Below are 72089 nucleotides of genomic sequence, written 5' to 3'. Positions count from 1 at the left end.
TCGCGAAGACGTTCCACTACATCAACCGCGTTTCTTAACGCTTCCCGCTTAGCGATCTACAAGGGTATGTGGATCCGATCTCCCTCTCGTAGATGATCATCATCATGATATGTCTTCGTGTGCATAGGATTTTTTTTTGTTTCCCATGCAACGTTCCCCAACAATGAGTAGTTTGTCACATCTTGCATATAACCTGCTTAAATGTCATATTATTGTTTGTCATTTTTGTGTTGTTTGTTGTGAGCTTGCGAGTTCATTCAAAGTATTCACCTGACGTGTCATGCCAGTTTCAGTAGAAGCCGTACTTGGAGTTTGAGTTGCATCATCGCAGTCTAGGCCGTGTTCCAGCAGTGTCCCTGTGAGATGGAGTTCTGCTACGTCGTCTTTCCGCTGCCAAGTAGTTGTGTCGTGTGCATCGAGGCCCCATGAATGTCTATTAAATCATGTACATATTGTTTAGCCGCACCGAGCGTGCCTGTCACGCCCAAGATGCGACCCTATCCTCAATTTGGCACGAGGGCCTCGTCAGGGATAGAAGCGCATCTCGTCGTGTCGCAAGAATGGATATCGTCACAAGTACATGTACTGAAAAGAAGAGATATATATAGAGTTGGCTTACACTCGCCACAAGCTACATCAGAGTCACATCAGTACATTACGTAATCATCAAGAGTAAGAGCAGGGTCCGACTACGGACGAAAACAAACGAGAAAAATAAGAACGACGTCCATCCTTGCTATCCCAAGCTGCCGGCCTGGAACCCATCCTAGATCGATGATGAAGAAGAAGAAGAAGCAACTCCAAATGTACAATCAACGCGCTCGTGTCAAGTGACCTTTACCTGTACCTGCAACTGGTGTTGTAGTAATCTGTGAGCCACAGGGGACTCAGCAATCTCATTTCCAAAGGTATCAAGACTAGCAAAGCTTAATGGGTGAGGTATGGTTAAGTGGTGAGGTTGCAGCAGCGGCTAAGCATGTATTTGGTGGCTAACTTACGAGTACCAGGAATAAGAGGGGGAAGATCTATGCATAACGGACGTGAACTACTGTTGATCAAATAAATGATCCTGAACACCTACATACGTTAGACATAACCCCACCGTGTCCTCGATCGGAGTAAGAACTCACGAAAGAGACAGTCACGGTTACGCACACAGTTGGCATATTTTAATTAAGTTAACTTAAAGTTATCTAGAACCAGTGTTAAACAAAGTTTCCACGTTGCCACATAACCGCGGGCACAACTTTCCGAAAAGATTTAACCCTGCAGGGGTGCTCCAACTAGTCCATCACAAATTACCACAAGCCGCATAGAAATCCTCAATCACGAAGCTTGCGATCTCGTCGGATTCCCTAGTGGAAAACCTCAACTCTGAGATTACCCAAAGCATCACCGGAATCCCGATTCACAAGATATCTCGTCAAAGGTAAAACTAATCCAGCAAGGCCGCCCGGCGTGTCGACGATCCCGATAGGAGCCGCGTATTCGTTCTCACGACACGACGGATGGAACTAGCTACGGGTGCCAAACCTCGAGTTTCCTCGCGGTGGCCCCGCAGGCAGACCGTTTGGGACCAACACCATCAGCACTGCCCCCCCTGTTTATGTAAAATTACTCCTCGGTTTCATGACGCCCCATGCATTTCAATATTAACAAAATTATTATGTTGGGCAAATGTAGAACCAATGTTGGGCGTTGCCGGACCAGCTTTAATCTAAAACGAATTATCAAGGGGGTCTCCATAACAACCCCGATCGTGTTAGGAGCGCTCGTTTATGGAACATAACACCGGTAGCCGAAACTAAGGGGGCAAAGGTGGAAGAAAACACCAGGCTAGAAAGGCCGAGCCTTCCACCTTTTACCAAGTATATAGGTGCATTAAATTAAATAGCATTTAATATGGTGATATAACAAAGAACCCATGTTTTCACATGGAAGCATCTGCACCTGCAACTAGCAACGCTAACAACAGGGATAATCAAGCGGTAACATAGCCAATCAGTGGTTTGCTAGGTCGTACAGGTTGAAGGTGATCATGGCATTGTTGAGAGGCTGATATTTTACATGTGGTAGGCAACGAGATATAAACGATAGAAGCGATAAAACTAGCATGGCAATGATAGTAATGGTATCTAGGGAAATGATCATCTTGCCTGAGATCCGCTTGGAAGAAGAATGCCTCCGTGAAGCAGACGAACCGACGTAGTCGAACGGGCCCTCACAATCCGACACGTTGCGGAACTCTATCGAGACGAAGCAAACCGGAAACACAAATCAACACACGAAATTCACCACACGATGCACAACACAAATGATGCATGAGCAGCGGAATACATGCAAGTCACGACATGACAAATCACACAATCAATCACTACACATTAAGTGAAGTTCAATATGCAACGGGTTGCATATTGACGAAACTCCACATAGGAATTATTTAGTTCACTCCCGGTTAGGTACACGGCAATATTAAATGTGATTAAACATGGCAAGAGGTGAACCGCAATTAAACTACCTATCTAGGCATTTTAAATGAGGCCGGAAATGTCATATAGCACCTCCGAAACGACCTCACATGTTAATTCACAATTCTGTCCAGATCTGAATTAACACCTTTAATTAGTTGTTAAACAGCAAAACAAATAGGTTCACGTGATTCTACGCGTCATTTCAAGCAATCTAGACATAAAGAACATCTCCAACGGAGCTACGGATCAAAAGATACAAGCACCGCAAGATATGATGGCATGAATGCAATATGTGTGCAACGACGGCTACGAGCACTTCAAAACATACAACCAGCAAGAGAAAATGAAACTACACGAGATTCTAAGCAAGTTTCATGTAGGACACGATCAAATCGGAGCTACGGTTCAAAAACTACGAGCAAAACAAGAACTGACTACAATCTGCCAAAATCAGCCACATAGCATTTACTACGCCCCACAACTACGGCTACACAACTCCGATATGCACAAGCAAGGCATGGCACGGAAAAGGGCAAGAAGCACTACTACGAACAACTAACAACAACTAGCATGGCAGCAAGGAACACTAGGGAAAGAAGTCACAAAATGGCTTCCCACACACTATTTCAGACTTAGTGAAAATTACACCTCATGAAAGTGCAGTTTTCGATCTGAAGCAATATTGACAGCAGCAAAACCTATAGCTACAGGACTCCAAATGGCATGAAAATTTACAGCATGCTAGAGAAACACAAGGGGTACAACTAACTCCATTGGACCAACCTCAAAAGAGCTACAGATCACAAGATGCAAGCAAGACAAGACAGCAACAAAATAATAACAGATTCCAGACTTAGAGATATTTCAGCTCCTCAAAATCAGCACTATTTCTAGCAACTTGAGGGCAATCAAAGCACCCCTAAACACGCATTTCTATTGCAACTAAAAATACCAGGGGCTAGTCTAAACATCTAAGAAGAACTCCCTAGTTGACAACTAATTCAAACGAGGCACGGAATAAATCCTACGAATTAAACAAAAGGGCAACATAGCAAAATATCTCGCGAACTAACTTGCTCTAATGCTAAAACTGATTACACAGAAAAATCCATGGGTTTTTTCTACCCCGGAAACATATAAAATATGTGGGGTTTGCAACACAAAATAATGCCGCACATAAATGCGAAAAAAATACCTATACGCGGGAAAATAAATTACCGGCAAATCCCTACACGTAAAAATACAATTGACCGCTCTAAAATACATGCAAAAATGATTCCTAAAACATGGACATTTACCTAAGGCATACGATCAATTCGAACACGCGCGGAAAATAAACTACGACAATAAACCTATCGAGACAACACGCTACACTAGGTGTTAGGCACGCTAAACGACGTCAAACATTTATGCGAGTTGTAAAAACGTAATCTACGCGAGAAACTACACGTTTTACACATATGGATCACCTCGAACCGACTTACGGTTTACAAACTACGCGCAGTTTAATATCGTCAACTTTTCTGGAATTTAAATAATTCCGAAAATTGGCCTATTTAACTAACGGGCCTACTACGTGGGCGCGGTTTAGCATATCCCGCCTCGGGCAGGGAATAGAAGCAGGGGAAAACTCACCGGGTGGGCTCGGCCCAAGAAGGAGGAGGCGGTGGCAGGCCGAAGGGGAGGGAGGCCGGTCGGGGCCCTGAGGCGGCCTCGCTGGGCCGAGGCGCGGGGAAGGCCTAGGAGGGCGTCACTGGAGTGGCGCTGTTCCTCGTCATTCTCCCGACCCCCAGTCGAGGCGAGGGCAGATCAGCGGCGGCGGGAGCACGGCCGGCGAGGCTTGGGGTTCGGCGGGGAGACCGCAGGGAGATGGATCCGGCGCGGGATCCACCTGATCTGCTCGTCGGCCGACCGCGTCGAGGCCTCCATGGCAGCGGGCGCTGCTCTGGCGTCCCAGGTGAGGCGGTCCTCCAACGAGCTGCAGGGGCGCGGCGGAGGAGCTTCGGCTGCCGGCGAGGTCCGGGGACACGGGGAGGCACGACGTCGACCTGGGCAGGCGGCGAGGAAGCTGGAGGCGCGGGGACACCTGTGCACGTGACGGCAAGCCATGGTGCTCGGCACGAGCTCGAGGGCTCCTCCCCTCGAGCTGCTGGCAGGCGGCGGCTGCGGGGCGATCCGGGCCCGGGCGGGCCGGATCTGGGCCTGGCGGGCCCGCTCGAGGAGAGAGGAGGGAGAGGCTGTCTCAGGTGGCGGCTAGGGTTGCTGGGCACAACAAACGAGGAGAAGAGAGGGGAGTCTCATATATATAGAAAAAGAGGCTAGGTTTAGCGGTTTCGGGCGTTTTCGGACCTTCCGATTGAGATCGGACGCTCCCGAAACGTCCTAGGGTTAGGTGTTTTAGGTTTAGGCCGTGTAGAGGGGTGTTGGCTAAGATGAGAGGGAAATGGGCACCCGGCAACGAATTTTAAATCATCGACAAACGTCCGACGGTAGACCGAATACGGTGCCGCTACGATCGACCGTTCGGGGACCAGACGGTCTCCGATCGCGACGAAATTCGACAGGCGGCCTGGCTATAACTAATTACGACCGCATGCCAAGTTTCACCCCGATCAAAGAAAGTTTTAAACGCACTTTAAAAACACGGTTTCGAACGATGCCACGGGCGCGTGCGTGTGCGGTCGGGCTCAGAACGGACAACGACGGGAACCGACAACTAACGACGGATGCAAGTTTTGAAAACTGGCGGCAACGGAGATGTCGATGCAATGCAGATGATGCGCATGATGCGATGATGATGCGACAAATAAAAATAGACACACGACGAAAACGGAAAAAGAGGGGAATCTTCTGGAACGCCGGCATCGGGCTGTCACAGTGCCGCTGGACCTCGCCCCTTTATGTAATCCTAAACCTATGTACCCGCTAGAGATCACTAAAAACGGTTTTATTCTATACCAAGTTGTTGTGTATTACGAAAAGACATGATTCATGGGTGACAATCTAAGAGGGTGCTTGGATCCAAGAGACTAAAACTAGTCTGATTAAAACTAGTCTCTTTAAGAGGCTAAAGTTCCAAACACCCGTGACTAAAGAGAGGCTAAAACTAGTCTTGCGGCTAAAATCTTTTAGTCACGGTACCCCTACTAAAATGTGCATTAGTCCTCTCTCTCCTCATTTAACTCCTCATGCAAGTTCTGGATTGGAGAGTTTGGAGGATAATAAATGCTCATTAACTTGATTTTAGTCTCTTTAATACTTGGATCCAAGCATAAGTGAGGCTAGCAAGTTTTAGGCCCCTGTTTGGAACCATAATAGATTATGATAATCTGGATTATGAACATAGATTATATAATCTGGTTTATAAAAATAATCCAGGTGGACATGTTTGGAGGTCAGATTATATAAACTGTAAACCAGCTTTTAAATTGTACAATGACATGTTTGCCCTCTGTTTACAAGGAAAAATAGGAAAGTGACGGTGGCACTGCGTAATTCTCTTGAAGTTTACAAGGGTAACACGTCATTTGTAATCCATAATCTCATTTTAGCTGGGGTGGAGCAGTTTATGAGATTATAATAATCTGATCATCTAGTTTATAAAATCTACAATATAAACTGTCCTGTTTGAAAATACAATAGATTACAAAAACTAGATTATATAATCTGGATGGTTCCAAACAGAGCCTTAGTCAGTCATGGGACTAAGACGTATCAAGCACCCTCTAAGGTAAACCAGTCGGTGTGAGCCGGGTGCCACATCAGTGGATTTGTGATACCCTTGGTGACTGTTTGCCTGGTAATTAAAGCACTATAAATATTTTCTCAATAGACTTGGCCAAACTTTATAAAGCTTGATTTTCGGAAAAATTGTACACACTGTACTCCATTGTTCAGCGAATAAAGAAGCCACCACCCATTCACACCCGGAAGAAGCAGCAAACCTGTGAGCACGTGGGCCCCACAGGGTGACGACGTAGTACACCCATTACCAAAATCATCGCCTCCTGTTCGTCGAGTCTCTCCCGAGTCCTGCCCTGCCCGTCTCTTCTCTCCCACCCCGCCCCCACCCCACCCCCCACCCTGTGTGCAAGGAAGGCCCAATATTTGGTACTGCGATTTCCCTTCCGCTTAGCTATTCCGGTCTCGCTGTTCTTCTTTGTGCGTCGTAGAAGGTGCAGATTTCTCCTTGTGCCGCTCGGGGGGCTGAACAGGCCGTCCCCGCCTTCGATTTGCTGTGCGATTTACAGTCTTACAGATAAACTCACTTCTTTCGCCAATGCTGTTCCCAGAGGGTCAAAGATAATCCCCATGGGCCATGGATTTGCCTCCGATCTCTGTTTCTTTTGGTTGGTTATAATTTATAAAGGCGACCCTTTTCCACAGGGTCGAGGGGAGCGTCTGTTCGTGTTTGAGCCTCGCTCTAACTTTGTGAAATTTACCCGCGCAAGTTGTGTTCTTTTTGGAGGTTTGGAAGTAAACTATATTTCCTGAACTTCCTTTTTTTTCCTTGCAAAAAACCCTATTTTTATTTTTTATTTTGGGATGCCTGTCTGAAACAGAAGGTTCAGATCTTGCGACTTTTTTGTTGTTGTTTTCTTCTTGTTTCGAACGTTAAAGAAAATGTTTCTGTTTGGAGGTTTGGGAGAAACATTTCCCCCTAAACTTAATGTTTTTTCCCTGCAAAACCTGAACTTTTGATTTTGGGGATGCTTGTCTGAAAGAACAGGTTTAGATCTTGCGACTCTTTTTGGTTTCTTCTTGTTTCGAAAGTTGGAGAAAATGTTTTATCTTTTATTATGGGTTTCTTCTGGGTGGGCAACTACGTTTTCGGTTTTGTGGAGTGCTAATTGCATAAGTCCCTTCACTCACCTGATTATCGTTTCCCTTTGCAGAGTACATACTCGTTTGAAGGACAGTGGTGCTGGTTCTTGCCATCTCGGTGGTGCTCCATTTGCTAAGGTTAGGTCTTCTCTGCGTGTTCTTGGATCTGGTCAGTGTATCTGCCGCATCACTTGCTGTGGATTTTTTTCTCCGATTCTGGAGCGTCGTGTTAGGTTGTAGCCCAAATAACTAATCCCACCTTGCAATTGTTTTGATCTACAATGTTGATGCCATGCCTACATTTGTGAACACCATATGACATTTACTCCTCTATTAACTAGTACTCCCTCCGTCCGGAATTACTTGTCGCACAAATTGATAAAAATGAATGTATCTAGAGCTGACATACATCTAGATACATCCATTCCTATGACAAGTATTTTCAGACCGAGGGAGTATTTCCACAAGGTGGTAAAACAGAGAAGCACACATCGTAATCAATCCTAGTCTCTTATCAGCAGCATCTGTTTTCTGAATGTTTTTAAGAACATAAAGCATGAGCTAAACACAATAATGAGCATGCAAAGGGAGATAAGTTTATGGACCTTTATGTAACCTTGATGAAATTCAGGAACTGGATACCAAATAAAAAGTGTGTGTCTTATGCTTATTGTCCATCCCATTACTATGTTCGGTAGTGCCAAAACGATCCTTTTTTCTACATAATCACCTGAATTTTAACTCATGGAAGCACCGCTAGGCACAAACTGTCAGATAAAAGCTATAGCTAACCACCACAACAACAATAGTACTAGTAGTATAAATTGTATGATATGGTGTGGAACGGTGCACATGGTGTAAACTGACTATGCTGTGATACTCTGCTGGCTACTGAACCTGCAGACTTTATGGGTGACGGCAGAGCAATGGCCCGCGCTGGATCATTGGTTTCAAAGCTTGAGTCGAAGATATGCTATCACAGGGATGCAACCCTCGAGTACATGGAAACAAAGGCTGTGGTTAATGAAGTTATAGAAGAAAAGGAGAAGCTCCAGCATGATTATTATGGTCTGTAATCTCTTTCACATGGTTCAAGTTCTATTTCTAAATTAGTTTTCTTAGGACCCTGATGACACTCGTGTCCATTGGAATGTGTCACAACACATTTTTGGTAAGCTTCATCATCGGCGTGCATCTATTTCAGTCTTGGACCATTTTAGTGCTAAAATATCAGTTTTGATGTGAAAATGTCATGGTAACTGGGGACATTTTGGCAGCACTGAAAGACAAACTTGAGGAGGCAAACAAAATGATTGTGGAAGTAAACAAGGAGCTTGCAGCAGGAAACGAGGAGACCTCTGCAAATAAAAAAGAGCTGGAGCTTTTAAAGAAGAAGCTTCAAGACTGGGAAGCTAAGAAAAATCAACCTGAGCTATGTGCTTCTGAGCTTGTCCAAGTTAGTCAGGTAATCACACCCCTGAACCTATAGTGCTGACCCTTGCTTGAAAACGAAACACATTAGTTTTGCAGTGTTATCTGTTCATTATGTTTCCTACTTTTGTTATCTGTTCATCGTATTGCCATGCAACTTAACACCTGAGAAGTTATATATCTTTTGTTGTAGTCTATATCCATGCAGAAATGAAAAAACTTCAGTCTATGTAACTTGGTAGTTTCCTTTCTGTTTATTGTTTGTCCTTAGTGGACCATGTCTTGCTTATAGAAGTTTCGGTACGAAGCAGGTGCAGACAAGACCAGTGAGGCAACTGGAAGTGCCATCTGAAGGACCTCCGGGAAATGATGCCGACATGGTGGAAGGGAGTCATGCGCGCATGCTGGTAAACAACCTCATTGTTGGCCAAGCCTCAGTTGTTCCACCAAGCAGAGATGATGTCATGGTGGCCCTGCGTGAACATCTGATCAAGGTTTGCTTACAGTCATGAAATATTTGTACAGATATATGTAGATAGATATTGCACTGTTTATAGACATGGTAGCCGATGTGACATACCAGTCGTTGTCCCAGAAATTCCTTGAAATCGATAAATACGGCGGGCGGATGATCGGGATAAAGGAAATGGGCAAACTGAATGTGAAGGCATTCGAGATTGCTTGCGCTGAGAAGATACGTACCACAAAAGTCGCTGATGCATCAAGTAAGCTATACTCACTGTGGCAGAAGCGGATCACTGACGTGAGCTGGAATCCCTTCAACACGATCACGGTTGAGGGCAATCATCAGGTATGTCAGCTTACAGTTATGGAAAGCTTCTTGGTATCTGACTAGTTGTGGTTGACCAATTATCGACATTAAAAGATCATGTGCTGCTGCATCATCAGGAGGTTCTCAATGTCAATGATGATAAGCTGCAAGAACTGAAGAAGGAATGGGGAGAAGGCCCCCACAAAGCTGTCGTCGATGCGCTGATGGAGATGAAAGAGTACAACTGCCTAGGCGACAGGAGCATCGTCTATGAGCTATGGAACTACAATGAGGGCAGGAAAGCCACCCTAATGGAGTGTACGGAGTACATGGGTGATCGTGTGCAAGAACTCACAGTGGTCAAGCGCAGGAAGACTCGCAGGTACATGTAGCTGCTTCTCTGTAGTAAGTTTTCCATATATATAGGAACATGTCATGATAATTTGTGGGAGTCTGTCAGAAACATTTTTGACTTTAACGACGATAGCATCTGAATGGCAGCTGCATGCATGCGTTACTTTGCTTCTGGTTCAGCCATATTCTTGTGTTTTTGGTCACCTCTTAGGCATTTACTTGATCTTTTTGTTTGTTTTGCGGGAGGGCATTTACTTGATCTTTAATCATCTGAAAGCCTATCATTTTCTCTAGATTCTATTCTTTTGTACCATTTGATTTGTGAATGCTTGCCTCATCAGAACATCAGCCTATGTGGCACATGAGTCTTTGGTACCCACTGTAGAAATCTCAAGGTACATGTTTGTGTGATTCAGGCAGGCAAGAATAAGGCCTGACCATGAAACATCAGATCATTGTTTTTTCTTTTCTTTCCAGTAACAGTTTCCTTTTACAGTAATGAAAGCCTGCTGTGCTTCTAGTTCAACCATACCCATATGCTTGTGTTTAATCACCTGTGAGGCATTTAGTTTAATCATCTGAGAGTCTTTCAGTTTCTCTAGATGCTATTCTTCTGCCTATCATTTGATTTGTGAATGCTCGCTGCATCAGAGCATCAGCCTATACGGCACATGAATCTTTGATACCCACTGTAGGAATCTCAAGGTAAATATTTGTGTGGTGCATCCATGAAACATCAGATCATTGAAACAACGAACAACTCCACACCGAGTTCTTGCATTGCCCTGTCATGGTTTTCTGTTCTTTTTTATTTCCAGAAATAGTTTCCTCTTACAACAATGAAAGCTTGCTTGGTCTAAATAAAAGTTCCCTTATAAACAAGAAAGGAGGATCAAAGTCCTTTGTAAGCAAACTCTGCTACTGAAATCCCCAAAAGCATCTTACTTGTACTGATCGTTGCGCTCCCTTGTGTTATCATGCAGGTAGATTTGATGGCACCTGTAGGATGCACCAGCAAGGAAAGAGGTTGCCATATCCCCTTGGTGGTTAAAGTAGTACTCCGTAGTAAAAACTGTTATGAGCGTGTGCTTTGAATAATTAATTAATCTGACTGTACCAATTAGAGAGGGGGGACGGGGGGACTATGAGAGCAAGCCCTTCTCACGTTGTTGGACCAATTTCGATGTTGTCGGATCAAGCTGTAGCTTATGACTATCTGCAGTTTGTACTGTTCTACCTTGTACTTACTCTATCTACCATCTACTACTAGTAACAAATTAGCTGCTACTCTGATATTTGTCATTCAGGTATGGAAAAGAGAGCAAGTTAAGTGTGCTAGGATGCTTAGGTTATCAACTCAAAAATATTACTCCCTCCGTTCCTAAATATAAGTCTTTCTAAAGGTTTTACTAGTGGACTATATACGGATGTATGTAGACTTATTTAAAAGTGTATATTCATTCATTTTGCTCTGTATGTAGATCCCTAGTGCAATTTCTTAAAAGACTTATATTTAGGAACGGAGGGAGTAGTACTGAATTGCATGCACCAACATGGTTGTCACCATTATGTTTCATTTGAATTGTATGAGGTGTTTGTCTTTGATTGGCATAAGCCCTGTTTGTTTTTACCCTCGCTGCTTGCTTTGGTTGAAGTGCAACTGTATTTTACATAGTACGTATAAGCGTACAAAAGCTGGACAAGACGGACGTATATTTTTACAAAAATCGGCAGGGAAAATCAAGCAATTGTCTGAAAAGGAGGAATGAGAAGAGGTGATGATGCCTGGGATTAATCATCATTGTCATGATTGATTCCCATGGCCAGTGCTTGACGAAGCCACAGGGTCTCTCGATGCCTAGGATCTTGTTTCTGATCGGTCTGATTTGATGTGCTCCCGTTTGCATCAGCGTGAGATTTTTTGCGGTTTAAGACGCCAAACCATGGAGATTAGCGTTTGTTTATCTTCTTCATTCATTCATTCATTCATCACTATGTGGCGGATAGGAACAGGCAAGCCGCGTCCGCGTGGAGCCCAATCCAAATCTGACCGGGCCCGCGCTCACACGCCCAGCCCACCCGGCCCACCAACACGACGAAAAACGACTACCCGCAGCCCACCCGGCCCACCAACACGACGAAAAACGACTACCCCCAGCCCAGCATCAACATCGCCCAGAAACTCAGGTTCAGGGTTTCCTCCTTCCAATTCTTCACGCCATCGCACAGATAAAAATCGTCAATTTCTTCCCTGCCTCCGCCGCCGCCGCCGCCGCCGCCGCCTCCTCCTCCCTTCTTCTCCAGACGAAGCGCCGCGGTGTTGTTGCCGGGCGTGTCCTCGGGGGAACCACGGCCCTGCCTGCGCCGGCGCTCACTCGGACGGCTCCTGCGCCGCGCCTCCGGTGGCCGCTTCTTCCTCGACTCCGGCACAAGGTAAAGCCACTCGGCCCCTCTCCCCTGCTTTCCCTTATTATGCTCCGTGCGCACACGGCCGTTCGAGCCGTGGCGGCGGCTCGGCATGTGCGGCGTTCTGCGACCCTACAGGTTTCGCACCGCACACCAAGCATGCGTATGCACTATTTGTAAGAACACAGAATCCTTGTAGCACTTGCTGGCCATTGGGCCAAATAAATGGTTTGCTGTCGATTAAGTACATGGTTCCCTTTTTGCCAAGTGTTGCGTTTTCCCAGAAACGGTCGCCCGCATACAAATGTTCTCTGTTATGTCATGAATCCAGATGTATGGGTGCTTCATTGGAGCCTACAGCAATGTGAATTCTTGATCTGTGATGCCAACATTTGTGCTCCTCGTTATTCTGTTATGATAATTAGTGTCACTGTTTTGGTAGATTTTGCCCTTAAGTGCTGAAGCCCCAGCGTCTCACGCCATGGCGAAGAAGAGGAAGCGCAGCTCCGATGCTACTGCCCCTGCTGCCATAGAGAAGCCTGATGACTCTGCACCAGAGCGGCCGGAACGCACCCTCTTCGGGTTCAAGGACTCGGCCGCCGAGCCTGCTTCTAAGGACGAAGGGCCGTTCTTCCGGAACAAGGAGAAGGTGCTCATTACGTGCTCCCGCCGCATCATCTACAGGTGAGCGCGCTGCCCTCCCTGCTTGGAGTTCTGTGTTGGTGGTTGTTGGCCCGATGCTTTTGTGGCTGGCGTTAAGTATTCTGCGGATTGAATTGGTGTGTGCATAGGTACCGGCATCTGATGCAGAACGTGGTGTCGCTGCTGCCACATGCCAAGAAGGACAGCAAGGTTGAGTCCAAGCAGAGCAAGGGCAGTGCGCTGAATGAGCTGGTCGAGCTCAGGAGCTGCTCCAGCTGCCTCTTTTTTGAGGTATTACACACGAATACTGTGTCCGCTGCTTGCTTGCTTGATGGTAATAGTTTACCTTTGATTAGCTCAAGGTCGCCTACTTTGATAGGAGAACTACATAATAGGAAGTTAGGAACATTAAAGATTACTAATTCATACTGCATTTAACATGGAATAGGTTGTCCTTTCTGGTGAGACATCAACTTCAAATTTAGCTCTGATCCGTATCATTGTGCTGGTGTAAAATTTACTGAGATTTATAATCCACACTGTCTGTTTCACAATGTTTACGAGCTGTTGACTCCACGTTGTTGTTTTCCTGTCAGTGTGACATCACTCCAAAATTAGACAATTTGAGTATGTACTAGAGTTGCTAATTCTTATATTGAAGAATCTTCTGCATGTATATTTCAGTGCAGAAAACAGAAAGATCTTTACCTTTGGATGGTCAAGTCTCCTGCAGGGCCATCTGTGAAATTTCTAGTCAATGCTGGTATACTCTCGCGCCAATAGTAGTTATCCAGTTGTTTTACTATGCACTGGATTATATAATGCATGCATTTTTATCGTGATAACTCTCATCTACTAAAGCCCAACCATCTTGTAACATTTACGTGCAGTTCACACTATGGAAGAACTGAAGCTCACCGGCAACCATCTGAAAGGGTCCCGTCCTTTGCTAACCTTTTCTTCAAACTTTGACCAGCAGCCTCACTGGAAGCTATTGAAGGAAATGATAACACAAGTACGTGATGGTTTGACTTGTTACATGACTTTGTGCACGTGTTATCAGCATTTTTCAACAAAGCTTACATTGACCTGTATTAATCTTGTCTCCTTTTTGTTTCTGTTTTTGCAATATCAATTTATTCTTATTTACTTGGTGCCAAAAGAGGTTAAACTTGATTTTCAATTCATGTTTATGATCGAACAATATTTGTACGCTGTAGTTATAGACTAGCATGTAGGTATGATGCATCCACTATTGGTCTTTTGTCATGGTTATAATATAAGCCTTTGAAGGAAGGATTCACCTTTAATAACTCAGGTTATATTCTAAGGCCATGTTCAAAGCTAGGTGCTTATAAAAACAAACCATTTTTCCTTAGCCCCCAGTGCTTATTTTGCATAGCAGAGGTGATAATATATTTCGATAGGGTCAAATTAGTAATCCTATGGAGACATGCTCTTCTTTTAATGGAAGAACCTCAGAGCTAACTCATTGCCCATTCTGTACCTGCAGATTTTTGCTACACCAAAAGATCATCGGAAGGCGAAACCTTTTCATGATCATGTGTTTGTCTTCTCCATTGTGGATGACCACATTTGGTTCAGAAATTATCAGGTGATGTATTGGTCTTTTGAATTTTGATTTAGATGAACTCTACCAGGTTATTAGCGCCATTTGAATTTTAATAAATGATATACTTGACAGATATCTGTACCCCACAATGAGATTGACAAAGTTGATAAAGGAGGCCTAGATAAAATGACACTTGTTGAGGTAAAGTAGACTGAGCTTATATCTTGATAATTTGTTATGCCTTGTGGTTCTGGTTACTAATCAGTTTTTTGATTAAATTTCTGTGTGTAGGTTGGCCCCAGGTTCTGTTTGAATCCAATCAAAATATTTGGTGGTAGTTTTGGTGGCCCCACATTGTTTGAGAACCCATTCTATGTGTCTCCCAACCAGGTATTGCTTTCATCAGTTCATGTATAGAAAACATCTTTGTAATGAAAATCTGGGTTCACCTCCCATCATCTAGGAATAGTTATATTATGCATTTCTTTTGTTTCTTTGGTTGAAACAGAAGTTGACTGAGGAAACCAACAAGTTGAATAATCTGTAGTGCCATGATATTTTTTCAGCAGCGCTGAGCTTTATTACGTCATGTTTGCACCAGTGGAATGGAACATTCAATGCATGTCATCCATTCATTATATTTCTTATTACAGATACACTCCTTGTACATTACTGCTCCGTTCTATTCTTGTTTTGTTGTACCTAAGTAACTCATTGCAAACTTAAAATGGATTAGTGCCATGCATAGTCTGGTGTCTTGTTGTGGGTTCTGGTTAAAAATGTTTACTGCTCATGTGTTAACCAGGATTTTGATGATATCCTGTATTTTGTTCAGTTGCAAAAAAATGATTTTTGCAATGTTCATATTTATGCCTTTGCATCTACTGATCCACATCTGTTTTTTTGTTGTTGATTTGGAGCAGATCCGCGCACTAGAGAAGAGGAAGAAGGCAGGCAAGTACGCCAAGAAGGTGAAGGCGAAGGTGAGGAGGAAGATGCACGAGATGGAGAACACCCTGGAGCCTGATGAGTTTGCTGATCTCTGGAAAGGGGAAGACTAGCAAAGCTAGTGCGGGCGCAGCAGTGACTGTACCAATGAATTCGATCGGCGAACTGATGCATGCTGGCCATCGCCAAGCACTGAATTTTGCGTTCTTGTATGACAATCAAAGCATATTTTCACTATGTAAAACAACTGGATTCCGTTCTTGCTCGTATCCATATCGCCTTGCTACTGGCTGTGTGTATCCATATCGTATCCTTGTCTTTTGTTGCAAGCAAATGAGCAAAGCCTCGGTAAAAACTATTGATACGATCTCATGTCATTTTCCCCTTGGATCTGTTGGCAGGAGTAATATATATCCCCCTTAGATGTTTGCTGTGGCATTTTGTTGGAATACTGTGTTTTTCGGATACTCTGGTTTGTAAAATGCTTGTCTAAACATGACCTGAATTCTAAGTCTCCAACAAACAGGATGTGGGGATGATATTCAGAAGAAAAATGAAAGAAAAAGAGAATGCTATTAGGACACCATCCACTACTGTAATTTGAGCTTTGGTTGGCCATGAGCACAACCAACGTGTCAGGCGGGCAAAACGGCCTCGCCGCCCGCGCGCGCCGCGCACACGCAGCATTCTCCTTGTGCCGCGGCGCGCCGGCCGTCGAGGTAGTGCTGGTAGACGTAGGAGAGGAACCCCCAGAAGGCCATGAGCATGGCGACGGCCTTGATCCCGGTCATCCGGTCCCCGAACAGCACCACGGCGAACACCGGCACCAGCGGCAGCGACACGGTGCCCGTCACGTTGGCGAACAGCGACGACACCCTGGTGATGAGCCGCAGCGACGCCACCGACATGGCCTGCCACGATACGGCCGTTCCTGCCAGCGTCGCCACGTACCTCGCCCTCCCGTCCTCGAACGCCGACATCTCCCCCGGGATCGTCTTCCACTCCCCCGACGCCAGCAGCCCGCACACCGCCACCGCCGCCGCCACGAGGTTGGTGCACATCTGCACCCGCAGCACCCACCGGAACGTCCTCCCGCCGACCGCCCTCTCGAAGGTGACCTCGAAGAGCGACAGGATGAGCGCGAACACCGCGGAGGCCGCCAGCGTGAGCACGAAGCCCAGCATGTACTTGCCCCGCGGCAGGTCGGCGGCGGAGGTGCCGTCGGAGGAGGAGCCGACGCCGAGCAGCGCCGCCGCGAAGGTGAGCACGACGACGGAGTTGGCGATCAGCGCCGTGAAGCGCTGCGCGTTGATGAGGCGCGAGGTGACGGAGTTGAAGGCCAGCTGCGTGGCGGCGACGAGCGCGAAGGTGGAGACGGGCAGGTACTGCAGCGCGTACGAGTACATGAGGTTGTCGAAGCCGATGAGGGTGCCGAGCCCGAGGTAGATGGGCACCATCTTGGCCGCCGCCGGCCGCGGCTCGCCGACGGGGTCGGCCGGGGTGAGGAGCAGGAGGACGGCCAGCAGGGGCGAGCCGCCCGACTGCGTGAGCGTCGCCATCCACTTGCTGTTGCCGCCCGAGTTGTAGTAGTAGCGGCCGAGGAGGGTGGCCACGGTCTGCCCGCAGAGCACGACGAGCATGTCCAGCAGCACCATCAGCCACCACCTGACGCCGCGTGCCCCCGGCCGTCGGCGCTCGGCGGCCTTCGGCCCCGCGCCGTTCTCGCCATGGCCGGACTCTTCTTGCTCTGGAATGCTAGCTTTGTGGACAGAAAAGGTAACGTTTCGTAAGTGCATCTGTAAAGCCCAGTTCATTTTTTGTAGAAGAAACTGAAAGTTTGCTTCGCTCTTTTGTTGTACTCAACCAAGCATCATGCATGAGCCATGACTGCACGAGCATGGCCGCGAACGTACTCTACGGGTGCTAGACTACAACTGAATACGTACTGTGTGTAGCCCAGGTCTGCGTGTTTCTACTCTGCTTCAGTTCCAAGTCCCAACTACTGAATTTATGTATTTGTTTGCAAGAAACAACTTGTGAATCCAATCACAGGAAGATAAGATCACTGGTGTGAATGTATTTATATATTTATTTCCACTCTCCAATGATTTGCTTGTCTCCAATCAATTTACTACACATGAATGCTGGACTTCCATGACGACCCTTCTTTCCCTGCCGGTCCATTTTGTTCAGAAAAAACGACCGCCTTTTCAAGATCAGCTGCGAGAACTTGGAACGTGCGCGCAGCCAGGTAACACATCAAGAAAACAGCCATCGGGGCTGATGGAAACCACTGATACACGCATAAAATCACGCCTCAGGAACGCGAGCAGAGAAAGATTACCTCTGATCTGGAGCTGGATTTCTTGAGGACTCGACATGTTGCTCCAAGAGCAGAATGAGATCGATGGTGTCTGTTTCTGCTCGCCCTTTCGTCTCCTGTTGTTCTTCACACCGGCACCTTGCTGAGAACTGCGAGTGCTACGAGCAATGGAAACCCGGCCCTCTTAGCAGCATATATATATATATTGACCAGGCCACCGAATTGTTTCGAATGGTTTGATGCCAGTGAGCGCGCAACATCTATTTTCACCATGATTGGCTACGATGGTGGACCCCACGCCTACAGGATAAACAACTTCTTTGGTCTACATGTGTGGAAGTCATGGCCCCACATCTCACTTAAACCTGTCATGCACCGTACAGATGATGCATATGATTGAGGTGCATTAGTTCCAGACTACACCTAGGCTACACCTTCAAGAAGGAATCATCGCACGTGCGTTGATAATGACGAGTGCTTCTGTTGACATGGGTGTCGATACAAAATCCCACCCTCTTGTCGAAGAGAGGACATCGAGGTCTAATGCAAGTGTCATCGTTCTCACTCCTATGTAAGAGAGCGACTCTGGCTTCACTGCAACCAAACTTCAACGGGTGCCCCTTCCGCAACAACCGCACAAAGCCTGCATGAAACTGTGCCTAACAGTGGACCGTCATCAATAGGATTCAACTTCGACTTTGAAGCCGATCATATGTAAAAGAAATATGCATGGCTTGCATGAAACAATACCTCCTCGAAGACCACCAATCAACTATCAATGTCACCGTCTATGCTCCATCAAGGCAGCTCCGACTCCATGATGACACACTTAGACAAAGAGAAACCTATCAGACACGCGAGACATTGTCGACTACCAAAGTCCTTCCATGACCATAGACAACTCACCATCATTATCGTTGCCAAATCGTACGTCACACCCCATAACGAGAGAAGCTTTCATCGCAAACCATGCGGAGCAAGCCATTGCCGGTGCAGTCATCCGCTCCGGCTCCAAAACGATGCCTTCAAAAAGGAGGCGGCGCACAACACCACCGCCACCAGCTCCATGGGAGCTAGGTTTCTTTGGGACCCAAGGAGAAATAGTTGATAGACCTCCGCCGAGTCCAAAAAGCTCCTCATATAATTTACCGAGGGTCATATATAACTGGTAGGGTGGACATACTAAAGTTCGGCTCCCAATATTTGTTGAAACCTGGTTAGCACAATCCTACCACTAACCCTAGCTAGGCCTATTATTGAAGATTTTTTTAACATGCTTCCTTTTACCCCCTCTTTTTAAGATATAAGGTAAGAAGGTAAAAATCAAATAGACCACTAATTAATAAGTTGAGTGACTCAGATCTATTACGTACTCTTACCTCTCATGTGAGAAGAGGGGTAAGAGGGAGCATATTAAAACTACTCATTATCGGAAGGAGAACAAGGGTTCTAATGTTCCCCTCCTTTGTAACACATTGATATAGTCTCCAATAAGTACGACTACCTTTAAACAATTCTTTTTTATATACTTTCTTCGTTCTTAAATATAAGTTTTTGAAGAGATTCAATTACAGACTACATACGGAGTAAAATGGATCAATCTACACTCTAACATATGTCTATATACATCCGTATGTAGTCTGTAGTGCAATTTCTAAAAAAACATATATCTAAAACAGAGGGAGTATAAGATTAAGTACACATTATAAATGTATGCCCGTTTGAAAATCAAATAATGATACTATCTGGCACGATGATGATGATGATAATGAAAGCTGAAGACTAGTCTGATGTTGCACATCAAAATCATCAAATCGTTGTACTAGCTATAGGAGTAGCAATCAAACATGACTGCAAAGAGGATTTTTTCACTGTTTTGATCCTTAAGGCGTAAGTTCATCAAGTAACGAACTCGTTTCGAAAGTATTTCACGTTTTGACCCTTTTGGAAACGCCACATTCCGTGGCGTTGCAGCCCTGTTATGAAACGCCGGTATACTGGACGTTGCGGGCCTCGTGTGCAATGCCAGTCTACTGGACGTTGCGACCCTTCCCAGAAACGCCAAGGTGGCTGGCGTTGCAGGCCTCATGTGAAACGCCAGGAGCTATGGCGTTTCTTGCCTTTATATTCTGCCACCCCGACCCCCTCGCCCACCAACCACCATTTCTCCTCTCCTCTTGTTCTTGTTAGCCCGAAAAAGCTCTCCCTCCTTCTCACCATCCCCCCTTCGATCTCCCTCCTCCCTCAACCTTTTAGTAGGTTCTTTGGGGCAAATCGAAGAGGCCGGTAAGCTCCTCCAATCCCTCCAATTAGTTTTTGCAATGATTTTGTATTTGTGTAGATTTCTTTTGCACTAGGTGTTCTATTTATGTTGCATTGTATTGGTTGGTTTCTTATTATTGAGTAGATTTAGTGTTAGGTTTTGGTTAGGGTTATGCCTAGTTTGGTTGGACAAGGGTTAGGGTTAGTGTTAGGTTTTGTGTTATGCCTAATTTGGATGGACAAGGTTTAGGGTTAGGGTTTGTGTTAATGCCTAATTTGGATGCAAATGTTTAGTTGTTTTGTTAGTTGTTTTGTTATACTTAGAATTGGTAAGTTTGTCCCCTTTTTTAGATGGACAAGATTGTGAATATTCATTATGTTGACAAAGAAGCATTCATGAATGTTGCTATTGTTGACAAATATGAGGAAGTGTTGACATTTCTTGATAGTCCTACTTATGAAGATGTTGTGGCAGAAACTCGGATAAGATTGAAGTGGGTTGATCCAAGTGACCAAGTAGAATTATTAGGAAGATATGATGTTGGGTCGGCACACAAGTGTCGAATGAAGACAATGCCTATCAAGTCTAATTTGCATTGGGTTGCATACAAGGAGGCTGTTGCATCCTCGATAGACAAGTCACTCGAAGTGTTTGCTAGTACGGTGGTCAATGCTCCTCTTCATGTTGACTTGAACCAACCCATAGTAGATGATTTGAGCCCGTATAATGTTGTGGCACCTATTGTTGAGCATAAAGTAGAAGTGCAAGTGAATGAGTATCCCCAATATGAGTTTGGAGGAAGTGCACCGATCAAAGATGATGGTCATGAGTCCGACGAAGAGTATGAGAGGCAACACAACATTGTTGGTGATGTAGAGGCTCAAGTAAGGCATGATGACATGGATCCTGACATTGTTTATCAGCGTGCTTGTGTGGACGAGTCGGATGATGAAGGCCCGGAGAATGAGGCTCACTGGCGTTGCAGACCATACCAGGAACGCCAGTGAGCCTGGCGTTTCCTTAGTCCAGTACCCCAAAACAGGAGTTTGTCACTGTTTTTATCAACATACATATTTCATAGTTCAACAGCATAACACCATAGTTCAACATAGTTCAACAAACATAGTTTAAGACCATAGTTTAAGACCATAATTCACAGCATAACACCATAGTTCAACATAGTTCAACATAGTTCAACAAACATAGTTCAACAGAAAACATAGTTCAACATAGTTCAACAAACATGGTTCAACAGACATCATATTTCATAGGACAGCATCATAACATAGGTCATAACACTTCACTTCCTCCCTCTCTTCGCAGCCATCTTGCCCTTAGTAACGTAGCCCTCTGGAGTGTTCTGCCAGCCAGGACGTCTGATGTTCCTTGAGCTAGCTCGACGTGTTTCTTCCGTCGGCTGAGTGGGTTGACTTGGCTGAGGAGCATCGTCCATCTGCGAAGCCCCAAACTCAATGAAGTCCGGATCCGCAGCCTCGTTGTCGGACTCATCTTCTTCTTCAATCTCCTCTTCATGTGCTCGGCTAGAAGAAACATGTGCTCGACTCGAAGACGGACGAGCGGAAGAGGCCCGTGGCTGGCTGGCAGACGGACGAGCGGAAGACTGCACATCCATCGTGTACTGCGCACGTGCCCTCACATCGGTGGACGAAACACCGTGGCAAGAAAGTAAAGTCGCTAGTGTGCGGCACCGATTGGCGACCTTCTGCGCAACGAAAAGATAATGACATGTTTATATGCTAACAAAGGTACGACAAAACAAAGGTTAACAAGGAATCCAACCTGCAAAGTAGTTCTAACAAGTCCGTCCGTTTGTGGACATGGGGCACGGGCAAGGACCACGTTACTCTCGTTGATACATCTCCATAGCTCCGTGCCCTGGATAAAACACATGTGACATACCATCCACGAATAAATGAAACTTGTTTATATTTTAAAGGAGGGACGTACCACTCGGGCATGGAGAGGACCATAGTCAAGATGCGCTCCAACTGTCTCCCTAATTGAATTGTTGAATGCAGCATCAGCAGCCTCACTCGGCAGTAAGTCCAAGCAATCGGAACGAGTCCAGGCAGCCTTATGGATAACTCTGTACTCTGTACGCATCCACTCCAAATGCCTTAAGTATGCCGCCTCGTCAGTGTCGGGTGTTTCATCATTTTCAACTCGATGTTGTCTCTGAGCATTCCACATGTCCACCCAAGTAATGTGGTGCTCCCCCCAATTGATTACAGTCTTATTGCTTTGCCGGTTTGTCCTACAAAGCATTAGAATACTACATCAATTACATTTTTTCATGTTAGACATTGATCAACAGGAGAAACACGTGATACAAAAGACTTACTTATGTAGCTTCACACTTGTCTCGACGTAATCCGGCGGGGTGCTTTGTTGTACCCCGAACTGCTTAGAAACACGATGAGGAAGATGCCACTCCACCGCATAAAAGCATATCATCGGGCACCGCACACGCCAAAGATGCTGGTCATGAAGGCACATGTTGCTCAGAGGATACTGCCTAAGTACCATGTACGACCTCCAATTAACCTACATAACAACAAGTCACTCAACCATCCATGAAAAAAAATCAGCAAATTTGATAAAGCATTTACCTGTTCGTAAGTTAGCATGTCAAGCTCGCTTATGTATGCCTTATACCGCCCCATAGCCGCGATACTCGTCCATTGGACATTAGCCCATGTGTGTGCGATAGTGGGGTATCGCTCCTCGTCCCCGTCAAACGGGTACTTCCAGGGTTCTTCCGGAGCAAGGCTGAAGTTCCGGCCAACAGGGATACGCTCCCACATCCAAACCTGTAGGGCCTAGATGAAACCTCCAAGACAGGACGTCGGCTTACTCCTCATGCATGCTCCATCCAACTATAGATTTAATAAAATGAAAATGCATTATATCCCATTGAATAAAATGAAAATGCATGATATTAAGCCATACCTGACGGTACAAGAAGGCTAGTGCCGCCGAACCCCAACTCCACTTCACATCCCAGTCACGAAGCAGATCCAAGAACATCCATGAGGCTGTGTCCCCAGTGCCATCAGGAAACACCACTTGGGTCAAAAGATTCCAGAGATAAGCTCTCGCGAACCTCTCCACAACAAGCGGACTAGCATCCCTTGGGCATCTGTGAAAATGTCTCTGTATCCTAGAAAACAACACACCGGATGGCCTAGGATCCGTCCTAGTTTCATCAGTCCATGGCTCGGGTTCAACACCAACCAATGCTGCAACCCGTTGTCGCCACCCGGCCGCCCTAACCTTCCCTGTAAGAGCCCTGCCCTCGATAGGAAGCCCGGAGATCATAGCAATATCCTCCAAGGTTATGCTCATCTCACCAAGAGGAAGGTGAAAAGAGTGCGTCTCCGGCCTCCATCGATCCGTAAGTGCTGTTAGGGCAGTGGCGTTCAACCATGGCGGTGTGCCTTTAAAGTTGAGCACAAATTGAAAAAGATCCATTCTTCTAAAATATGGCTCGTAACGAGGGTCATATACAAGAGCTTCATTGGGGTTGTGCCCCCTCAAACGAAGTAGTGGAGGAACCTAAACAAAAAAAGGCATAATTTGTTAATTGACTCAACTTGTCAAAATATACAAATCATGGAGTATATAAAAATAATCATCAACAAAATCATAATTACCTCTCCTCTTTCAACTAGCACCGCACGATGCTTCTGCTCATAGTAGTCATCAAGACCCCGATATTGATCGGGCCGAAACATCCTACATAATAAGAAGAAAATTATTACCGGCCTCTTCGAATAATATGAACTAAACCTAGGCATAAACCTAATGCGGATAATATGAGCAAAAGCTAGGTTATACATATAGCCACCAAAAACTACACCTAGACACCTATTAACAATCACAAAACTACACCTATTAACAATCACAAAATAAATTTTACTTCAAAACATACGTACACCTAGTGCAAAAGAAATCTACACAAATACAAAATCATTGCAAAAACTAATTGGAGGGATTGGAGGAGCTTACCGGCCTCTTCGATTTGCCCCCACTAGTGGAAAATGGGGCTTTGGACTGGACCCTTTAGTCCCGGCCTGCCTCTGGGCCGGGATTAAAGGCCCGGCCACGTCGCCCCAATTCCCAATGCCTCCCTCAAGGCTTTAGTCCCGGCCCGTAAGGAGCGTAGTCCCAGTTCGTGTCCCAAACCGGGACTAGAGGGCTACGCGGTGGGCAGCCCGCATGTGCGCCACCTTTAGTCCCGGTTTGTGTCTCAAACCGGGACTAAAGTCCTCTGCCTATATATAGCACAACCCCCCTCTCCCCTCTTCCTTGCATTTTTCTTGGATGGAGGATTGTGGGTGTGTGCTAGCTCTCCACTTTTTTTGATGCACTAGAGGTGTTTGTTGAAATGTGTGTTAGAGCGATCCCGCTTCTGTTCACCGAACACAACTACGATATGAGATGCCCGAGCCTCGCTTAAACCTCTTCCTCTTTATTTCTACTTATTCTAAAAGGTTAGCAACTATATTTCCTCATTTAGACCGTGCGGTACTAATTTTTAGGATCGTGATTGTATTTGATATACTGTCGTATAACACAGATGAGCCATCCATGGATGTACGGTGATCGACGCACAACCGCTTACAGAGAAGGCGTGCATTATTTTTGAGATGCAGCCGATGCGAACAAGCATGGTGGTGGCTATATGTTTTGTCCATGTGTTGAATGTCGGAATGAGAAGGATTACACTTCCTCAAGAGTCATTTAGAGCCACCTGCTTCGGTCCGGTTTTATGTCGGGCTATAATGTTTGGACCAAGCACGGAGAAAGAGGGGTTATGATGGAAGACGACGATGAAGAAGAAGAGAAAGATGATGACAACTACCGATCTATGTTCCCTGAGTATGCTGATACTGCAATGGAAGACAATGAAGAAGAAGATCAGGATGAAGAACGGGAACCAGATGAGCCCGCTGATGATCTTGGCCGGGTCATTTCTGATGCACGCGAGGTTGCGACACAGAAAAGGAGAGGTTGCAGTTCGAGCAGATGTTACAGGACCACAACAAATTGTTGTACCCAACTTGTGAAGATGGCCAGAAGAAGCTGGGTAGCACACTGGAATTGCTGAAGTGGAAGGCAGAGACCGGTGTGACTGACTCGTCATTCGCAAAGTTGCTGGTACTGATGAAGAAGATGCTTCCAAGAAAGAACGAATTGCCCGCCAGCACGTACGAAGCAAAGAAGCTTGTCTGCCCTCTAGGATTAGACGTGCAGAAGATACATGCATGCCCTAATGACTGCATCCTCTACCGCGGTGAGAAGTACGATAATATGGATAAATGCCCGGTATGCACTGCATTGCGGTATAAGATCAGAAAAGATGACCCTGGTGATATTGAGGGCGAGCCACCCAGGAAGAGGGTTCCTGCCAAGGTGATGTGGTATGCTCCTATAATACCACGGTTGAAACGTCTGTTCAGAACTAAAGATCATGCGAAGTTGTTGCGATGGCACATGGAAGATCGTATGAAAGATGATAAGTTGAGGCACACCGCTGATGGTCGGCAGTGGAGAAAAATCGAGAGAGAGTTCCCGAGATTTGCAGCTGGCGCAAGGAACTTATGGTTAGGTCTGAGTACAGATGGCATGAATGCTTTTGGGGAGCAGAGTTGCAGTCGCAGCACCTAGCCCGTTACTCTATGTATCTACAACCTTCCTCCTTGGTTGTGCATGAAGCGGAAGTTCATTATGATGCAAGTGCTTATACAAGGTCCAAAGCAACCCGGCAATGATATTGATGTGTACCTAAGGCCATTAGTTGATGAACTTTTACAGCTGTGGGCCGAACCAGGTGTACGTGTGTGGGACGAGCACAAACAAGAGGAATTTGACCTTCGAGCGTTGCTTTTCGTAACCATCAATGATTGGCCTGCTCTTAGTAACATTTCAGGACAGTCAAACAAGGGATACAATGCATGCACACACTGTTTGGATCAGACAGAAAGTATATATCTGGACAAATGTAGGAAGAATGTGTATCCGTACAATTGTCGTTTTCTTCCGCCCAAGCATCCCTTAAAGAAAAAAGGCAAGCATTTCAATGGCGAGACAGAACCCCGGGGGAAGCGTGTCATCCGTACTGGTGCTGAAGTATTTGATATGGTCAAAGATTTAAAAGTAATCTTTGGAAAGGGTCCTGGCAGCCAACCTGTTCCTAACGGCTCTGATAAGCGCGTACCCATGTGGAAGAAGAAATCTATATTTTCGGAGCTACCCTACTGGGAAGTCCATGAGGTCCGCTCGGCAATCGACGTGATGCACCTGACGAAGAATCTCTGCGTGAATATTCTAGACTTCCTCTGTTGGGGAACGTCGCATGGGAAACAAAAATTTTCCTACGCGCACGAAGACCTATCATGGTGATGTCCATCTACGAGAGGGGATGAGTGATCTACGTACCCTTATAGACCGTACAGCAGAAGCGTTAGTGAACGCGGTTGATGTAGTGGTACGTCCTCACGTCCCTCGATCCGCCCCGCGAACTATCCCGCGATCAGTCCCACGATCTAGCACCGAACGGACGGCACCTCCGCGTTCAGCACACGTACAACTCGACGATGATCTCGGCCTTCTTGATCCAGCAAGAGAGACGGAGAGGTAGAAGAGTTCTCCGGCAGCGTGACGGCGCTCCGGAGGTTGGTGATGACCTTGTCTCAGCAGGGCTCCGCCCGAGCTCCGCAGAAACGCGATCTAGAGGAAAAACCGTGGAGGTATGTGGTCGGGCTGCCGTGGAAAAGTCGTCTCAAATCAGCCCTAAAACCTCCGTATATATAGGTGGGAGGGAGGGCCTTGCCTTGGGGCTCAAGGAGCCCCAAGGGGGTCGGCCGAGCCAAGGGGGGAAGGTCTCCCCCCCCCAAACCGAGTTGGACTTGGTTTGGTGGGTGGGAGTCCTTCCTTCCCTTCCCACCTCCTCCTTTTTTTCTTTCTCTTTGATTTTTCTTCCAATGCGCATAGGGACCTTTTGGGCTGTCCCACAAGCCCACTAAGGGCTGGTGCGCCACCCTCAAGGCCTATGGGCTTCCCCGGGGTGGGTTGCCCCCCCGGTGAACTCCCGGAACCCATTCGTCATTCCCGGTACATTCCCGGTAACTCCGAAAACCTTCCGGTAATCAAATGAGGTCATCCTATATATCAATCTTCGTTTCCGGACCATTCCGGAAACCCTCGTGATGTCCGTGATCTCATCCGGGACTCCGAACAACATTCGGTAACCAACCATATAACTCAAATACGCATAAAACAACGTCGAACCTTAAGTGTGCAGACCCTGCGGGTTTGAGAACTATGTAGACATGACCCGAGAGACTTCTCGGTCAATATCCAATAGCGGGACCTGGATGCCCATATTGGATCCTACATATTCTACGAAGATCTTATCGTTTGAACCTCAGTGTCAAGGATTCATATAATCCCGTATGTCATTCCCTTTGTCCTTCGGTATGTTACTTGCCCGAGATTCGATCGTCAGTATCCGCATACCTATTTCAATCTCGTTTACCGGCAAGTCTCTTTACTCGTTCCGTAATACAAGATCCCGCAACTTACACTAAGTCACATTGCTTGCAAGGCTTGTGTGTGATGTTGTATTACCGAGTGGGCCCCGAGATACCTCTCCGTCACACGAAGTGACAAATCCCAGTCTTGATCCATACTAACTCAACTAACACCTTCGGAGATACCTGTAGAGCATCTTTATAGTCACCCAGTTACGTTGCGAGGTTTGATACACACAAAGTATTCCTCCGGTGTCAGTGAGTTATATGATCTCATGGTCATAGGAACAAATACTTGACACGCAGAAAACAGTAGCAACAAAATGACACGATCAACATGCTACGTCTATTAGTTTGGGTCTAGTCCATCACGTGATTCTCCTAATGACGTGATCGAGTTATTAAGCAACAACACCTTGTTCATAATCAGAAGACACTGACTATCTTTGATCAACTGGCTAGCCAACTAGAGGCTTGCTAGGGACAATGTTTTGTCTATGTATCCACACATGTAAATGAGTCTTCATTCAATACAATTATAGCATGGATAATAAACGACTATCGTGATACAGGAATTATAATAATAACTATATTTATTATTGCTTGTGGGGCATAATTCCAACAGTCTCCCACTTGCACTAGAGTCAATAATCTAGTCCTCACATCATCATGCGAATTACATTGTAATAAATCTAACACCCATACAGTTCTGGTGTTGATCATGCTTAGCCCGTGGAAGAGGTTTAGTCAGCGGGTCTGCTACATTCAGATCCGTGTGCACTTTGCATATATTCACGTCCTCCCCTTCGACGTAGTCGCGGATGAGGTTGAAGCGTCGTTTGATGTGTCTAGACTTCTTGTGAAACCGTGGTTCCTTTGCTAAGGCAATGGCACCCGTGTTGTCACAGAACAAGGTTATTGGATTCAATGCGCTTGGCACCACTCCAAGATCCGTCATGAATTGCTTCATCCAGATACCCTCCTTAGCCGCCTCCGAGGCAGCCATGTACTCCGCTTCACATGTAGAATCTGCTACGACGCTTTGCTTGGAACTGCACCAGCTTACCGCACTCCCATTAAGAATAAATACGTATCCGGTTTGCGACTTAGAGTCGTCCGGATCTGTGTCAAAGCTTGCATCGACGTAACCTTTTACTGCGAGCTCTTCGTCACCTCCATATACGAGAAACATCTCCTTAGTCCTTTTCAGGTACTTCAGGATATTCTTGACCGCCGTCCAGTGATCCACTCCTGGATTACTCTGGAACCTACCTGCAGTACTTATGGCCAGGCTAACATCCGGTCTAGTGCACAGCATTGCATACATGATAGAACCTATGGCTGAAGCATAGGGGACGGAGCGCATATGCTTTCTATCTTCATCAGTTGCTGGGCACTCGTACCTTGTAAAACTGGCAAGAACCCCTTCTTGGACTGTTCCATTTTGAACCTCTTCAAAACTTTATCAAGGTATGTGCTTTGTGAAAGTCCTATCAGGCGTTTTGATCTATCCCTATAGATCTTAATGCCTAGAATGTAAGCAGCTTCTCCTAGGTCCTTCATAGAGAAACTTTTATTCAAGTAACCTTTTATGCTCTCCAAAAGCTCTACGTTGTTTCCAATCAGTAATATGTCATCCACATATAATATTAGAAACGCCACAGAGCTCCCACTCACTTTCTTGTAAATACAAGATTCTCCAACCACTTGTATAAACCCAAATGCCTTGATCACCTCATCAAAGCGTTTGTTCCAACTCCGAGATGCTTGCACCAGTCCATAAATGGATCGCTGGAGCTTGCACACCTTGTTAGCATTCTTAGGATCGACAAAACCTTTGGGTTGGATCATATACAACTCTTCCTTAAGGAAACCGTTAAGGAACGCCGTTTTGACATCCATCTGCCAGATTTCATAATCGAAAAATGCAGCTATTGCTAACATGATTCTGACGGACTTAAGCATTGCTACGGGTGAGAAAGTCTCATCGTAGTCAATTCCTGGAACTTGTGAAAAACCCTTTGCCACAAGTCGAGCTTTATAAACGGTCACATTGCCGTCAGCGTCTGTCTTCTTCTTAAAGATCCATTTGTTCTGAATAGCCTTGCGGCCCTCACGCAGTACCTCCAAAGTCCACACTTTGTTCTCATACATGGATCCTATCTCGGACTTCATGGCTTCTAGCCATTTGTTGGAATCTGGGCCCACCATTGCTTCTTCATAATTTGCAGGTTCATTGTTGTCCAACAACATGATTGATAAGACGGGATTACCGTACCACTCTGGAGCAGCACGTGGTCTTGTCGACCTGCGTGGTTCGATAGAAACTTGAACCGGAGTTTCATGATCATCATCATTAACTTCCTCCTCAACCGGCGTCGCAACGACAGAGATTTCCCCTTGCCCCGCGCCACCATCCAGAGGGATGAGAGGTTCGACAACCTCGTCAAGTGCTATCTTCCTCCCACTCAATTCTCTCAAGAGAAACTCCTTCTCGAGAAAAGCTCCGTTCTTAGCAACAAACACTTTGCCCTCGGATTTGAGATAGAAGGTGTACCCAACTGTCTCTTTTGGGTAACCTATGAAGATGCACTTTTCCGCTTTGGGTTCCAGCTTTTCAAGCTGAAGCTTTTTGACATAAGCATCACATCCCCAAACTTTAAGAAACGACAACTTTGGCCTTTTGCCATACCACAGTTCATATGGTGTCGTCTCAACGGATTTTGATGGTGCCCTATTTAAAGTGAATGCAGCTGTTTCTAATGCATAACCCCAAAACGATAACGACAAATCGGTAAGAGACATCATAGATCGCACCATCTCTAATAAAGTACGATTACGACGTTCAGACACACCATTACGTTGTGGTGTTCCAGGCGGTGTCAACTGTGAAACAATTCCACATTGTCTTAAGTGAGCACCAAACTCGAAACTCAGATATTCACCCCCACGATCAGACCGTAGGAACTTGATCTTCTTGTTACGATGATTTTCAACTTCACTCTGAAATTGCTTGAACTTTTCAAATGTTTTAGACTTGTGCTTCATTAAGTAGACATAACCATATCTACTCAAATCGTCAGTGAAGGTGAGAAAATAACGATATCCGCCGCGTGCCTCTACGCTCATCGGACCACACACATCGGTATGTATGATTTCCAACAAGTCACTTGCACGCTCCATTGTTCCGGAGAACGGAGTTTTAGTCATCTTGCCCATGAGGCATGGTTCGCACGTGTCAAGTGAATCAAAGTCAAGTGACTCCAAAAGTCCATCAGCATGGAGTTTCTTCATGCGCTTTACACCAATATGACCCAAGCGGCAGTGCCACAAAAATATGGCGCTATCATTGTTTACTCTAACTCTTTTGGTCTCAATGTTATGTATATGCGTATCGCTATCAAGATTCAATATGAACAATCCTCTCACATTCGGTGCATGACCATAAAAGATGTTACTCATAGAAATAGAACAACCATTATTCTCAGACTTAAAAGAGTAACCGTCTCGCAATAAACAAGATCCAGATATAATGTTCATGCTCAACGCAGGCACTAAATAACAATGATTTAAGTTCATCACTAATCCCGATGGTAGCTGAAGTGACACTGTGCCGACGGCGATTGCATCAACCTTGGAACCATTTCCTACGCGCATCGTCACTTCATCTTTCGCCAGCCTTCGTCTATTCCGCAGTTCCTGCTTCGAGTTGCAAATGTGAGCAACAGAACCGGTATCGAATACCGAGGCACTACTACGAGAGCCGGTTAAGTAGACATCAATAACATGTATATCAAATATACCTGATTTTTCTTTGCCCGCCTTCTTATCTGCCAGATACTTGGGGCAATTGCGCTTCCAGTGACCCATACCCTTGCAATAGAAACACTCCGTTTCAGGCTTAGGTCCAGCTTTGGGTTTCTTCGGCGGATTGGCAATAGGCTTGCCACTCTTCTTCGAATTGCCCTTCTTGCCTTTGCCGTTTCTCTTGAAACTAGTGGTCTTATTCACCATCAACACTTGATGCTCTTTACGGAGTTCAGACTCTGCGACTTTCAACATCGCAAACAACTCGCCGGGAGACTTGTTCATCCCTTGCATGTTGTATTTCAACACAAAGCCTTTGTAGCTTGGCGGCAGTGATTGAAGGATTCTGTCAGTGATAGCCTCTTGCGGGAGTTCAATCCCCAGTTCAGCTAGACGGTTTGAGTACCCAGACATTTTGAGCACATGTTCACTGACAGACGAGTTTTCCTCCATCTTGCAAGCATAGAATTTATCGAAGGTCTCATACCTCTCGATCCGGGCGTTCTTCTGAAAGATAAACTCCAATTCCTGGAACATCTCAAATGCTCCATGACGCTCAAAGCGACGTTGAAGTCTCGGTTCTAAGCCATACAAGACTGCACATTGAACTATTGAGTAGTCCTCCTTACGTGCTAACCAAGCGTTCTTAACATCCTGATCAGCCGTAGCGGGTGGTTCATCTCCTAGCGCAGCATTAAGGACATAATCCTTCTTCCCAGCTTGTAAGATTAGCTTAAGATTACGAGCCCAGTCTACAAAGTTGCTTCCATCAACTTTTAACTTAGCTTTCTCTAGGAACGTATTAAAATTCAGGATGACAGTCGCGTGAGCCATGATCTACAACACAAATATATTCAAAGTGGACTTAGACTGTGTTCAAGATAATTAGAGTTCAACTTAATCAAATTATATGCTAAACTCCCACTCAAAAAGTACATCTCTCTAGTCATTTGAGTGGTTCATGATCCACTTACACTATCCCAAGTCCGATCATCACGTGAGTTCGGTATAGTTTCAGTGGTAAGCATCCCTATGCTAATCATATCAACTATATGATTCACGATCGACCTTTCGGTCTCATGTGTTCCGAGGCCATGTCTGCACATGCTAGGCTCATCAAGCTTAACCCGAGTGTTCCGCGTGCGCAACTGTTTTGCACCCATTGTATGTGAACGTTGAGTCTATCACACCCGATCATCACGTGGTGTCTCGAAACGACGAACTGTAGCAACGGTGCACAGTCGGGGAGAACACAATTTCGTCTTGAAATTTTAGTGAGAGATCACCTCATAATGCTACCGTCGTTCTAAGCAAAATAAGGTGCATAAAATGATTAACATCACATGCAATTCATAAGTGACATGATATGGCCATCATCACGTGCTTCTTGATCTCCATCACCAAAGCACCGGCACGATCTTCTTGTCACCGGCGCCACACCATGATCATCCATCAACGTGTTGCCATCGGGGTTGTCGTGCTACTTATGCTATTACTACTAAAGCTACATCCTAGCAAAATAGTAAACACATCTGCAAGCACAAACGTTAGTATAAAGACAACCCTATGGCTCCTGCCGGTTGCCGTACCATCGACGTGCAAGTCGATATTTCTATGACAACATGATCATCTCATACATCCAATATATCACATCACATCGTTGGCCATATCACATCACAAGCATACCCTGCAAAAACAAGTTAGACGTCCTCTAATTTTGTTGTTGCATGTTTTACGTGGTGACCAAGGGCATCTAGTAGGATCGCATCTTACTTACGCAAACACCACAACGGAGATATATGAGTTGCTATTTAACCTCATCCGAGGACCTCCTTGGTCAAATCCGATTCAACTAAAGTTGGAGAAACCGTCACTTGCCAGTCATCTTTGAGCAAAGGGGGTTACTCGTAACGATGAAACCAGTCTCTCGTAAGCGTACGAGTAATGTCGGTCCAAGCCGCCTCAATCCAACAATACCGCGGAATCAAGAAAAGACTAAGGAGGGCAGCAAAACGCACATCACCGCCCACAAAAACTTTTGTGTTCTACTCGAGAAGACATCTACGCATGAACCTAGCTCATGATGCCACTGTTGGGGAACGTCGCATGGGAAACAAAAATTTTCCTACGCGCACGAAGACCTATCATGGTGATGTCCATCTACGAGAGGGGATGAGTGATCTACGTACCCTTGTAGACCGTACAGCAGAAGCGTTAGAGAACGCGGTTGATGTAGTGGAACGTCCTCACGTCCCTCGATCCGCCCCGCGAACAATCCCGCGATCAGTCCCACGATCTAGTACCGAACGGACGGCACCTCCGCGTTCAGCACACGTATAGCTCGACGATGATCTCGGCCTTCTTGATCCAGCAAGAGAGACGGAGAGGTAGAAGAGTTCTCCGGCAGCGTGACAGCGCTCCGGAGGTTGGTGATGACCTTGTCTCAGCAGGGCTCCGCTCGAGCTCCGCAGAAACGCGATCTAGAGGAAAAACCGTGGAGGTATGTGGTCGGGCTGCCGTGGAAAAGTCGTCTCAAATCAGCCCTAAAACCTCCGTATATATAGGTGGGAGGGAGGGGGCCTTGCCTTGGGGCTCAAGGAGCCCCAAGGGGGACAGCCGAGTCCAAGGGGGAGGACTCTCCCCCCCCAAACCGAGTTGGACTAGGTTTGGTGGGAGGGAGTCCCCCTTCCTTCCCACTTTCCGCACCCTGCTACACACTCGTTGAAGTGATGGTTCAATAACCTCATCAAGTTCCACCATCCTCCGACTCAATTCTTTTGAGAGAAACTTTTTCTCGAGAAAGGACCGGTTTCTAGAAACAAACACTTTGTTTCCGGATCTGAGATATGAGGTATACCCAACTGTTTTGGGTGTCCTATGAAGATGCATTTATCCGCTTTGGGTTCGAGCTTATCAGGCTGAAACTTTTTCACATAAGTGTCGCAGCCCTAAACTTTTAAGAAACGATAGCTTAGGTTTCTCCAAACCATAGTTCATACGGTGCCATCTCAACAGAATTACGTGGTGCCCTAAATAAAGTGAATGTGGTTGTCTCTAATGTCTAACCCAAAAACAATAGTGGTGATTTGATAAGAGATGTCATAGTATGCACCACATCTAATAGGGCGTGGCTATGACGTTCGGACACACCATCATCCTATGGTGTTCCAGGCGGCATTATGTAACGACTAAGATGCGGCCCTTTCCTATTTAGGGGGCGATGCCCCAAAAGGAAAGAGGCGCATCTAAGCGTTTCGCAAGCGAGATAATCATAGCACATACATAAATTAAGATTGACAAATAGGGCATTCATTTTCCATCCTCACATAGTATAATATCAGAGTTACATCCACACAATTATTCAGACAAAATAATCCTTCTACGGGCTACAGAAACAAGGAAAAGACTATGATATCCCGCATGCTCGCCCACAATCACGACCACGGCCTCAGTCTTCTAGATAGTTCACGTATAGGCGGTCGTTCTCCTCATCGTACTGCCACGCCAGCTGCGTGCCATCTGGATCACCTGCATCGGGCGCACCTGTACCTGTTCGCGAGTTGTAGTAAACTGTGAGCCACAAGGACTGAGCAATCGGATGACCTGTTGGGGAACGTCGCATGGGAAACAAAAATTTTCCTACGCGCACGAAGACCTATCATGGTGATGTCCATCTACGAGAGGGGATGAGTGATCTACGTACCCTTGTAGATCGTACAGCAGAAGCGTTAGTGAACGCGGTTGATGTAGTGGAACGTCCTCACGTCCCTCGATCCGCCCCGCGAACAATCCCGCGATCAGTCCCACGATCTAGTACCGAACGGACGGCACCTCCGCGTTCAGCACACGTACAGCTCGACGATGATCTCGGCCTTCTTGATCCAGTAAGAGAGACGGAGAGGTAGAAGAGTTCTCCGGCAGCGTGACGGCGCTCCGGAGGTTGGTGATCACCTTGTCTCAGCAGGGCTTCGCCCGAGCTCCGCAGAAACGCGATCTAGAGGAAAAACCGTGGAGGTATGTGGTCGGGCTGCCGTGGAAAAGTCGTCTCAAATCAGCCCTAAAACCTCCGTATATATAGGTGGGAAGGGGGGCCTTGCCTTGGGGCTCAAGGATCCCCAAGGGGGTCGGCCGAGCCAAGGGGGGAAGGTCTCCCCCCCCCCAAACCGAGTTGGACTTGGTTTGGTGGGTGGGAGTCCTTCCTTCCCTTCCCACCTCCTCCTTTTTTTCGTTCTCTTTGATTTTTCTTCCAATGCGCATAGGGCCCTTTTGGGCTGTCCCACCAGCCCACTAAGGGCTATTTGGCCACCCTCAAGGCCTATGGGCTTCCCCGGGGTGGGTTGCCCCCCCGGTGAACTCCCGAAACCCATTCATCATTCCCGGTACATTCCCGGTAACTCCGAAAACCTTCCGGTAATCAAATGAGGTCATCCTATATATCAATCTTCGTTTCTGGACCATTCCGGAAACCCCCGTGACGTCCGTGAGCTCATCCGGGACTCCGAACAACATTCGGTAACCAACCATATAACTCAAATACGCATAAAACAACGTCGAACCTTAAGTGTGCAGACCCTGCGGGTTCGAGAACTATGTAGACATGACCCGAGAGACTTCTCGGTCAATATCCAATAACGGGACCTGGATGCCCATATTGGATCCTACATATTCTACGAAGATCTTATCGTTTGAACCTCAGTGTCAAGGATTCATATAATCCCGTATGCCATTCCCTTTGTCCTTCGGTATGTTACTTGCCCGAGATTCGATCGTTAGTATCCGCATACCTATTTCAATATCGTTTACCGGCAAGTCTCTTTACTCGTTCCGTAATACAAGATCCCGCAACTTACACTAAGTCACATTGCTTGCAAGGCTTGTGTGTGATGTTGTATTACCGAGTGGGCCCCGAGATACCTCTCCGTCACACGGAGTGACAAATCCCAGTCTTGATCCATACTAACTCAACTAACACCTTCGGAGATACCTGTAGAGCATCTTTATAGTCACCCAGTTACGTTGCGACGTTTGATACACACAAAGTATTCCTCCGGTGTCAGTGAGTTATATGATCTCATGGTCATAGGAACAAATACTTGACACGCAGAAAACAATAGCAACAAAATGACACGATCAACATGCTACGTCTATTAGTTTGGGTCTAGTCCATCACGTGATTCTCCTAATGACGTGATCCAGTTATCAAGCAACAACACCTTGTTCATAATCATAAGACACTGACTGTCTTTGATCAACTGGCTAGCCAACTAGAGGCTTGCTAGGGACAGTGTTTTGTCTATGTATCCACACATGTAAATGAGTCTTCATTCAATACAATTATAGCATGGATAATAAACGATTATCTTGATACAGGAATTATAATAATAACTATATTTATTATTGCCTCTAGGGCATAATTCCAACATCCTGGGCTTGTATGGGAAGTCAAAAGATACACCGGAAGCACGGGAGGACCAGGAACGTCATAAAGGAAGAGATGGCATGCATCCAGGGCAGTTTCAAGGGCGTGCCAGCTACGCTCTTACTAAGGAAGAGAAGGAAATCTTCTTTGAAGTCCTTTTCAGTATCAAGGTCCCGACTGGCTTCTCGTCGAATATAAAGGGAATCGTAAATATGAAAGACAAAAAATTCCAAAACCTAAAGTCTCATGACTGCCACGTGCTTATGACGCAATTGCTTCCGGTTGCATTGAGGGGAATTCTACCGGAAAATGTTCGCCTGGCAATTGTGAAGGTATGTGCATTCCTCAATGCAATTTCTCAGAAGGTAATCGATCGAGAAAGTCTATCAGGGTTAAAGATTGATGTGGTCCAATGTCTGGTCAGCCTTGAGTTGTTGTTCCCGCCATCCTTCTTCAATATAATGACACACCTCCTAGTTCACCTAGTCGAAGAGATTAGAATTCTCGGTCCTGTGTTTCTACACAATATGTTCCCCTTCGAGAGGTTCGTGGGAGTCTTAAAGAAATATGTTCGTAACCGTGCTAGGCCAGAAGGAAGCATCTCCAAGGGCTATGGAACAGAGGAGGTCATTTAGTTTTGTGTGGACTTTCTTCCTAACCTTAAGCCGATTGGTGTTCCTGAATCTCGGTATGAGGGTAGGCTGACAGGAAAAGGCACACTAGGAAGGAAAGCAAAAGTATGTATGGACGGGCATTCTTTCTCTCAAGCACACTACACAGTTCTACACAATTCCACCGTGGTGGCTCCGTATATCGTGAGACACAAGAATATTCTACGCTCCGAAAACCCGGGGAAGGCTGACTCTTGGATTAAAGGGGAACACAAGAAGACTTTCGGCAGTTGGTTGCAGACACATCTCATGAATGACGATACCGTTGGAGATGAGCTGTACTGTTTGGCCAGGCCACCATCTTCGACTATATGTACTTTCCAAGGGTATGAGATAAATGGGAATACATTTTACACGGTTGCCCAAGATAAAAAGAGCACCAACCAAAATAGTGGTGTCCGCTTTGATGCAACAGACGAGAATGGGCACTGTTTGGAAACATATTACGGGTACATAGAGGAGATATGGGAACTTGACTATGGACCTACTTTTATGATCCCTTTATTTCGGTGCAAATGGGTGAAGCTGACAGGAGGCGGGGTAGTTGTAGACCAAAAGTACGGCATGACAACAGTGGATCTTAACAATCTTGCGTACATGGACGAACCATTTGTCCTAGCCAATGATGTCGCTCAGGTTTTTTATGTGAAGGACATGTCTACATTAACGAGAAAAAGAAATCAGCAAAAGAAGATATCATCCGATGAGCCAAAACGCCACATAGTTCTTTCAGGGAAAAGAAACATCGTGGGAGTAGATGACAAGACAGACATGTCAGAAGATTATAATAAGTTTCATGAAATTCCGCCCTTCAAAGTGAAAACTGACCCAAGCATCCTACTGAATGATGAAGATTCTCCATGGCTACGACCCAGAAGAAAACAGAAATAATAGATAGGAATATTGGTGCAATAATGTAATAATGTATTAAACCTTTTATGTAATGCATGTATGGAACGTACTAAATTTCAAACACTTTTCATTTTCATATTATCCATGTAAGAGATGAGTTCTCGTTCGAAACCCTGATACTTCGAGAGAGATTGTCCGTTTTGTACACGAAGTGCATCCAGTTTTTGTCGTAGCCCTCTCAACTTTTTAACACATGCTATGTGGGTGAAATGATGATAGCATGCCAACTTTCAACATTTTCAGAGTTCATTTGTAGTGCTTTTCAATTTCAGGGTCAACTAGCTCAAAAAAAATAAGTAAATCCACGAAATATACCAAATGAAGTCAGAAATTGTTGAAATTTTGTGGTGTGCCTTTGAATGGTGCATTTTGAACACACAAAAAGTATGGAGTTCAAATAAGTTCACAAAAATGAAATCCCTTTGTAAGAGATGAGTTCTCGTTCGAAACCCTGATACTTCGAGAGAGATTGTCCGTTTTGTACACGAAGTGCATCCAGTTTTTGTCGTAGCCCTCTCAACTTTTTAACACATTCTATGTGGGTGAAATGATGATAGCATGCCAACTTTCAACATTTTCAGAGTTCATTTGTAGTGCTTTTCAATTTCAGGGTCAACTAGCTCAAAAAAATAAATAAATCCACGAAATATACCAAATGAAGTCAAAAAGTATGGAGTTCAAAAAACCATATTATGAAATTAAATATTATCATTGGCGATTCATCTCTATTATGAAATCAAATATATAAAAAAACCATTGCAGAACATATGACCAAATTAATACAAGTTCATCATCACATTAAAGCCAAAGAACAGTAGTGATCAAATGTTATTGTTGCAAAAAATAAATACATAAAGTTCTCTAATAAAAACAACATACAACTATGTAAAACATTTAAATGCAACAACAAACGCGATCAAAATCGCAACTAAGGTAACAATTGACCCAACAACATAATGATACCAAGCCTCTTTATCAATGGCATATTTTCTAATATTCCTAATCTTCAAGCGCATTTCATCCATCTTCAAGCGCATTGCATCCATCTTCAACCGCATCGCATCGATCTTCATCTTGCGATCATCGATGACATCGGCGACATGCAACTCCAGTTCCATATTCTTATCCTCAATTATTTTCAATTTTTTCTTCAAGTATTTGTTTTATTTTTCAACCAAATTTAACTTCTCGACAAGAATTTTTATGTGGGTTGGAATTTCCGGTTCACATACCTCCTAGATTAAAAAAATATATGTCACATTGGTCGTCATAATTGTCATAAAGACTAAATAAAACAAATAGTTATAAAAGATAATATATACCACATCCGAATCATAGACAGGACGAGGGCCGGCGGAGGCGGATACCAAAACCATCGCACTATATAATAACAAAAAATAATGAAAGTGAGTAATTTATACAAGTATGTATCTAAATCATACAAGTAAGATTTTTTTGATTTTAAAAAGAAGATAAGAACAAGAGGCTCACCACGGTGGTGCTCGCAGTTGGTGCACGGCCAAACCTAGACAAATATTAAGGAAAATGGAGCTTGGAGGTCGAGCTTGGAGAGGAGAAAGCTTAAGTAGAGTGGCTCGGGCATTTCATCGAACACGTCATGTGCATGAACTAGAGTGGCAAGAGCATGGCATGGTCACACTTCAACAACCAAAAAACAGGGGATATGGTGGCCAGGGGCGAGGGTTTATATAGGCAACACTTTAGTCTCGGTTCTTGCCACGCCCGGGGACTAAAGGCCCCTGCTTCCCGCCATCTGGTCTGCCGAAAAAGGGCCTTTAGTCCCAGGTCGTGGCTCCACCCAGGACTAAAGGGGTATCTTTGTCCCGGTTCGAGCCACGCCCCGGGACTAAAGGCCCCTGCTTCCCGCCTTCTGGTCAGCCGAAAAAGGGCCTTTAGTCCCGGTTCGTGGCTCCACCCGGGACTAAAGGGTCTTTAGTCCCGGATCGAGCCCCGAACTGGGACTAAAGATTCACCTGTATAAGCGGGAGTTAGAAAATTTTGAACCCAAATCGTCCATTTTCTCTTCTTCTTCCTCTCGTTCTCCTGCCCGGCGCGGCAAGCGACGAACTCGACGACGCCGTCCTGCTCGCCGCCGCCTGCCGTCCTCCTCGCTGTCGCCGTCGTCCTTCTCGCCGCCGCCGTCCTGCTCGCCGCGCGCCGCCCTTCTCGCCGCGCGCCGCCGTCCTCCTCGCCGCGCGCCTTCGACACCTCCGGCCGGTAAGCCCCACGCCCCCTCCTCCCCAACACTCCGGCCAGCACAAGCAAAGAAGAAAAAGAGAAGAAAGGAAGAAAAAGGAGAAGAAAGGAAGAAAAAAGAGAAGAAAAGAAGAAAAAGGAGAAGAAAAGAAGAAAAAGGAGAAGAAAGGAAGAAAAAGGAGAAGAAAAGAAGAAAAAGGAGAAGAAAGGAAGAAAAATAGAAGAAAGGAAGAAAAAGGAGAAGAAAGGAAAAAAGGAGAAGAAAAGAAGAAAAAGGAGAAGAAAGGAAGAAAAAGGAGAAGAAAAGAAGAAAAAGGAGAAGAAAAGAAGAAAAAGGGAAGAAAGGAAGAAAAAGGAGAAGAAAGGAAGAAAAAGGAGAATAAGAAGAGGAGGAGAAGAAAAGAAGAAAAAGGAGAATAAGAAGAGGAGGAGAGGAGAAGAAGAGGAAAAATAGAAGAAGATGAGAGGAGAAGTAGTAGAAGAAGAGGAGAAGTAGAAGTAGAAGAAGAAGTAGAAGAAGAGGAGAAATAGAAGAAGAGGAAAAATTAGTTTAGGGTTACAAGAAGAAGAAATATTTTTTTTGTCATTTAATTTTGCTATTGTATAGTGTATATGCTTAAGTGTTAATAGTGTTTCTTAGATTATTGCTTAATTTTGCTATTGTATATGCTTAAGTGTTAATAGTTTAATTTTTTTATTGTATATGCTTAAGTGTTAATAGTTTATTTTTAGCAAGAAAATTAATTGAACTAGTTTAATTTTGCTATTGTATATGCTTAAGTGTCCGGGGCTGGGCTCCGCCCGGCTGGTATTTTAGAGTTTAGGTTCTAGACAAGACTCGGGACTAAAGGTCCTCCTATATAAAACGAGCCTTTGAAGTTTTCAACCCCTCTTATATAGTTTGTTAGTTTATTAGTTAATCAAATGTCCGTTTTTTGCAGAACTATGGATCCACATATCAGGAACCTCGAAGAGGAAGAACTTCTCGAAGATATAATCAAAGACGGCCCCGACGTTGAACCAGCCGAATCTCCGACGTCATATCTAAACGACTCCGGATATGGAATGGAGGTCGAGCGACACGAAGATGAAGCCGATGGGGCAGGAGATAGGTCCAATGACGGAGAAGGTGATAGCTCCACTGATGGAGAAGCCGGTGAAGAAGCCGGTGAAGAAATAATAAAGTCCGGCGAGGTATACATATGAAGTTCAACAATCACTTGTAATATGTGAAAAATATTGGAGATAGCTCTATATTGTATACATATACATTCATTTGATGAATGTTTCTCCCTCTTAGGCCTCCACATCGAGCAAATCTACGAAACGAGGCCCGACTAGAAAGTTGGATGCACGGACGCATTACACCTTTGAGGTGATAATGCCTACGGGCGAACCCAAGCTTCCTAAGAATGCTGCTGACACATTCAAGAAGCAATGCGGAGTTCTCGTTAGGGATCACGTCCCGATCAGCGTTCGGGAGTGGAACAAGCGCAAAGGGGCAGCCGATAGTGACTATGTCGCCGAAAGGTACAAAGATAATCTTTGGAATGATCTCATGTCACATTTCAACCTGCCAGAATGTGAGAATGAAGACGCCGCAGACAAACTGAGGGCCAAAGTCAAGCAATGGACTCTAAAGAAGATGGCCGAACTGTTCCGTAGCTGGAAGAAGAAGCTATGGAAAAACTATCTGAAGACAAAGAAGAAAGTGCCAGTATTCGAGGGGTATCTAGACAAGCAGGCGAATCACTGGAAGGAATTTCAAGAGTACAATGAGTCAGAAGATGCCCAGGCATTATCAGAAAAGAACAAGATAAATGCCGACAAGAAGAAATATCACCACAAGCTGGGGCCAGGGGGCTATGAGACTGCCATCCCAAAGTGGGAAAAGAAAGAGCAAGATCTGATAGATAAAGGCATCGTACCTGAACCACTCCGTGATGAGTGGGAATTGAGAGCAAGAAATTGGTTCCTTGCGCATGGTGGGTCGTACGACGAAAAAACAGGGGACCTCATCTGAAATGACAATCTTAGGATACCCAGGGAGAATTGGAAAAGGATAATGAAAGAAATTAAGGAGGAACAAAGAAAGTTCACTGCAGATAGAGATAAAGATTTTCTCACACTGGTCCTCCGCAGTGACGAACATGGAGGACGAACGCGAGGCTTCGGTCCATCTTACCCGTGGTGGCTTGGGTTTGCCAGAGACCAAGACACTTACAGAAGCCGAGAGAGAGCAAAGAAGCGGCAACAGGTTGAGGAGAATGACAAGTTCAACCAGTTGCTTGCCAGGATTAACGAGCAACAGAAGCAGATTGATGAGCTTAGAGGAGTACCGCGCCAGGAAGATCCTGCACTTGATATTACCGGCGCCCCATCTAAGCGGAAAAGCAGCGTGGCTGAATCTCAGGCCCCGCCCGACGATGAACGAAGAATGATAGAGGGCGGTCCCGGCTACCCCGTGGATGGAATCAAGGATTCAACATCATGTGAACTTCATCAGAAATTCAAGAACATATCTGCTTCTGGCCCTAATGCACGCTGGCATGGCATTACCTTCTGGCCCTAATGCACGCTGGCATGGCCCTGAGATTCCAGTTGGCTTTGCTAAAGTCGGGGTGGATGAAATCATGACGGGGTTTAATGATATGGAGCTCGACATAGCTGGACCCGAAGATGAGAGGACACTCGGAGAAGTACTGGGTGGAGTCATCCTATGGGACAAGAACTACATCAAGCTTCCAGGCTCGGCCCCAAGGACAACACCACCTCCGAGTCGTCGCAGGTCACCTACACCTCCATTACCTCCAAGCCCTCCACATGACGTGGGCCAACACAACACGAGTCCATCTCGATCACCGCCGCTGGACTTGGGTCGTCCGTCTCCACCGCTGCCCGCTCCGGATACAAACCCTGAGCCTGCCACGGATACAAAGCGGGAGCGTGCCACCAAGAACGCTCCGCCGCTGCCCGCTCCGGATACAAACCCTGATCGTGCCACGGATACAAAGCGGGAGCGTGCCACCAAGAACTCTCCGCCGCCGCCCGCTCCGGATACAAACCCTGAGCCTGCCACGGATACAAAGCGGGAGCGTGCCACCAAGAACGCTCCGCCGCCGCCCGCTCCAGATACAAAGCCCGAGCCTGCAACGGATACAAAGCGGGAGCGTGCCACCAAGAACGCTCCGCCGCCACCCGCTCCGGATACAAAGCCTGAGCCTGCCACGGATACAAAGCGGGAGCGTGCCACCAAGAACGCTCCGCCGCCGCCCGCTCTGGATACAAAGCCTGAGCCTGCCACGGATACAAAGCGGGAGCATGCCACCAAGAACGCAACGCCGCCGCCCGCTCCGGATACAAAGCCTGAGCCTGCCACGGATACAAAGCGGGAGCGTGCCACCAAGAACGCAACGCCGCCGCCCGCTCCGGATACAAAGCCTGAGCCTGCCACGGATACAAAGCGGGAGCGTGCCACCAAGAACGCTCCACCGACGATTCCTAAGCCACAGAGCACCCCAAAGCGCAAATGGTCGCCCCTCCCAAAGGTACGTCATGCTAATCTTCCTATCGGACCTTATGATCGTACCCCCGAGGAAAACGCCACGATAGCAAAGGAACATCATGATGCGCAGATGAAAAAGAAGGAACCCGAGCCCCGGCCGGAATACACCTAGAAGCAAATAACATTTGCAAAATACTTCACGACCCTTCCATCACAGTATGACTTACACCATAAGCCTGATGACTATACACGCACATTGCTGAAGGAAGTGAAAAAGAGCAGATCTCGATCACCGCCGCCGGACTTGGGTCGTCCGTCTCCACCGTCGCCCGCTCCGGATACTAAGCGGGAGCGTGCCACCAAGAACGCTCCGCCGACGATTCCTAAGCCACAGAGCACCCCAAAGCGCAAACGGTCGCCCCTCCCAAAGGTACGTCATGCTAATCTTCCTATCAGACCTTATGACTTACACCATAAGCCTGATGACTATACACGCACATTGCAGAAGGAAGTGAAAAATAGCAGTTCAACTACAAGCAAGAAAAAATTAGACGTTCCTCAGCTTGGACAACAGGCCGAACAGTCGATCCCACCCCTCAAGGTGTTAACCGAGAATGTTCCCCCTCCGGTGCAGGGGCTAGCTTTAGAAAGAGCAAAGGAGTTGGCGGCTGCATGTGGTATCTCGGTTGAAGAATTGTTGTCTTCCCAAGACGACAAGATACCCAAGGCTGTGGTAGCCCCTAAGCCAAAGTTTGTCATGGGAGAGCCTTTGGTCAGCAAAGATGATCTCGCAACAAATATGCGTTACTTGCATAAATGGTACTTAAGTGAATCAAAGAATGGGAGAACGATGATCGTGCTGAGTGTCCCACAGGAGTACTACGGCCGCCCCGAAGAAATCCGTATCGACTTTGATGAACTCTTCCAGATGTACAATGGCGACGCCCTCGACAAATCGCTTATGAGTTGCTATTGTTTGTAAGTTTTTCAATTCGTTGTCTACATATAACTTGTTTAGTTATTTCAATTCATTGTCTATATATAACTTGTACTCTATTATGCAGAATGAAGATTCTGGAGTGTAAAAGTAAGAGCATCATAAATATTGGGTTTATTGACCCAGATAAAATACATATAGCGACGCTAACTGATTATCCCAAGGAGACGGAGGAAAACCTTCTAAGGTTTCTAACAGATCAAAATTTCTGTGACCACATACTGTTTCCATACAACTTCAGGTGAGGGTCTTTACTCTGTTGTGTCCATTCACTTATAAGTGTAATTGATAAGTTACTCACACACACACACACACACACACACACACACACACATATATATATATATATATATATATATATATATATATATATATACATGTGCAGCTTCCATTGGATTGTGTTGGACATTCAAATTGATAAGGGAAGAGTTGATGCCTTCGATCCATTATCGAGACCCTTGGAACAGTTCTAAAGCGTGCAGGACATGCTCCAAGGGTAATTTCAATCATTCTAGCGCTCTATCGGTCTCTTTCGATGATTTTCTGATATATCAATCAATGGAAAACTTAGCAAATCATTATCCTTGTCGGGCAGGGTTTGGAAGCGGTTCAAGTGCGTGACTCCCGGTAACTTTCCTGAGAAGCTGACCTTTAGAACGGCTCAGGTAAGTAGTAGTATGATATACTTCTATTTTTAATACATTTATGATGCTAGATTATTATTTTGATTATATATATTCTATTTTCGTAAAGTGTGACCAGCAGCCACGGGGAACGCATCTATGCGGATACTATGTTTGCGAGACCATTCACACGTTTACCTCTGAGCACAAGGATCACAGATTCGACGTAAGCAATGAACATTCACACCTCTATTTTTACCCGTCATTCTTTGTTATCATGATTGATATTCATATTCATCTCCTCTTCTTATATAGCACACGGCCATGACAACGAAGGTCCTACCAGAGCAACGCGCGGTTGCTGTTGCAGAGGAGCTTGCGACCTTTCTGATGACGGAAGCTATAGATGACAAATGACGATTTAGTGTAGCTAGGGGCCATTACTGATGTTCGTCCATGTAATCGAATAGACGGGCTCTAGTCCCGATAATTCAGATCTCCATATAATTGTATATATATGCTCGCTTGTAAGATAAGTTAATCTTATATATATATGCATAATTATTTCTATTTAAATTATATGAAAACTAATTCCCGAACACCAAACGAGGCATCACGTTAATCTCCCGAACACCTAAACCCTAAAACCCTAAAACCCAAAAATAATTTCATTAAAAAAACCCAAAAATAAGCAAAATCTGAAACTCTTTAGTCCCGATCCGTTTAACGAACCGGGACTAAAGGGCCTGCCCCTGGGGCGCTACGAGGCGCCCACGTGGAGCACCTTTAGTCCCGTCTTGTGACAGGACCGGGACTAAAGGTTAGGCCTTTAGTCCCGCCCCTTTAGTCCCGGTTGGTGAACCGGGACTAAAGCCCCTTACGGGCCGGTGCTATAGGCCCCGTACCCACTAGTGCCCAAAGAACCAACAAAACGGTTGGGGGAGGAGGGAGATCGAAGGGGGGGATCTGGAGGAGGAGGGAGAGCTTTTTCGTGGAAGAGGAGGAAGAAAGAAGTGGAGGTGGACGAAGGGGCCGCGGGGCAGTTACTTATGAGGCCTGCAACGCCAGCCACCTTGGCGTTTCTCGGAAGGGCCGCAACGTCAAGTAGACTGGAGTTGCACCCGAGGCCCGCAACGTCCAATAGACTGACGTTTCATAACAGGGCTGCAACGCCACGGACTGTGGCGTTTCCAAAAGGGTCAAAACGTGAAATACTTTCGAACCGAGTTCGTTACGTGATGAACTTACGACTGAAGGATCAAAACAGTGAAAAAAAATCCCGAAAAGAGGTGCTTTGACAAGTTCACACGTCTCCTGTTGCAGCTCTCACTTTATACCATGCATGATATCTTCAATTATACTCCCTCCGTTCCTAAATATAAGTCTTTTAAGATATTTCACTAAGAGTCTAGATACGAAGCAAAATGAATGAATCTACACTTTAAAGTATGTCTATATACATCCGTATGTAGTCTATTAATAAAACCTCTTTAAAGATTTATATTTAGGAACGGAGGGAGTAGAGTATATATAGAAATTTTCATTATATTTAAGCTAGAATCCAAAAGTATGCTACAGTTCTACCTGGCGGTGTGGTTCCAACGCCAGAAGTGCTATCTGGCACGCACCATCGTCACATCACGCTTGCCATATTGTTTTGGGGTATATCCTACTGTGGTTTACACAAACATCTGGGTACGTTCGGCCAATTGTGTAGGTATCATGACAAGATTATGTGACAACAGCGAGTAGCAGAATCGTTCCAAGATTGAAGAATCGCTCGGCGTGGGTCTTTTGACGCGAGTGTCGCGACCAAATTAAGGGTGCGTGGGATTACATCTAACCACGCACAAACGGGGATCTGTTAGCCGCGACGAACCGCTTCGCTCCTTGACGGTTCCAAGCGATCTGCAGGGCGACGTTTTCTTTTTTTTTTTTTTTAGAAAAGGAGGATTACCTTCGGCCTCTGCATCAACACGATGCAAACGGCCACTTTATTAATAATAAGGTAAATAAATTGCGGTTGAACATAGTCTCCGGCAAAATAAATTAGAATGAAAGGTAAATATAAAAGTGCCACAACCGGCAAAATATGCCTAGATGTCTACTCATCTATTCTATTACTGGACTGCCATCCAAACCGGTTGAAGATATCCCGCGCTACCGTCTCCCATCGGGTAGACCCAGTAACCAAAGGCTCCCTGGTTCCCATCGCGACGTTTTCTGTCCCTTTTCTCCATTGCCGAGGCTGCAGGCCCTCACCTCCTCCGTTTGCATCTCTGGCAATGGATGAGGGTGGAGATCCTGGTGATTCTGTTACGTTGGTTGAAAGGGTTGGTAATTTTTGTCTACGGGGCATCGTTTTGATGGTGAGGGCAACATCGCGTTTTTGAAATAAAGTGTTTCTTCTCCCACATCAATGACGCATTTACTCGCGGCGTCGAGGTCTTCTCGGTGGTCTTCAAATCTAGCGAGTTGGGATGCGTGGATGACGGTAGACGGCGACATTTTGCTTCTTCCATCGTGTTGGATGAAGTTGATGGAGTCGAGATCTAATGGATACGAGGATGAACCCCGGCTGACTTGCCACAAAGCCTCGGTCTCGTCGCTTGCGACGGTCCGGTTCATCGGCTCGAAAAGCATTCTTGTATGCGAAGGTGCTTCCTTAGTTCTTGGTATGGTGGATGCTCTTCTTTTTCTCTAGCGTCGTCATGGCGATGGTGGTAGACAAAGGTGGACAACGATTCAGCAAGGCATAAGGTTCTCTACTAGTAAAATTTTAGTTTCACTTGTTGTAGAATTCTTGGTGCAAAAATGTAAGACTTCTATGTATGTCTCGTGTGATGACCACGTATGTACTAATATGTTTGTCTAATAAAATATGTGTGGTTATTCAAAAAACTCATGCACAAACGGACACGCAGATCCTTTATTTTCAGCAACTAGAGATGTCGTTTCACGCACAAGATGAAATTGCTAATTATTCCATTTAGCATTTCTTCAAGAAGTCATTTATCCTTATAGACATTTTAGTTAATCAATAAAACTTGTGGATCATTAAAAGGATAAAAATAAATAAATCAAGATTACACCTTCTTCAAGAAGGGGTAGTCGGCACTGACGTCCCACATAATATTAACGATAATGATGAGGCTGGTTAAGACATTCATCGTCTGCGCGGACATCCGGCCGTGTGGAGGGCCTCCCCACATGGTGTGTGGGAAGACATGGTCCAACTAATAGGGGCCCGGATAGATTGTACAAACTTTCCTAAATCTCTCCCAAATTTAAGGATGGTGTGTGGGATTTTGGGTGTCTAGGCCGGTGTCGTTCGATTTGGTGATCGGCATTGGCTGAGTAAAAGTATTTAAACCATTTGCGAAGCGTAGAGAGAGATAGAGGTTCTTTTATGAGCAACGAAGGGTTTGAGGAGGTTGCTGTTAGAGCTGAATCCGTCGACGCAAGCAAGCTCCACAACCACATGTTTCCTGAGTGAGCGTTGGAAGGGAAGACATGGGCTGTTTGCAACCTGTGACACCATGGCCTTCTACCTCCTCCTCATCGAGGTCAGATGCTGCAACTCGCGCAAGTCTAGAAAATTGCTTTGTTTTTTATTTATTTTCACACAAAAGAGCTCCCCTCCTCCCGATTCATTAATTTGTACGAAGGTACTGGACTTTTGGATTTGGAGATGGTGGCCACCGGTGCTTCAACTCGCAGCCGTCGATGCCCGAGATAGCGGCCATCGGACGTGCTAGAATTGGAAACCAGCCAAGCTGCAACAATGGGGACCATATGCTGGAACCACGCCTTGACGATGCTAAGATTGGCAATTGGCAATGCTGGGATCACGCCTGTTGATGTTGCGATTGACAAAGAGGGATGATGCAACTGACATCACCAAAAGCTACGAGCAGTATGCCCATGATGCCGCAACCGATGAAAGCACGTGTCGAAAGCCGCGCCGACACTTGTTAAAGAAATCGTTAACCAGTAATTGCTCGGTTGGCTGACGAGTAGAGGATTAATACGCTAATCGACAAGTTAATCATTCATTTAATCAGTTAATCGAAGGATTTATCAGTTTATCGGTTATTCTATGACCCTGAAAGTAAGGATTATTCTTGAACATGGACAGCGTCTATGAGCCGCGACGGCCGTTGATTTGCTCGAACCTGCAACACAAAAAGTTGCGACAGGGTGACGACTGACGAGGAGGCTGCAACCGGGCGGCGATGGAGCTGCAACGAGCGTCGTGATGCTGCAACCTGGATGCACAATTGTTATGACTGACATCGGGGTCGTGGCGGTGCTGTAAGCCCGCGACGGCAGCGCGTACGGACACATACGACCGAGGAAGTAAGAGCGAGGCGAGCCAAAGGACCATCTTGCGGCTGCGTGTTCTCTGGGCACCATCGAATCAACGGCTAGCTATGCTGCCGATCTTGCGCTTGCGTCGATCGACCGGTGCCTAGGGCCGCCCTCCACCAAACGATCAGCGGCCCAAGTGCTCAACGCCGGCGCCGTTGGGATTCCTTTTGTCAAGGGCCCGGGAAAATTGAGTCATGGCACAAGCGTTGCTCAACGGTGCCGAGTTAAGTCAAACTAATGTTGACCGCCGATTTAGATCCGACCTAGCTAGCGCCAATATTGTTGCTACCTGCCTGCCTTATTCGATCAATCGACGGTTGGACGAAGGCCCCACGCGCAAATAGGATCATACATACAGTATATCATAGTATTGTTATCTTGTTGCGTATATATCCTTTTCTATCAGGGCTTCGGGTTATCAGGATACGGAGACCCGTGTGCATATCCTCGATCGTGACGTAGATCGATATGGGCGATGCTGGTGAAATTCGTCTGCAGATCGCAGGTCCCTCTCTCGCTCTCCATCTTGAATTCTTCATACTGCAATCTTGTCGTGCATGGTGACCAAATTGCAGGCTGGTACAGGAGGCGAAGAAAAAGCTCGAGGAGTAGCTGGCAATGGCACGTCCGCGGCAACCGCGGCGCCGCCGACGATGTCGGAACGCGTACATTGGTGGGCGGTGGTGCTCGTCAACATCGTGTTCGTCCTCTCCGGGCAGACCGTCGCGAGCTTCCTTGGCAGGATCTACTACGACCAGGGGGGCGGCAGCTTGTGGATGGCCACGGTGGTTCAGTCCTGCGGCACGCCGCTGGCCATCCCGCTGCTCCTCTACTTCCGGCGCCGCCCTAGGTCCACCGCGGTGACGCGGCCGCCGCTCCTCAAGATCTCGGCCATCTACGCCGGCCTGGGGGTCCTCCTTGCCGGCGATAACCTGATGTACTCCTACGCGCTCCTCTACCTGCCGCTCTCGACCTACTCGCTCATCTGCGCGACGCAGCTCTCCTTCAACGCCGTCTTCTCCTACTTCCTTAACAAGGAGAAGTTCACCGCGCTCATCCTCAACTCCGTCGTGCTGCTCACCTTCTCCGCGGCGCTCGTCGGCGTGAGCCACGGCTCGGACGGGACCAACAGCAGCGTCCCGGCGGGAAAGTTCCCGCTGGGGTTCGCGCTGACGCTGTCGGCGTCAGCGCTCTTCTCGCTGATCCTGTCCCTGATGCAGCTCACCTTCGACAAGGTGCTCAAGAGCGACACCTTCTACGACGTGATGGAGATGCAATTCTGGAGCAACACCGCCGCGGCCGTGGTGTCGGTGGCCGGGCTGTTCATCTCCGGTGAGTGGAGCACCCTGGGCGGCGAGATGGACGGGTACAAGAAGGGCAAGGTGGCCTACGGGATGACGCTGGCGTGGACGGCCATATCGTGGCAGCTGACCACCGTGGGCATGATGGGGCTCGTTGCGGCGGTGTCGTCCCTCTTCACCAACGTGATCAGCACCGTGGGGTTGCCGCTGTCGCCCATCGTGGCCGTGATCTTCTTCGGCGACCGGATGGACGGGGTGAAGGTGCTGGCTATGCTCTTAGGGGTATGGGGTTTCTTCTCCTACATGTACCAGCACTACCTTGATGATGCCAAGGCTAAGAAGATACTAGCTGAGCGATTAGCCGACGACGACGAACAACAGACCGTAAAACTCAATACAGAGTGAATGAATTATGCAGGAGTTAGACTGTGCTCTTCCCGTTCTAAAAAAACATTTTTCCTTTCTGTGTGGATTTTACTCAAATCGTGTTGCACTACTCTCTCCCTAACCTCTCCCTAATAATAAAGTAAATACTGTTTCTGATCGTCCGTCTTAAAAATTACCCCTAAAGTTTGTATTAATTACCCACCATACCACCGGTAAGTAATAGAAAATGTTTCACAAAGTGAAATTTTTTGGACTGGGCCGGCCCATGTAAAAACGTCCTATGTTACGTCTGCATGCTGGTAGACTATCCAACACACCGTAAGGGCCGGCCCATGCACAGGCGTCTGCTTTTAGTTTCGTTTATCTATTTATTTTCAGTTTCGTTTTATTTTTTATTTTAAATAATTTAGAACTTCAAATAATCTTTAAAATTTTAATGAACTGAAAATTATAAATCAACATATTTAAAAAAATAAAATGTTTGTGACTTCAAAAACTGCTCGGAGTTTTGTAAAAAATGCTCGCATATACAATAAAATGTTTGCAATTTTAGAAAAATGTTTGTGAAATAAGAAAAGTCCATGATGTCAAATACAATTCCATGTATTAAAAATTATTAAAGGCATTTAACAAAATGCTTTCTAATTCAAAATATGTTAATGCATTTAAAAAATGTCTTAAAATTTTAAAAAGAGCTAATGCCTGTTTTGGTAGTTTCTTTTTTTTATTTAAATTTTTCCGTTCCATTTTTGTTTATTTATAATTTAAATATTTTAGAATTACAAAAACTTTTGCATACTAAAAAATAGGAATTTTGAATCAAAATGCTGACGAATTTTTATTTTGAATTAAAAATAGGATTCAAAAAAAAGCGCCGGATTTTTATATTTTTTTGACAAATTCTGAAACAATGTCCATGAATTTAATAAATATATTACTTATTTATAAAAATGTTTGTTTATTCAGAAAAAGTTCATGCGTTTCCAAAAATGTTTGTGAATTTAAAATAAAATCCTCCGACATAAAAAATTATGTTCGTCTTTTCTTGAATTGGTTGCCAATTCAAAAAATAATATTTAAACCCGTTTGAAATATAAAAAATATTCACGATTTTTAGTAAATGTTTGTAAATTGTAAAAATATTCTCGATTTTAAAATTGTTTCCATATTTGTAAAATTGTTCATGAAAGATCTAATGTATGTAGTTAAACATTAATGCTTCTAAGTGTATGTGACAATATACCTGTGTGAATTTTCAAGATTAAATGTTGGATGGATCAGATTATTATTGTATTTTTCTAAAAAAAAATCTTTAAATTCAGAATAAATCTTTGAGTTACCAAGATTTTTGACAACCATGATATATATTTTTTGAAAATGTAAAGATTGCTTCAACTTGTGAATATATTTGAAAAAAGAAACATTTTCTTGCCTTTGTGCACAAAATTTCTAAATCAAGCAATGATATGTGAACATAATGTGGTCATCATCATTGAAGAGTATATTTTTTTTTTTTCGTGGTAACGCACGGACCATTTTGCTACTCTCTCCCTAATAATAAAGCAAACACGGTTTCTGGTCGTCCGTCTTGAAAATTACCCCTAAAGTTTGCATAAATTATCCACCAATGCCACCGGTAAGTAATAGAAAACGTTTCATAAAGCGAAAAATCTTGGACTGAGTCGGCCCATGTAAAACCGTCCTATATTACACTCTGCACGCTGGGGGAATATCCAGCACAACGTATGGGCCGGGCCATGCACAAACGCCTGCTTTTCGTTTCATTTATTTATTTATTTTCAGTTCCATTTTATTTTTTATTTTAAATAATTTAGAACTTCAAATAATCTTTAAAGAATGTCAAAAACTGAAAATTATAAATCAACATATTTAAAAAATGAAAATGTTTGTGAGTTCAAAAACTGCTCGGAGTTTTGTAAAAAATGCTCGCATAAACAATAAAATGTTTGCTATTTTAGAAAAATGTTTGTACAATAAGAATAGTCCATGATCTCAAATACAATTCCATGTATTAAAAATTGTTAAAGGCATTTAACAAAATTCTTTCTAATTCAAAATATGTTAATGCATTTAAAAAATGTCCTAAAATTTGAAAAATAGCTAATGCCTCTTTTGGTAGTTTCTTTTTTTTATCTAATATTTTCCGTTCCATTTTTTTATTTATAATTTAAATAATTTAGAATTATAAAAACTTTTGCATATTAAAAATTGGAATTTTGAATAAAAATGCTGACGAATTTTAATTTGAATTAAAAATAGGATTCAAAAAAAGCGCCGGATTTTTATTATTGTTTTTGCAAATTCTAAAACAATGTCCATGAATCTAATAAATATATTACTGATTTATAAAAATCTATGTTTATTCAGAAAAACTTCATGCGTTTCAAAAAAAGTTTGTGAATTTAAAATAAAATCCTCCAACATAAAAAATCATGTTCATCTTTTCTTGAATTTGGTCGCGAATTCAAAAGAAAATATTTAAACCCGTTTGAAATATAAAAAATATTCATGATTTTTAGTAAATGTTTGTAAATTGTAAAAATATTCTTGATGTTAAATTTTTTCCCATATTTGTAAAATTGTTCATGAAAGATCTAATGTATGTAGTTAAACATTAATGCTTCTAAGTATTTGTGAGAATATAGCTGTGTGAATTTTGAAGAATTAACTGTTGGATGGATCGGATTATTGTTGTATGTTTTCTAAAAAAAGTTCTTGAAATTCAGAATAAATCTTTGAGTTATCAAGATTTTTGACAACCATGATATATATTTTTTGAATGGAAAGATTGCTTCAACTTGCGAATAAATTTAAAAGAAGAAATAATTTTTTGCATTTATGCACAAAATTTCTAAATGAAGCGATGATATGTGAACATAATGTGGTCACCATCATTGAATATTATGTTTTTTTCTTCCGTGGCAACACACGGGTCATTTTGCTCTTTCTCTCCCTAATAATAAAGCAAATTGGGTTTCTGGTCGTCCGTCGTGGCATTTTTGCGAAAACATCCGTGTCGTTTCGGGTAATTAACCCGCAGTCCTGTTTTAAATAGATACTTTGAGAAAACGTTTCGTTCTTACACAAACCCCCCTGTAGTTTTGTCTACTCAACCCGCGATCCTTTTTCACCTGAATCTGGATAGGGTCAACGCGACGGCTCGAGCGGCTGGGGCGATGCGGCACAAGGCGAGGGATGCGGTCGTGGGCGCGGATCAGGGCGAGGCGGTCCGGGTCAACGTCCACCAAGACATCGTTGCCGTAGGTGAGGCGGTGGAGGAGCCAGTCGTGGTGGCCGACTATGTGCCGCTCCTGCGCGCTGTCATCGACGCCGGGGAAGAAGGGGCGTTGGCAGGCCGGGAAGAAGCAGGGCTCGTACCGACAGCTCCGCTCGTGCTCCTCCACGACGTGCCGCGGCAGGGAGGCTGCGCAACCGTGCTGGCGGTTGCGGCACGCGAAGAGGACCGACCCGACCATCCTCGCGACGGCGCGGCTGCGGGTGTAGTCCTTGGAGTCGCAGCGGGTGCACACTGTCGCCATGTGGTCGAGATACCGCTCGCTCTGGCTGCGCGTGGACGGAGCACAAGCGCTGCTCTGGCACTCGCTCGCCGCCGTCCGGGCGCTGGACCGCGTCGCGCCCTGGCTGCGCGTGCCCTCCTGCTCCCGTGCCCGTACGTGCATATATCTTCATCCTATTCCAATTCCCAATCTGTTTGCTTGCTGTACCTATCTCTATCTGACTTGAACCGATGTCACGCGCTGCAGCATTCCCACCCCAGCACCACGTCCCCTCCCCTTCAACCCACATAACCGGTCTATTTCTACGCCTCTGCAACCTTACGCTTCGCCACAGTCCGTGCAGCAGGACGCATCATCGTCGCAGCGCCGCCCAGGTTCATGTTATATTGGGACACAATTGTTTTGTTTGGGCTCATTGTTATATTGTTTAGCCAATTGTGTCAATTTATTATTTCTCTTACTCACCAAATCGTAACATCTATTCAGTGTTGATGATTATGATGACGATAATGCCACTAATGCTCTAATGTTAGAGATTGAGGGTTAAAAAAGACCTATAGATTTGGAGATTGGAGAACTAATGTGAAGTCACGTATGTTTGCTGTAGGAGCACCAACAAGCCCAATAATGGGCTAAGATGAAGGAGGATGGTCTGATGCAAGGAAACCTGCTGATCAAATGAATAACTACGTCTCCTTCTCTGTGAAGAGAAGGTTAGGAACACAGATGCCTACTGTATCATATGGTATGCTTTTTTTTATGTTGTTGCAATCCTTTTTTAAGAAAGTAATGCTGACATGCGTTATGGTTAGTTTAATCACGTTTGGTACATGTGTTATGTCACAGGTTGATTCATGATGTTGCACTCAAGAACCCGTCTCCTGGACAGACCACGACACCGCGGTTCATCAATGACATCATCAGAAGTGATTTCCACTGCAAGTTTCTGCATAAGTAAATGAAATGATGCTGATGTATATATGCTTTGTATTGCCTCGACAGTTTCCATGTTTGAAGAGCCTGTGATATTTATGTATTCTGAACATATATGTTATCAAAATGGTGATATGATTACCCTATTATGTTCCTAAGAGTAAAGAACCCACCGTTTGTTTATAAGTGAATTTATGTTGTCACTTCAGGATCTATGTATTATTAATTACTATTTGAATTCTTTAGGCTCACATTGACATGGAAAATATATACGTTCGTGGTGCACTCTCATTTTGTGCGGCAGTTTTCTTTTCTATCCTTAAAACAAATCTCATCGACCAAAAACTACTCCCACGTAAACAAAATAACATAAAATCCTAGACATAAAAGACTTTGAATTGGTGAATAGCTTTTAAATCGTCATCTTTTGAAATTTTGGATTTTCACAAAAAAATCATGAACCTTATAAAATGCATAAAAAGTTTTGTTTACGAACATTTTCTGAAATGCATAAAAAGTTTTCAAGTTCATGAGCATTTTTTGACTCAACCCTACACACTAAACCCTAAACCCTTTCTTTTCAGTTCCATTTTGTTTTTGTACTTTAAATAATTTAGAACTTCAAATAACTTTTCTAAATTTTAAGAAACTAAGAATTTGGAAAGAAAATATTCAAAAAAAACATATTTTTTTGAGAATTCAAAAACTATTGAGGAGTTTTGAAAAATGTTTGCATATACAAAAAAATGTTTAAATATTGAGAAAATGTCCATAAAATATATAATTCAATGATTTTAAACAAAAGTCCGTGTAAAAATATTAAAAACAATTTGTGCCTCTGTTCTTAGTCTCGTTTTTAATTTTAATTTTTCCGTTCCATTTTTTAATTTAAATAATTTAGAACTTTGAAAACTTTTGCAATTTATAAAACTGAGAATTTTGAAATAAAAGTTTGAAGAAAAAATAAAATGTTTGTGAATTCAAAAAATGCTCGGGGTTTTTGTAAAAATATTCGCATATTCAGAAAAATGTTCATAATTTTGAGAAAAATGTTGGTGAAAACAAGAAAAGTCCATGATTTTCAAAAACAAATTGTGTATTATTTTCTGAGTGCAATTGAAAAAAATGTTTGCTAATTCAAAAAATGTTCATGCATTTCAAGAAATGTCCTAAAATTTTAAAGACATAATATGATCAGCGTCATTGGAGATTTAATTATTTTTCTCCCGTTGCTACGCACGGACCCTTTTGCTAGTTAATAATAAATCAAATACGGTTTCTGATCGTCCGTCTTGAAAATTATCAATAAAAGTTTGCATAAATTACCCACCATGCCACTGTTAAGTAATAGAAAACGTTTCATAAAACAAAAAATCTTGGACAGGGCCGGCCCATGTAAAAACGTCATATAATACGCTGTGCATGCTAGGAGAATATCCAACACACCGTATGGGCCGGCCCATGCACAGGCGACTGCTTTTAGTTCTATTTTTTTTCAGTTTTGTTTTATTTTTTTATTTTAAATAATTTAGAACTTTAAATAATCTTTAAAATTTTAATAAACTGAAAATTATAAATCAACACAATTTCAAAAATTAAAATGTTTGTGACTTCAAAAACTGCTCGGAGTTTTGTAAAAAATGCTCGCATATACAATAAAATGTTTACAATTTTAAAAAAGTATTTGTACAATAAGAAAAGTCCATGATCTCAAATACAATTCCAAGTATTAAAAATTATTACAGGCATTTAACAAATTGCTTTCTATTCAAAATATGTTAATGCATTTAAAAAATGTCCTAATATTTGAAAAATAGCTAATGCCTGTTTTGATAGTTTCTTTTTTTTATTTAAAATTTTCCGTTCCATTTTTGTTTATTTGTAATTTAAATAATTTAGAATTACAAAAACTTTTGCATACTAAAAAATAGGAATTATGAATTAAAATGCTGATGAATTTTTATTTTGAATTAAAAATAGGATTCAAAAAAGCGCCGGATTTTTATATTTTCTTTTGCAAATTCCAAAACAATGTCCATGAATTTAATAAATATATTACTGATTTATAAAAATGTTTGTTTATTCAGAAAACTTATTGCGTTTGAAAAAATGTTTGTGAATTTAAAATAAAATTCTCCAACATAAAAAATTATGTTCGTCTTTTTCTTGAATTGGTCGCCAATTCAAAAGAAAATATTTAAACCCGTTCGAAATATAAAAAATATTCACGACTTTTAGTAAATGTTTGTAAATTGTAAAAAATGTTCTTGATTTTAAAATTGTTCCCATATTTGTAAAATTGTTCACGAAAGATCTAATGTATGTAGTTAAACACTAATGCTTCTAAGTCTATGTGACTATATACCTGTGTGAATTTTGAAAAATTAACTGTTGGATGCATCGGATTATTATTGTATGTTTTCTAAAAAAAAATCTTGAAATTCAGAATAAATCTTTGAGTTACCAAGATTTTTGAAAATGTAAAGATTGCTTCAACTTGTGAATAAATTTAAAATAAAAAACATTTTCTTGTATTTGTGTACAACATTTTCTAAATCAAGCGATGATATCTGAACATAATATGTCCATCATCATTGAAGATTATGTCTTTTTTTCTTCCGTGGCAACGCACGGGTCATTTTGCTAGCATTACCTATAACTAGACAATGCCCCGCATATTGCAATGGGATGATATAGTGTAATAAACAATTTAAAAGAGAGAGACACACACAATCAGAAGAAAATGAGTAAGAAAATAAAAATAAAAATGTTGTGCAACAAAAGATGACGAATTTAATGTGTAACTCTCTAACTAACTTAGTATGATCAGTCCCCTAACAAAATTTGCAGAGAATCTTAACTTTGATCATCTTAATGAAAAGAAGATAATATACTTGATGTGCTGTTAATAAAAATGTAGCAATTACTATTGCTACAAATTACATGTTTGTACTTTTAGTGAACTCCGAGCGCTAATTTCTCTCGGGTACGTGACTTCGCTGAACTTACATAGTACTATATGTATGTATAACATCTTGATGGTAAAATAGATGCTGTGGCAGTTTATGCTAGAGACAATACAAAGAAATCATGTGATTTAAGACTTAAGAGCCACACCTGAATGCTGTTTCTCCCCTTTACAGCAACTGGATGTGCTGCAGATGAATCAACATATGTTGTGAGGAGTAGCTGAAGCGTGCAGGCAGATGCCAACTAGGTATCCTAGCGGTGGTGACGCAATGCAATGACCTACTCATGTAGCGGATCAATTAGTCCGATGATGAATGGTGGAGAAACAATAAGATATGTGAGACGTGTGCATGCCTGAGCCTGCTGGTCTACATGCCCGCATAACACTGCGAAAGAAGGCGGGCTAGATGGCCTGATCAAGGTGGCTTCATGGTGTTGCCCGCGACAACATCCTAAGCGGCAGTGGCGCCGCGGCCGCGGGGCCACCAACTCCCGTGGAGCGATTTTTCCCGGGAAACCTCCCTCTAGGAGGGGGACTCTAAGCCTTCATCATCACCAATACACCGTTCATGGTGAGGTTCATCATATTCATCAACATCTTCACGAGGGCCATATCTCATCCCCAAACTCTAGTTCTTCCTTTGTGATCAATCTTTGTATCAAACTTCAGATTGGTACTTGGGAGTGCATATGTGTGTTGATTACACCTTTAGCTGATGCATAGGAGAATTATTGGTGAAAGATTGTTGAATTTAGAGTGTTCATCATAATTTTATACCTACTGATCCTGATCCCTATGATGTGTTCAGAATAGTTTCGTTTGTTCTTGAGGACATGTGAGAAGTCTTTTTTACAAGTAATGATGTGAAGTTAATTACCATTCATTGTTTTGATCATATGTTATGTTGTTTTTACTCTAGTGATGTTATGTCAACACCGACTACATGATACTTCATCATTTTTGCGCCTAGGGGAAAGCATGGTTAAATTTACAAATTATTTTGTGAGGGGCCGTTTTGGATCCAACTCTTTAATGCTATTGTTAAATTTATCTTAATTACTTTGCTTGTAGTTGCACACAATTGCATCGAGGGTATAATCATAAATAGGTATTTGTTCAAGTTAAGACAATACCTTAGCGCGAGTCCAACCACAAAACACACCAAAACAATGAACGATAACTTAATTAATTATGGTGGGAGCAACTTCACGAGATTCCCATGTGTCCTCAAGATTGTTTTAACCATTATAAAAAAATACCTCCGGCTTATCCTTAGCACTCATAAGGATTAGTGTCACTTGCTCACCTATTTAAATTTATAAAAAAGCTCATTTCAATTCTTTTTGATTTCTTCACGGAATTCTTGATAAGACATTTCTAACAAACCATCTAAACTTGCAGATTCATAATACTTTATATCAAACATAACATTTTGAAAGGATCGATATGGTTGGCTAGAGGGGGGGGTGAATAGACAACGACCACTTTTTAATTAATCTTAACAAGTTAAGGTAAACACTATACGGGTTCACAAATAATATGACAATGAGGTGAACCCTATAGAAGCTAACAACAAGAGCTATTAAGACAAGTAAGATATAGTCACAAGCATAAGCAAATACAAAGTAAAGGGTAGAGATAACCACAAGTGGAACCGATGAAGACGAGGATGTGTTACCGAAGTTCCTTCCCTTTGACAGGAAGTACGTCTCCGTTGGAGCGGTGTGGAGGCACAATGCTCCCCAAAAAGCCACTAAGGCCACCGTATTCTCCTCACGCCCTCGCACGATGCAAGGTACCGTGATTCCACTATGGGTGCCCTTGAAGGCGGTGACCGAACCTTTACAAACAAGGTTGGGGCAACTCCACACAAAGCTTGGAGGCTCCCAACTAAACCACGAAGCTTCACCACAATGGAATATGGCTTCGAGGTGACCTCAACCGTCTAGGATGCTCAAACACCCAAGAGTAACAAGATCCGCAAGGGATTGGTGGGGGGATCAACTTTTCTCTTGGTGGAAGTGTGGATCTAGGCCTTCTCAACCAATCCCTAAAGAATCAACAAGTTTGATTGGCTAGGGAGAGAGATCGGGCACTTTAGAGCTTGTGGAGCAACAATGAAGCTTAGAGAGGTAAGAGATAGGGTTCCTCAGCTAGAAGAACCCTTTATATAGTGGGGGGGGGGAATCGGACCGTTTTCCCACTCTCTGCCCGAGTACCAGCGGTACTACCGCTGTGCCGGAGCGGTACTACCGCTACCTGGCGGTACTACCGCTGGCTGCAGTGGTACTACCGCTGACACCAGCGGTACTACCGCCGGCACCTTGGTAGTGCACAAGCACTACTACCGCCGAGAAAGTCTTCGCAAAAGGGTCCGTCCACAAACTACCGCTAGGTAGGTGGAACACAACACCTCGAGCGGTACTACCGCTGACCAGTGGCGGTACTACCACTGGCTGCAGCGGTACTACCGCTGGCAGTCCAGCGGTACTACCGCTGGGGACCATTTTGCAGAGATAAATGAGACGAATAGGCGAGGGCCGCTCCAAAAGATAAGGAAAGGGAGAATGCGAAGTGTGCGTGTGAAAAGATAGATTCCACCCAAACCTTTCCACTACGGATCCCCTCTTAATAGTACGGCTTTCCTATGACTCAAATAAAGAGAATCGTAGAGAGCGCCGTGCTTCCGTTCCAGAAGAGAGGAGACGTGTCGTCTTGTGCCGTTTGACGAGTGTTACCTGAAACCTTGACACACACGATTAGTCCTGTACGGTACTGTCATCAATCACCAAAATTACTTAGGCATAAACTATGCCTCAACACATTTTTTACCTGCTCCATTATTAATTTGGAGTATTTTTAGTACGAGGTTGAAAACTATTTGACTTGGACATTTATTTGCACACAATCTATCCCACTAATTTTTATTGTGGTCACCTTAGGTGACGCAAATAAATCCATATATCAACAAGGCACATGCCTAAGCAAGTTTGGGTCTCCTTGAATTTCCTCTCATTCAGGCCTCACAACATCTCTAACCGAGCCCTCAAAATACAAATCATTATAAGGTTTCTTATCCTTTAACTCCTCAAAATTTCTGCGTTAGAATATAGTGGTTCCTAGCTGGAGCCTTGAATTTAGCTCGTTAGAAACAGTTAAACACAATTTCATGCAAAACTGATTCAAACTTAACTTGTTGAAAACAATTAACTGAAAATCATGAAAAATTCATTCAAACTAGTCCATCAAACTCAATTCAAACTTGATTCAAACTACTAGCATAAACTATATTACAAAATATAAACATAATAGAACATGGCCAGGCTAGCCAAAAAATAGCAGATTCATGCCTCTAGTTGTTCGATGAAACTCCTACCCTAGGCTGACCACAAAGGTAGCATCAATAACCTCAACAAACACATCTGGAATCTCCCTCCCCTGACTTGCAACAAGTCAACTACAAACCCTATCTGAAACCATGCAGCATTTTGGGGCATGTGAAAGGGGTGGTGGCTCAAAGCACAAAATCACCAGAAACCCTGAAAATGATGACCATAGCTAGCAGATCTACTCTTCAACGGCTCGAACTAACGGACCTGACCATGAAATGGATCTCATGTTCGCGGGGGAGGCGAATGGTGACTATACCTAACATATGGAAGCAGATCTACTCTCCAACTGCAGGAACAAACGATAATGGCCATGGAATGGAGCTCATGCTGCGGGGGCACGAGAATGGTGACCATACCTGCCACCTGGGCATTGCTGCTCGCCGCCGTCGTCCCGCTCATCGTCGTGGCCTAAGGTGCTAGCCCCCGATCGACCATTTGCTGCCCTTGCCGCCCCCACAGCATCCGGCTCACCCGCCCCTGCCATGATTCGAGATATGGACAGCACCGTCGCCTGGGTCGCCTTTGTCGCCCGGGTCGAGAGATGTGAGGTGGAAGCAGCGAGAGGTTGGAGGAGTGAGATAGAAGCAAAAAACACTCGCAACAAGTGGAAAAAAACCCTGGGAGGGGACCTGGTCGGGACGGGTCTGGACGGTGGAAGGGGATGCTGGTCGTCACAGGTTGGGACGGACGAGGCCCGTCCGATGAACCGCGCTCGGACAGTGCGTGAGGTGGTTGCTCGGGAGGAAGCTAATGTCCGACTGTCTTAAAGCGTTTTCCTTTATAAAAATGTAATGGTCAAAGTGGTATTGCAAACTCTCATTTTTGACTTGCAAGGCATAGCACCGACTTCATTAAGAGAGGAAGAAAAACCTTAATAACAAAGGGAAAAATAAAAACAACCACCGATTTCAAAACACGACACATCTACCAAATACGACCTCTTTCCGAAGTGACTGTGAGCGACGTCTTAGAAAAAACCTTCAAGAAGGAAAGTGACATCAGTTGACACAAACGACCCCCATCGTCCTAAATCTTTTGCCTAGACCCACATGTGACCGCTTCACCGATGCCTGGGAATGGTCCGGCCTAGCTAACAACCTCAAAGACCGCTCCCTACTCCCACCAGCCATGACCCATTGGCGAGGAAGAGCTCTTCTACAATACCTCCAAGGAGGAGAAGGGCGCCCGCAAGTGCCAACATCGACGGTACCGACCCCCTTCCCTCCCCCCATGATAGAGCACACGTACACAAATCCCTACTAAGAGCATTTACAACCACAACCTGCAAATCCAGCCCCTCAAATGCCCGCGGACATGCCCGGGCGTGTCTGCGGACACTGACCGAGCACGCCACATATTTGGTACTCTACACACGCTTATCTCATACGAGACATCCTATATTCATACTACACATGCAACATTGAACTACTCTATGTGATCAAACATCGTACAACAAAATCAAAAGCAAACAAACACAAGATCGGTTGGAAAGAGACATTAAACATCATCCAAAAGATCATCTTAAGTTGATCGGACATAGTTCATAAATTTCTATAACTAAAAACTATATAAACAGTGCGGAGGGGGAGATCACTACTTTGTTAGAGCATATATCTCCATATGTGGTTTTGGTAATTGATGACAATTCCTATGGACTAATGGTTTCCTTAAGTTATATTTATAGGATTTGTCCATAGGCACTTCTTGAAGTCCATCTATTGGGTTCAAGGAGTTTATATGATGACCAAGGTGGTATTCAAGGTATTATCCAAAGAATGGTCATAGAGACACAAGGTTGATCAAGATCTCAGGCAAAGAGTAAATCAAGACGATCAACACACGAAGCGTACAAGATGTACCGAGAGGGATCAAGTGATCCCATGGTATGGTAAGCATTGTCCATTACGTGTTTGTGTACTAACCCATGGTCTTCGTGAGAGTTCTATGTGGGGGTTAGGTGTGTTTCCATGGGCTTGCGTCAACGAGAAGATCTCATACAACCCATGAAGTATGACGTCAAGTTGTGATCGTCATCAAGATTGCGATGTGCAAGTTCAAGTGGATCAGCACGAAGATATCATGCTTGAAGCTTGCCGTCCATTGTGGTGGCAATGGACTTGTGAAGATATGCTAAAGAGTGGCTCACCCATAGTGAGTATGGGGGAGCAATCAACTAGTCTTCATCAAGCCAACGCAATCAAGAAAGGTGGTCCATCTTGAGGAAGCCAAGATCGTCATCATCTAGCTCAAGAGGACGAGGTGCAAGGTATAGGTTTGCCCTTGATAGGTTTTCCGTTTAGGATAGATTGTTGTACTATCAAGGGGGGCTCTCAAGTGAGTAGCTTGATCGTATCGTTCGTTGAGAGCTCAAACCATTTGCATCCTTGCATCATACTTCTTGGTTCTTGTTTGGTGTTTCTCTTTGTGAGTTTCAGAGCTTATGGTCATCTTCGTGACAAGCTCGAGTTCATCGAAAACGGAGTCCATATGCATCTACTATGATGTTTTCGATGTTGGAGTTTTTTGCCGGTTCTTCATTCATAGATGACTCACATCTCTATATCATTGGCATTTTCATATCTGCATGGTCTTAAGATTTCCAACAAGCTTGGGTTTGCTCGATTCGGAGCTCGTATGTGAAAGTTCTGGCTGTTTCAGTGGAGAGCAGTAGTATCGTTGGACCTAGCGGTAGTACCGCTAGAGTTGGCGGTAGTACCGCTGGCCCTAGCGGTAGTACCGCTAGAGCTCGCGGTAGTACCGCCCCTGGCCAGCGGTAGTACCGCTCCAAGTTTTTAGTACCGTCATCTTTGCGGTTGTACTGCGTCGGACCTTTTTGCGAAGACTTTCTTGGCGGTGGTAGTGCCTTTGCACTACCAGGGGCCCAGCGGTAGTACCGCTGGGACGAGCGGTAGTACCGCTGGAGTGCCAGCGGCAGTACCACTGCAGCCAGCGGTAGCACCGCTAGCTGGCGGTAGTACCGCCCCTGGTCAGCGGTAGTACCGCTGGAGTGCGAGCGGTAGTACCGCTGCAGCCAGCGGTAGTACCGCTGGGCTCGGGCTGTAAGTGGGGGTAACGGTCTGATTTCTTCCCCCACTATATAAAGGGGGTCCTCTTCCCCCCTTGGCCTCATCTATCCGTTGAGCTCTTGTTCTACCTCCATTGTTGACATTCTTAGAGCTTGCTTACTCTCAATCCCTCCAATGATTCTTGCTTGTTCTTGAGGGAGAAGAGAGAGGAGATCTAGATCCACATCTCCACCAATCACTTTCTCCTCTATGTGAGGGGAACCCCTTGGATCTTGATCTTGGAGTTCTTTGTGAGCTCCTTGTTCTTCCTCTCATATTTCTCCATAGCTTTTGTTGTTGTGGAGGGATTTGAGTGTGAGGGACTTGACCACTTCGTGTGTTCTTGCCATTGCATTAGTTGCATCGGTTTGAGTTCTCCACGGTGATACGTGGAAGTGAGAAGTTGAGAAGCTTATTACCTTTGGTACTTAGTACCCTAGATATTGTTCTTCGCGGATGCTTTGGCGTCCTAGAAGCTTGGTGGTGTCTCGGAGCTCAATCATTGTGGTGTGAAGCTCTGGGCAAGCGTCGGGGTCTCCAATTAGGTTGTGGAGATTGCCCCGAGCAATTTGTACGGGTACCGGTAACCGCCCCCAAGGGTTGCCACGTGTACGGGTTCGGTGACCGCCCCCAAGGTTTGCCATTTGTACGGGTTCGGTGACCGCCCTCAAGGGTCCCTTAGTGGAATCACGACATCTTGCATTGTGCGAGGGCGTGAGGAGATTACGGTGGCCTTAGTGGCATCTTGGGGAGCATTGTGCCTCCACACTGCTCTAACGGAGATTAGCATCCGCAAGGGTGTGAACTTCGGGATACATCATCGTCTCCCCGTGCCTCGGTTATCTCTTATCCGAACCCTTTACTTATGCACTTTACTTTGTGATAGACATATTGTTTATTGTAATATATCTTGCTATCACTTAGTTGTTTATCTTGCTTAGCATAAGTTGTTGGTGCACATAGGTGAGCCTAGTTGTTTGTAGGTTTTGTGCTTGACATATTAAACGTTAGTTTTATTCCGCATTTGTTCAAGCCTAAACCTTAATTATTTTAAAGCGCCTATTCACCCCCCCCCTCTAGGCGACATCCACGTCCTTTCAATTGGTATCAGAGCCAGGTCTCTCTTTATTAGGTTTAACCACCTAGAGAGTAAGGATGTCGACTAGGGGTTTAGGATTCACTGACACTCTTAGTTTCGATGGCACAAATTTTGATGTTTGGGTAATTCGCATGCTTAATCACTTTCGGGTCTTGGACCCAAATTTAGAGCGAATTGTAGATATGGGTTTTTCTCCTCCAAAGGATTCTCAAAATATATCTTTAGAGGATGAGAAAAACTCTTATGTCAATGCTCAAGCTTTTAATGTGCTTTTTGATGCTTTGAGCAATGTAGTTATATTTCAACTCATGCCATTCCGGGATGCTCATGAGTTGTGGACAAAGCTTCAAGATATATATGGTGTGTCCAAGATTTGCAGGGATGATTGTTCTCCCTCCACCTCCGGTCATGTGGTCTTCTGAACTTCATCGACTTCACCTACATGTCGATTGCCACAAGGTAATAATATGGTGAGTAGTGGTGACCATTGCAATAATGAAAGTGGGTTTATTGTTGATGATCCTTCATCACTATATTATTGCAATGCTTCATCTTTGGATGTTAACACTTCGAGCACTCTAAATGTTTCACATGCTTGTGTTGATAGTCCGTGCATATCATGTAAAAACTGCCTGTCTAAATCTCATGATGATATGCCTCCTATATCTTGTTGCCATGATAAAAATGTATATATTTCCTCGAGTTGTTGTGCTAACAATGTAGAGGAAATTCATCACTCCATGGAACAAGATGTGGCCTTGAATGATGCTTCACGGGATCCTACATCATCATCTATTGTGACTCACTTTTGCCTTATGGCTAGGGCTTCAAAGGTATCTCCTACTTTGAATTCCAATATATCTCATGATGATGATGTTGATGATAATGGGGATGAGGATAATGATAAAGAGAGTGATAATATTGCATCCTTAAAAATTAAGGGTGAAATGATTTTTAAATCTCTTTATAAGAATAAACTTGCTTGTTCCAACTTCTTGGAAATCATGTCTATTGCCACTGAGAGCAAGAAATACATTGAGGAGTTGGAAGCTCATCTTGAGGAGCATGAGGCCACCATTGAGACAATGCAAGGTCATGAGCGTGATTACGCTAATGAGATCGCAGAGCTATCTCAAGCTCTTGATAATGAACAAACCACCAAGGAATCTCTTGAGGAAATCTTTGCTCTAGAATTATCTAGATTAAAGGGATCCTATGATAGAGCTCTCGAGGTGGCTAATGATTTTAGAACTAAAAATGATAAGTTTCAAGTTGCACATGCTAAACTCCTTGAGGACTATGAGCACCTCGGAAATGGCTCAAGGGCTATTAAGAGCTCGCTCATCGAACTCACCGAGTCTCATGCTCAACTTGAAGCTTCATATGCTAAAGAGCTTGCCAAGGTGCCTTCTCCTCTTATTGCTAATGAAGATGCTTGTGCTACTAACTCTACTTCTTGTGAAGCATCCATTTTAAAGGAGAATGTTGAGCTAAGGGCTCAACTTGAGTTGCTATCTAGCAATTATGGGAAATTAGAAGAAAGTCATGTAATGCTCACAAGCTCTCATGATGATCTTCTAGCATCCCATAATGTGCTAAAATTAGCTCATGAGGCTATTACTACCAAGGTAACATCGAGTGAGCCTCATGTGGACATTAGCACTACTTCTAGTCAAAAAGCTATATTGCCATGTGCTAGTCCTTGTAATTCATCTACTCATAATGTTGCTACATCTTGTGATGAATTACTTTCCATGCCTTGTTGCTCTAACAATGAAGCTTATACTTCCTCTAGTACTTGTGTTGATACTAACCATGTAGAGGAAATCAAAGAGCTCAAGGCCCAAGTCACTTCCTTGAAGAAAGACTTGGAAAAGAGTCATGAAGGGATGTCCACACTCAACAATGTCTTGTGTGGACAAAAATCCCCGAATGATAAAAATGGACTTGGATTCAACTCCAACAAGAAGAAGAAGTCCAAAAGCTTCAAGAAGAAGGGCCAAGAACAAGTCAAGAATTTGGCCAAGATTATTTGCTTCAAGTGCAAAATTGAAGGGCACCATGTTAGATCTTGCCCACTAAAGAAGAAGCCCCAAAGTCACAAGCAACAAGGGAAGAGGCCACAAGTGCACTCACATACTCAACTACAAGTTGAAGAAAGGCCCCTTCCCAAGAAGACCCAAGCCAACACTCCTCATGTTGAGAAATCAATAGGGAAGAAATTAAAGGGTAGATGTTGCTACTTATGTCGTGAGAAGGGTCACTTCGCTTCTTCTTGCACGAGAGGTAATTTATCCAACCCAATCATTATTGATGATATCTATTCTCTTGGGAAGGATAAGGTTGGCAGTGTGTTTGCCAAGTTTGTTGGTACTCAAAGTGGTGTCAAGAAAAGTACCATTTGGGTTGCCAAGCCTATTGCGACTAACCTCTTAGGACCCAACGTGGTTGGGGACCAACAAGCTCAAACTTGATCAATAGGTGAATATGGAGGACATTAGAGACTTGGATACATAATGAAGAATTAAGGGGTCTTCATCGTTCATATTTTCTCAAGCCAAGTCATTTGGATTATCGAGTTTCTATCTTATATCCAATGTGCCTCCTTACGGTAACTTGTACTTAAACTGTTTACATTGTTAGTTGCTTGCCCCTTTGCATGTTGTGGTTTTGTACCTTGCATGTGTTTGTACATGTTATGCTTCCAACTTGCTTATGTTAAATAACCAAGTATGTGTATGTTGGTTTGCATATCATGTACATGTGAGTCTTGTATTGAGCCTTATTGCATCTTGTTTGTATCTTTGTTGGCTTTTGTGAGAGATTAATGGATTATCCCATTGTGGGGGAGTGATGTGCTTTGCACACCTCACAATCCTATAAATGTGTTTACATGGGGAATACCACTTAGTATTGATATTTTAAGATTATCTAGTTTCTTCTTCTTAAAGATCCATTTGTTCTGAATAGCCTTGCGGCCCTCAGGTAGTACTTCCAAAGTCCATACTTTTTTCTCATACATGGATCCTATCTCGGACTTCATGGCCTCTAGCCATTTGTTGGAATCTGGGCCCACCATTGCTTCTTCATAATTTGCAGGTTCATTGTTGTCTAACAACATGATTGACAAAACGGTATTACCGTACCACTCTGGAGCAGCACATGGTCTCATCGACCTGCGTGGTTCGACGGGAACTTGAACCGGAGTTTCATGATCATCATCATTAACTTCCTCCTCAACCGGCGTTGCAATGACAGAGGTTTCCCCTTGCCATGCGCCACCATCTAGAGGGATGAGAGGTTCGACAACCTCATCAAGTTCTATCTTCCTCCCACTCAATTCTCTCGATAGAAACTCCTTCTCGAGAAAAGCTCCGTTTTTAGCAACAAACACTTTGCCCTTGGATTTGAGATAGAAGGTGTACCCAACTGTCTCTTTTGGGTAACCTATGAAGATGCACTTTTCCGCTTTGGGTTCCAGCTTTTCAGGCCGATGTTTTTGACATAAGCATCACATCCCCAAACTTTAAGAAATGACAACTTTGGCCTTTTGCCATACCACAGTTCGTATGTGTCGTCTCAACGGATTTTGATGGTGTCCTATTTAAAGTGAATGCAGCTGTTTCTAATGCATAACCCCAAAACGATAACGGCAAATCGGTAAGAGACATCATAGATCGCACCATCTCTAATAAAGTACGATTACAATGTTCGGACACACCATTACGCTGTGGTGTTTCAGGCGGTGTCAACTGTGAAACAATTCCACATTGTCTTAAGTGAGCACCAAACTCGAAACTCAGATATTCACCCCCACGATCAGACCGTAGGAACTTGATCTTCTTGTTACGATGATTTTCAACTTCACTCTGAAATTGGTTGAACTTTTCAAATGTTTCAGACTTGTGCTTCATTAAGTATACATAACCATATCTACTCAAATCGTGAGTGAAGGTGAGAAAATAACGATATCCGCCGCGTGCCTCTACGCTCATCGAACCGCACACATCGGTATGTATGATTTCCAACAAGTCACTTGCACGCTCCATTGTTCCGGAGAACGGAGTTTTAGTCATCTTGCCCATGAGGCATGGTTCGCACGTGTCAAGTGAATCAAAGTCAAGTGACTCCAAAAGTCCATCGGCATGGAGTTTCTTCATGCGCTTTACACCAATATGACCTAAGCGGCAGTGCCACAAAAATATGGCGCTATCATTGTTAACTCTAATTCTTTTGGTCTCAATGTTATGTATGTGTGTATCACTATCAAGATTCAATATGAACAATCCTCTCACATTGGGTGCATGACCATAAAATATGTTACTCATAGAAATAGAACAACCATTATTCTCTGACTTAAAAGAGTAACCGTCTCGCAATAAACAAGATCCAGATATAATGTTCATGCTCAACGCAGGCACTAAATAACAATGATTCAAGTTCATAACTAATCCTGATGGTAACTGAAGTGAAACTGTGCCGATGGCGATTGCATCAACCTTGGAACCATTTCCTACGCGCATCGTCACTTCATCTTTCGCCAGCCTTCGTCTATTCCGCAGCTCCTGTTTCGAGTTTGCAAATATGAGCAACAGAACCGGTATCGAATACCCAGGCACTACTACGAGAGCCGGTTAAGTACACATCAATAACATGTATATCAAATATACCTGATTTTTCTTTGGCCACCTTCTTATCAGCGAGATACTTGGGGCAGTTGCGCTTCCAGTGACCCATACCCTTGCAATAGTAACACTCTGTTTCAGGCTTAGGTCCAGCTTTGGGTTTCTTCGTCGGATTGGCAACAGGCTTGCCGCTCTTCCTTGAATTACCCTTCTTGCCTTTGCCGTTTCTCTTGAAACCAGTGGTCTTATTCACCATCAACACTTGATGCTCTTTACGGAGTTCAGACTCTGCGACTTTTAGCATCGCAAACAACTTGCCGGGTGACTTGTTCATCCCTTGCATGTTGTAGTTCAACACAAAGCCTTTATAGCTTGGCGGCAGTGATTGAAGGATTTTGTCAGTGATTGCCTCTTGCGGGAGTTCAATCCCCAGCTCAGCTAGACGGTTTGAGTACCCAGACATTTTGAGCACATGTTCACTGACAGAAGAGTTCTCCTCCATCTTGCAAGCATAGAATTTATCGGAGGTCTCATACCTCTCGATCCGGGTGTTCTTCTGAAAGATGAACTTCAACTCCTGGAACATCTCAAATGCTCCATGACGCTCAAAGCGACGTTGAAGTCCCGGTTCTAAGCCATACAAGACTGCACATTGAACTACTGAGTAGTCCTCCTTACGTGTTAACCAAGCG

At 44.4% G+C, this 72089-nt stretch overlaps 4 protein-coding genes across 4 annotated transcripts; 3 read left to right on the top strand and 1 right to left on the bottom strand.

Moving 5' to 3' along the window:
• Positions 1-6410: 6410 nt before the first annotated feature.
• On the top strand, positions 6411-11190 carry LOC123427866 (protein INVOLVED IN DE NOVO 2-like). The gene is made up of 8 exons (XM_045112001.1): positions 6411-6581; positions 7367-7433; positions 8199-8363; positions 8573-8760; positions 9038-9220; positions 9322-9537; positions 9636-9880; positions 10836-11190. Exons 3-8 carry the CDS (start codon positions 8204-8206, stop codon positions 10837-10839), a joined length of 996 nt encoding a protein of 331 aa, XP_044967936.1. The 5' UTR covers positions 6411-6581; positions 7367-7433; positions 8199-8203; the 3' UTR covers positions 10840-11190.
• An 837-nt stretch (positions 11191-12027) lies between these two features.
• On the top strand, positions 12028-15848 carry LOC123427864 (ribosome biogenesis protein BRX1 homolog 2-like). Its single transcript, XM_045111999.1, has 9 exons — positions 12028-12285; positions 12701-12942; positions 13050-13191; positions 13585-13663; positions 13791-13915; positions 14414-14515; positions 14606-14674; positions 14765-14863; positions 15397-15848. The coding sequence occupies exons 2-9, from the start codon at positions 12740-12742 to the stop codon at positions 15532-15534; spliced, it is 957 nt and encodes a 318-aa protein (XP_044967934.1). The 5' UTR covers positions 12028-12285; positions 12701-12739; the 3' UTR covers positions 15535-15848.
• On the bottom strand, positions 15730-17082 carry LOC123427865 (probable purine permease 11). The gene has a single exon (XM_045112000.1). The coding sequence runs from the start codon at positions 17074-17076 to the stop codon at positions 16057-16059; it is 1020 nt and encodes a 339-aa protein (XP_044967935.1). The 5' UTR covers positions 17077-17082; the 3' UTR covers positions 15730-16056.
• A 33423-nt stretch (positions 17083-50505) lies between these two features.
• Positions 50506-51894, top strand: LOC123430833 (probable purine permease 11). Its single transcript, XM_045114671.1, has 2 exons — positions 50506-50590; positions 50671-51894. The coding sequence occupies exons 1-2, from the start codon at positions 50554-50556 to the stop codon at positions 51789-51791; spliced, it is 1158 nt and encodes a 385-aa protein (XP_044970606.1). The 5' UTR covers positions 50506-50553; the 3' UTR covers positions 51792-51894.
• Positions 51895-72089: the final 20195 nt, after the last annotated feature.

Source organism: Hordeum vulgare, chromosome 2H (genome assembly GCF_904849725.1).
Source record: "Hordeum vulgare subsp. vulgare chromosome 2H, MorexV3_pseudomolecules_assembly, whole genome shotgun sequence".
Lineage (NCBI taxonomy): Eukaryota > Viridiplantae > Streptophyta > Magnoliopsida > Poales > Poaceae > Hordeum > Hordeum vulgare.
Note: the sequence above shows the minus strand (reverse complement) of the source record. Positions and strands in the feature narration are given on the sequence as shown.

Bases quoted from the DNA above. Each gene is read 5' to 3' on its own strand.
- LOC123427866 (XM_045112001.1), top strand. From the start codon at position 8,204: ATGGGTGACGGCAGAGCAATGGCCCGCGCTGGATCATTGGTTTCAAAG. The intron at 8,761-9,037 runs GTAATCACACCC...GGTACGAAGCAG, and splicing joins AGCTTGTCCAAGTTAGTCAG to GTGCAGACAAGACCAGTGAG. The intron at 9,221-9,321 runs GTTTGCTTACAG...TCGTTGTCCCAG, and splicing joins TGCGTGAACATCTGATCAAG to AAATTCCTTGAAATCGATAA.
- LOC123427864 (XM_045111999.1), top strand. From the start codon at position 12,740: ATGGCGAAGAAGAGGAAGCGCAGCTCCGATGCTACTGCCCCTGCTGCC. The intron at 13,916-14,413 runs GTACGTGATGGT...CTGTACCTGCAG, and splicing joins TGAAGGAAATGATAACACAA to ATTTTTGCTACACCAAAAGA. The intron at 14,516-14,605 runs GTGATGTATTGG...TATACTTGACAG, and splicing joins TTTGGTTCAGAAATTATCAG to ATATCTGTACCCCACAATGA.
- LOC123427865 (XM_045112000.1), bottom strand. From the start codon at position 17,076: ATGGTGCTGCTGGACATGCTCGTCGTGCTCTGCGGGCAGACCGTGGCC.
- LOC123430833 (XM_045114671.1), top strand. From the start codon at position 50,554: ATGGGCGATGCTGGTGAAATTCGTCTGCAGATCGCAG. The intron at 50,591-50,670 runs GTCCCTCTCTCG...AGGCTGGTACAG, and splicing joins AATTCGTCTGCAGATCGCAG to GAGGCGAAGAAAAAGCTCGA.